The 51732-nt window shown below is 37.4% G+C and overlaps 2 protein-coding genes and 1 pseudogene across 5 annotated transcripts; 2 read left to right on the top strand and 1 right to left on the bottom strand.

Moving 5' to 3' along the window:
* Positions 1-6380: 6380 nt before the first annotated feature.
* On the bottom strand, positions 6381-11486 carry borcs8.S (BLOC-1 related complex subunit 8 S homeolog). Of its 2 annotated transcripts, none has more exons than XM_018239869.2 (4): positions 11295-11486; positions 9083-9195; positions 8927-8991; positions 6381-7683 (listed from the first exon to the last, which is right to left on the bottom strand). In XM_018239869.2, the coding sequence occupies exons 1-4, from the start codon at positions 11344-11346 to the stop codon at positions 7572-7574; spliced, it is 342 nt and encodes a 113-aa protein (XP_018095358.1). In that variant the 5' UTR covers positions 11347-11486; the 3' UTR covers positions 6381-7571. The 2 variants fall into 2 exon arrangements, with proteins under 2 accessions (XP_018095358.1, XP_018095359.1); XM_018239870.2 differs by having other exon boundaries at positions 11285-11477.
* Positions 11487-11508: 22 nt separating this feature from the next.
* On the top strand, positions 11509-26728 carry rfxank.S (regulatory factor X associated ankyrin containing protein S homeolog). 3 transcript variants are annotated; one of them, NM_001095942.1, is given in 9 exon segments: positions 11509-11655; positions 16093-16233; positions 16494-16574; positions 17696-17761; positions 19830-19930; positions 20880-21005; positions 22644-22710; positions 24693-24773; positions 25139-26728. In NM_001095942.1, coding segments are annotated over 8 exon segments (714 nt in total). In that variant the 5' UTR covers positions 11509-11655; positions 16093-16094; the 3' UTR covers positions 25192-26728.
* Positions 26729-27810: 1082 nt separating this feature from the next.
* On the top strand, positions 27811-49476 carry LOC108703679 (annotated as a pseudogene).
* Positions 49477-51732: the final 2256 nt, after the last annotated feature.

Here is a 51732-nt window from a genome sequence, read left to right as displayed (position 1 = left end):
ACTGCAACCCACTTATAACTATGGCGTTGAATATAAAGATGACTGCATGCATACTTTTATATGTTCAGTTAAAGGGCACCTGTTGGAAAAAAACATTTTCCCCAACCAAATGTATGGGCTAATAGAGCCCTAATTCTGGTTGGGGGTATCGGTAGTTTTTTTTTTTAATTGCCCCCTACCAGAGCTAGGACACCCACACTAGGAGGAGCTCCTGGTACGAGTGGTCATGTCGGGGCACACACATGCATATAATGAGCAAATGCCGAAACTTGCTCGTTATGCACATGTGCATGATGTAAGAAGCACATTGTGCACATACGCTATGCACAACATGGCCGTTGGTTGGGGATATTTTTGGCCAACATGTGCCCTTTAAGTTGAACTATAATTAATGTAGATTAGTCCAATTTTTTTTGTAAGTAAGATAGTTATAAGGAAACTTCCTAGAAAAGCAACAGAAATAGAGAGAATAGGAGAGGGAAAAAGTCTGGGTGATCAATTAAAAACAGTTAAAGGAAGAGAAATATGGAAAAAGAAATATGAGTGCATACATGAAAGCATATCTGGGATCATATGAAAGAAAAAATATCAGTAATTAAGTAGCATATAAGAACAGAAACAAGGAGAGAAAAGACAAAGGGAGATAAAAGGAAAAATATGAAAGAAAAGGAGAGACCTTGAGAACAAAACAGAGTAGTAGGATGCTGCACATTTTATTCACGGATATGGTACAGTATATACTGATGTGAATGATGTATTCTCTCAGCGGCCTCAAAACAGGTGCTTTTTTTAAAAAAAAAATTCTAGCCAAGTTTAGCTGCATAAAAACCAGGTGTACTTCCAAACAGAGCCTCCTGTAGGCTGCCAGGCTACCCCCAGGAACATTCTTCATGCTTGTGTTGCTCCCCGACTCTCTTTACATTTGAATGTGGCTAATAGGTAAAAAAAAGGTTGGGGTCCCCTGGTTATAGAAAATTATATTCTGAGACAATTTGCAGTTGGTTTTAATTTTTTATTACTTTTGGTATTTGAGTTATTTTTATTCATATTTAGCCATCTGGTTGCTAGGGTCCAAATTGCCCTAGCACCATTCATTGATTTGAACATGAGAGTGGAATATGAATAGGAGAACAACTGAATAGAAAGCGAGTAATAAGAAATAGCAAAATATATGTGGCCTTACAGAACATTTAATATTTAGATGGGGTCAGTGCCCCCTTTTGAAAGCTGGAAAATGTCAGAAGAAGGCAAATAAAAAAAACTATAGAAAATAAATAATAAAGAAAAATTTAAAAGTTGCTTAGAAGTGCCCATTCTATAACATACAAAAAGAGTGAACCACCCATTTAAAGAAACAGTAATACCAAAACATTTAAGTGTTAGTTGAAATATAATGTCCTGTTTCCCTGCACTGGTACAACTGGTGTTATATAAACAAGCTGCTGTTTAGCAATGGGGGCAGCCATTGAAAGCACAGATGCACTTTGTAGAATGCCACTGTATACTATTACCAAACTTGTCTGTTATCTGCTAAGTAACCTGTGCCTTTTCTCCTTTTTTTAGCATGAATGGCTGCCCCCATGGCTACACTGTAGCTTATTTACATAAACTACAGTTGTCTTTCTAAAGCAAACACATAACTTTTACCAATGCATAGTAACAGTATATTATATTTTGATTACTTTATTTATTGGTGTTACTGTTCCTTTAATGGGGCTTCTGATTTTTGCTGCCTGGCTAATGAATTTTTGCTGTGTGGCTGCAGAGCTGCCATCAAAAATTTTTGTGTCCCATAAACAAAATGGGTACCTGACGTGATGGGCTATCCTGATTTGCAGGGAAATTGTGCTCACTCTGGCCCACGTTCATACCAGAACGCAGGCTACATTCGTGATGAGAATTATATATGCAAGTTAAAAAAATTCAGTTTGTGAGTACCCACCTAAAAAGTTTATATAAGGAAAGTTAAAAAAGCTTCTTTCTGTAAATTGCTTATGGTGGTGGTGAGATTGAAAGGGATTGACACATATGTTGCAGAGTTAATCAATCCTTTGATAACAAAAGGCGGTGCCATATCTAAAGCAAAATAACCCTATATATCTGTCTGTTCCTGTGCCTTTGGTGCTGGGTCTTTTTCTAGATACTGTGATTTGGGCTTGAACTGATACAAGTGCGAGCCAGATAAGGATTGTGAACACAATTGGATCTTAGCAATATACTATTTGGAAATACGGGTTATTTACAAAGTGCAAAGCAGTGAAAAAAATGGCACAAAGATTGAAATGTTGTTTTCATATTTGTGCCCTGCACCTCTCTGAATAGCTGTGAGGCACATAGGCATCCCTCCTAAACACCCCCTTACCTAGTTATCATTCAATTTAGGAAGTGCCCTGAACTGGACTCCAGAAATAAGTGCCATTTAAATGACCACTAAGGAGCTTGTTTTGTACTCCTTTGTGCTTTAGCACTTGTGTCTGGGGTCATCGAAAATTACTCCTAATATCTTCCACAGATAATATGTATTCACATAAAATTCCAGGTCTATAAGGCCAGGTACAGGCTGCACAATTGTACCAATCCTAATCAGAACAGGCTGAAGGGGAGCGTTGGAGCTTGTCTCAAGTTAAAAAGCAGTGTGGAAGGATGCATCAACATGAATATTAGCCCTCAAACTTGCTCATATATTTGTAAATAAGCTCTTTGATGCTTTTATTAAAAGCACTAGAAAAGACTATAAATATATATATATATATATATATATATATATATATATATATATATATATATATAGTCAACTACAAGAGGTCCTCTGCACTCAACCCATTATCAATATATTTAAGACAGAGACATTTTGTGCATACTGCTACTAAAAAATGCCTTACCCTTTAAACAACACAGGGATTGTTTGTCCATATATTGCAATATATTTAAGCTGGCCAACTACGTCAAAGTCATCCCATATCTGGCCAGTCCTACGCTTAATTTTCATCTGATTCATTAAGAATTCAATTGCTTAATTATACATTTTACAAAGGGACTAAGTTTGACCTGCAACTTACTAGCTGCTTTCAAAGTAAAACTTGGCTGCCCTTTTATTAGACACCAGTGGGATCATCTGACTATAGCTGGGAGGGGTGGGAGCTACAACATATAATCACTGATGGATAATTTGGACCGGTATTATCTCTAATCTGTTGTGTAACTATGTAATAATACCGGTCCAAATTATCCATCAGTGATTATTTTAAATGTGTTAACACAGGGTTTTAAATTGAGTTTTAACCTAAATTTGAAGCTGTACACTATACGTAATTTTTTGACTGCTTATTTATAGAGGAATTTTAGCATTTTTATATTGCACTATTGCTGTTATTCAGCCTTACAAGGGGTTAACAATGCACATGATGTCACAGACACGATCACATGAGGGGGGTGTGTTTTCTATTTAATGGACACTTTTATATGTATTTGTACCTTGAAAAAGGTCCCAACAGGGACCGAAACGTCGGTGATACATATGTTTTAAGTACAACTTTTTTTCATACTTAAAGTCCCTTGGTGCTGGTTTTTCTTGATTGGATTATACACTCATTTTTTCCGTGCACAGGGGCAGCCACAAAATGGCTTATCTGACATGAGGTGCTGTCTGCTACGAAAATATATATATATATCTATATATATATATAGTTTATTTGTGCACACAATAAAAAACTGAATATTAAAGTCATATTATACATCACAAAGTCCTAAGAAAGAATGATAGAAGCGGGGTCAAATTCTCTATTTATTCTTTCTATCTGCCCTACCCTACTGGCATTTAGTTTGAAATACTGCTGACCGTTCTCACATACTGTATCTAAAACCCAGAACTTCTATTTGTGCCCTTCTGTTTTGTGAGGATAAATTACTCATCCAGTAAAATATTTGTCTTCAAGGAACTGGCAAGCAATGGGAAATGATCTCTCAGTCAGAATACCCGCTACCAACATAGGATTAAAATACCAGAGGGTAACTGCTGAAACCACAAAACAATGGGCAAGGTCTTACACAAATAAGGTAGCAAGATGTTGAGAGGGCATTTTCTTATTGGACTCAATCACAATGTTAAGACTTTTACATTTTAATAATTTATAGTGTATTATTCTGTCAACAATAAATATATCTAATGCCACATTGTAGTATTTATTACCTGTAACAGAATTCCATGGACAGATAAAAACCCCATTTATTACCTGTTAGTACTGTGGAACTACATCTAGTAATAGTGATAGTAATATTGGAAGTAATAGTCCTACCTGTTAGTTATTCACTTTTGTAACACCCACAAGGGGCATGGCCAAAAACTGTATGCTTGTGTTTATGGGGGGGGTGGTGGCAAAGTTTAGCTGATCATATCTGTGTCATAGCTCCACTGATGTCACCACTCTGCCCCGTGGCATAATTGTCCCATTTCCCTGCCTAGAGTTGCCGGGGAAAGGTGGCAATCATATACCTAGACAGGATATTGGCTAACCATACTAAACTACTAAGGGCTTATCTGTTGATCTCTTGGCATAACAGGGAGCATAGGGCAGGCAGAGTATAGCACACACAGGGAGCATAGGGCAGGCAGAGTATGGCACACACACGGAGCATAGGGCAGGCAGAGTATGGCACACACAAGGAACATAGGGCAGGCAGAGTATGACAAACACAGGGAGCATAGGTGAGGCAGAGTATGGCACACAGGGAGTATATGGCAGGCAGAGTATGACACACACACAGGGAGTATAGGGCAGGCGGGGTATGGTACACACAGGGAGCATAGGACAGGCAGAGTATGGCACACACAGGGAACATAGAGCAGGTATAGTATGGCACACACAGGGAGCATAGGACAGGCAGAGTATGGCACACACAGGGAACATAGAGCAGGCAGAGTATGGCACACACAGGGAGCATAGGGTGGGTAGAATATGACACACACGGTGAGCATAGGGAAAGCAGAAGAGAGCAAGAGACAGGGAAACCTACCAGGACTCTAAAATGAATGGAAATTACTGTGCTACTTACATGGACACAATGCTGGTGCCCCACCAGCAGTTTGTATGAGTGTGAACAGGAGAACAATGTGAGCACTTTCAGTCTGGGTCTGAGGTGTGAACAGTACAGGGCTTTAGGGTGTGAACAATAGAGGTGTTACAGGTGTGAACAATACAGGGGGGATTACAAATCTGAACAATGCAGACAGTTTACTGTCTGAATTTCATTTGGGGTGCACACAAGGGGGTGCCAGTTGGACAGTCCTGCTCTAAACAGTTCTATTTGAGTCAAAAACACAGACACTTTCAGTCCCTCATTATTTCCAACATGTTGTTGCCATTTCTCACCTCTGTTACACTGGAAGATGATCTCAACTAAAAATGGCAGCACCTCAATCAGAATTCTATGTAAAAACCCCAGTGTTCACTACATGTCTGACCAACAATAAAAAGTAGTGGATTGAAGCATACTGCTACATGCAGTAACCTGTAGCAACCAATAACATGTTTTTTTTATAAAAGTGACCAGTAAATGCTACTTGTTTTCTACTGTCTTTTAAGGTTAGTTGCAATATAAAGTAATAGAAGCATTTCTTCCCAACACACAACTGTCAGGATCGGTATTGGTGACCTGGGCCGGTTCTTGAGTTTCCATTTTTCTGTCTGCTCTTGCGGCGGTTTTGTCTTAGTGAGCTCCTGACCTACTGGAGTGAGGCATCATACTGTATTTTACTGCCCACAAAGTATGTGTTATCCTCTGGGAATATAACAATGGGCGAAGAACGGCTCCTCCAAAAACAATTAGGGCTTTTATAGTTTGGGGACTACATGATGGCTTAACATTAGCGGGGTACATGCACATAACAGGCAAATTTCCTGGAAGAAGGCATAAAACGTGTAAATTTTTGCTGAAATGAAAACTATACCCTTTTTGACATGAGCTGATTCAGGTGGGGTTATGAGAAAATGGTGAATAAACACTACCCTATCTTCCTGAAATGTTAATGTATTTATTTGTATATTTACAGTTATAATTGGTTCCACATTCTGGAAAGAAACCATAATAGGCTGTCTCTGCTCCCAGGGACCAGTTCACCACTCCATTTAGGCTAAGAGTGCAAAGCAAACCCTACCTCATCTTGTTTCTTGGGATGGATTGTGGCACTTGAAGTCACTCTTGATTTCCATAGTGAGTACTGAACAGATGCTCTGAAAAGCATAGGTATTTTAGGTACCCCAAGGTACATTTTCTCTTTCTTAATGTTAAAAAGGGAAATATATACCTTTTTAGTAAGAAAGGTTTACTCTCAAGGAGTCATACAATTTCTCTGCAAAGGTATAAGTATTATTTATGATAAGTATTATTTAAAAGATTTTAATGAATTCTGGTTACAATGGCCACATGATCATTGAAATTGTCAGACTTACGGTGTTATTTACCAAGCTTTTCACAGAGAAAACAGACTTTCATACAAAGTTATACTTTCATAGCCTGAAAATGATTTAATGTGTTCATTTCAGCTAAGAACCCTCATGATGTTGTTTGACAGTTCACACTGAAGTCAATCAGATGCAACAGGAATGGTTACAGAATCTTCCTCCATGGCAAAAATACATAGTAATAACAAGGAGTTAAAGATAAACATTCATTCAATTATCCAAGAAATGATATACAAACCTCTTTAACCTAAAGAACATTTCTGTCCTTCAGTTTTAAGGAAACTCACAGTGGTTCAAAGTATACAAGACTTTGTAGAAATAATGTGGCCTAATAATAAGCTAATAGTAGCAGAAAAAGAAAGAATACAATTAAGTATATTCAAACATGTTGAAACATGAACAAAAGTCACATATTTAGTAAAAAGCATCATATAACTTGGAGGCATTACATATATGCTAAACATTTGCTATGGAAGACCTTGGGGGTGATTTATGGACATACAGTAGATGCTAAATTGCACCAGCAAAGTTACCTATAGCAACGAATAAGATCTTTGCTTTTGTTTTCTAACTTGTAACAGACTTGTCAAAGATAAATGTGATTGCTTCTTACATACTAACAAAACTTTAATATACTGCACCAAGGCATTCATCCATGATAATTTGGACACTTGCTTTTATTACAAAGATCAAATGAAAAGTTAGCATATTTGTTGTGGGTTACTGCACTACTACAATGTTAAGCCAATCTTAGTACTTTCTAGCAAAATATCTTTCTTCTCTAGATGCCATTCTTTACTGTTGTCAAGTTGTAAATCAACAAGACTTGTCCACTAATGTATGTGCTTTTTTTTTACAATATACAATATTAGAATCCCCCACAATCTACATGAAGTGTTTCTCTATACAATTTCCCAAATCTTTGTTTTTCTGCTGCTTTAGATTTCCTATAGCTTCTATGATATGCTGATCATAACAGCAGCAAGATATTCTTCATATGACAATTCTATAGAGGAGAATTTTCCCTTCCCCAGTTTGTTCAGTTCAACATATCTAAAAATAAAAGGTGCAAGCCATAGGAATAATGTCCTCAAAAGTCTCTGCCAGGGGCTACCGTCGACTATGAACTGCGTTTAGCTGATGCTTCAGGTTGATAGCTTGTTTAAGAAGCCCATCAATGCTCTTGAAGTGAACACTGCTGAATGTCATACTCCTTACGGCACTGGAGAAAGGAAGCAGAAAAAAAATGAAGGGAAAGCAAATAACTAGATGGACGGTCAAAAATAGTAATTCAGTTTATATTTAAAGGCACAGTAACACCAATTGATTAAAATATAATGTACTGTTTTCCTGCACTGGTAAAACTTTAAAATGCTTTTATTTTTTGGGGTTGCTGTTCCTTTAATAAACAGCCAGTCAGCAGTGAAGTTTCCCTGCAGTAACAGGAAGTGGAGTATAACAGTGATCAACTTTAGGCTATTGTCAAACGCTGCAGTCAATTGCAGGTTCTCCGCAGGTGGAGAATCTGATGTCCTGCTGCTTCCCTCGTCTTTTGAAGGCAGGGAGGATTTCGGTGTGAAATGCTAAATTTCATCAGCGCTGTGAAATATGCTAGTGCTATATAAATAAATGTTAATAATAATTTTGTGTTTCTGCTCCTAAATCCACCACGTCTGCATTATATTTCTTATAATGTTGTAAATAATACAGATTGCACCAAGGTGGAAAGGCAGTTTACTTTATCGCAATAGATCAAGAAATATAGTAACATAACAATAGGAACTGAGAGAGAGCCAAAAGCAGAGCTTAATGCCAATATGTGTTTATTCACACAACATGTTTCAGGCTGCACACCCTTTATCAAGTGTAACATGTGTGAATAAACACATATTGGCAGTAAGCTCTGCTACTGGCTCTCTATCAGTTCCTTTTGTTATTTGGCTAAGCCAGAGGTCCCCAACCTTTTTTACCAGTGAGCCACATTCAAATGTAATAAGAGTTGGGGAGCAACACAAGCATGAAAAAGTCCCTTGGGTGCCAAATAAGGGCTGTGAATGGCTATTTGGTAGCCCCTATGAGGACTGGCAGTCTACAGGAGGCTCTGTTTGGCACTTCACTTAGTTTTTATGCAATTAAAACTTGATTTCTAGCTTGGAATTCAAAAATAAGCACTGCTTTGAGGACCCTGAGAGCAACATCCAAGGGGTTGGAGAGCAACATGTTGCTCACGAGCTACTGGTTGGGGATCACTGGGCTAAGCATTCACACCTGGAGCAAGGTGTTGAAATGGAGAGCTCTGCCAACCTTAACCCACTCACTTTCACATATTGTCTTCATAGTAACACTGCAGGCTGGAGCCAATGCATCTGCAAAATTTCAGGCAATGTCCATACATTCTGGAACCATTATTGTATCAATAAAGTGAAGTGGGTTGCTGAATTTCCAAACATGTAAAATGTACCAACCTGCAGGCATATTCCACGGTGTATATTGACCCTTGACTCTGTTCTTCCCAGTTCTGCATATCAGCCTATAAAAAGGAGACATGAAAACAGGAAATAGTGGGGGTTTTTAAGCTGTGGTTTAGAGGTTTCAAACAATCCCTGGGATCATTCACTCACTTTGTGCTGAGCTAGTTCCGGCAGAGATCTGCGGACATGCTCCTGAAGGCGGTATAATGCCACAGAGGGCTCATTAGCAAGAACATACATGCTTTCAGTGAACTTATCTGTTACTAGAATAAAACAGAGAAAAACAACATTACATAAAAAAACACCGGCCAAACCAAAAAACATTTTGTGAGAATTAATTTGTCACAACTGCAAGGACAAAGGCCATACCATGCAGTCACTGGCACAAGGGCCAAAGCTTGAGAATGCCCAGTTTAAACTAATGCATTGGCAGTGGCTGGGCTTTTGCTTCTTTGCCTTTTTCAACCGTGAAGTGCAGAAAATAGTTTGTTGGGCCAATGACACTAGGAGGAATCAATGCCATCCATTAAGAAACTGCTTAAAATACCTGTATATTATATTTAGGCGGCCGTCACTAAATATGTCTGAATAAAGATTCCCTGTGTTAATTGTAAAGGGGGGGGGGTGGAAAGAGGTCGCATGTAAACATTTTTCTCTGGAGTAAAAAAACTGTAGACACTACTAAACAGAATTTTGCTTAAGTACACTGTAGTTGACTGATAAGTACTAATTACTAACCAAGTATTACTTATTTTTAAAAACCTTCTAAACCTCCACCAACAGTGTCCACTGTGTCATACTGTCATGAATAAATTGCACAGCATTTTTCATTTGTATTTCTTTCATCAATGCAGAGTACTTATAGAATGGTACAGAACCTGCTATAACAGTACTTACTTGCTTAAAATCAAACAAATGGTCTTATATTCCCACAGTTTAGGGAGCATTAAAATGATTTTGCCATTGGACGTAGTGCACCCTTCGGACACTGGGGGCAGGGCTGCCATCAAAAACCATAAAGCCCCATACAACAAAATTATTAGGCACCCCCTCTTGAGCGAAGCAGTTAAACCCTAAGCAGAGGCCATTAAAAAAGAAACCTATTTTTAATATACATGTATTAAAAGAAAACAATCCATACTGCTTTTATAAGAAATACAATCCCTTTTCTGTGATCCCCCTTTGCTCCACTTGTTCTGATTGCACACATCTTTATATGGCTGCTGGCTGCATTATGTCGAAACCATGATTCTAAGTACCATTACATCAGGAAAGCAGAATGTAGGTTGTTTCTGACTGAGGTAAGCTTTAACAAGAAGCAAGGCATGAAACAACCCGGCACGCTGCTTTTTTTCTGTCCAGAACTCGAAGGAGCAGCGTAGCGTAGCTAGAGGGCACTGAAGGATTTGTGCAGTTAGTAATCAGAGCTAGTGGAGCAAAGGGCAATCATAGGCAAGGGATTGCGTTTTTTTAAAAAAACATCATGGATTTTCTTAATTAATGTATATTAGAGATAATTTTATTTATTAATGGAGACCTGGGACCAATACAGCTCTTACTTTTTTACTTCAATTCCCCAGTTGTTGCAGGCCTGGTTAGATGTTAAAAATATTGTTTTTTCAATTTTCTCTTTGATAAAGCAGAAAAAACAGTAGCACCAACAAAACATACATCACATAATTCAAATAAATGCTATGTGTTTACACTATGGAATGTATATCTGTATACACTAAGTTATAGAAGTATTCTGTTTTGTGTCTGATCTTCAGCCTGTGACTTTCCCTCTGTTGCTGAACTAGAACTCCCCCTATGCTGTGTGGGCCTCTAGGACATGTGTGCGCTTCTAGTAAATGTAAGGGCTCATTGATCAATAGGTGTGGAATGTATACCAAATACCATGTACTACTTCTGTGTGCCCATCGATAATAGCGCCATATAATAATGTGCCAGATGCACATACATTGGTGCTTTACCATCTACTAAATGGAACAATACGTGTTCCTATAGCATCTGGCTCTGAACAGATTCCTGGCATCTCCACTGTGAGTCAAAGCTTTGCAACCCCCTACCCCTTTACACATGCAAGCTCCAGACTACCTCATACCATACCTCCACAAGCACACACACTCTACCTTCCCACTGCATAATTCCTCCTCTCCCCTGAAGCAGTCCTCTTCCTGAGTCCACCCATGGCGCAGTATTCATGAAATCTATTTCCAGCAATGTGTAGTGTTTCTAATGTCTCATATCACTTGCCCAGAATCCATATTTCAAAGTGTGGATATGGAAAAAGACCAATAAAGCTGAGCACATCACTATGTGTGCCATACTGTTACAGGAACGATTTCTTACCTTTCTTTACCTTTATTTGCATCTCCTGTTCCTCCATACTGCTGCCTGTCACTGTGGTGCATCACCTATTAACGTCCGGCTCTAACATTCAGTGTAACAAAGGTTCCGCATTCAGTCAGCCTCAGCTTGCTTTCATGAGCTGATGTAAAAAAGGCAACGCCCATTGTAGCCTCCCCCCGACAATGTATGTGTAATCATAGGAAGTCTTGAAGGACAGAATACAAGAGTCCTCTGCTTTTCTCATAATGAGACAAGACCCAGCCAATAAGAGGAATCCTGGTATCTGCCAATCATAAGACGGTCTGAAACTAACCAACCAGGGAGACGCCAACATCTTTGATCCAGGAAGTGTTTGCTGCTGTTCTGCCAAGGTAGACTTTCCTATTAACTCTTGCAATGCTGATGGGGGGTAGTCTTGCTTTTTTAACTAGCCGTTGTGTGAAAAGTGCATTTTGTTGATCAGGAATTTGGAAAATGGGGAAATGAATTTTTTACTGCGTTTGGCTTTAGAGCTTTTAAGGACACTGAAGCTCTGTCACTGAAGTTAGTTGCAGCACATTCACAAGATCATATGAGGTTTGTGGGACAAATCTTATGCTGCTTAAACACTAATACGACTAGAATCTTTACTGGCTGCAAGGCTTTTAACATTCTAAATTTCCTCTTTAAATAGTACCTATAAAAATGCATATAACATGGATGTCCTTCAGCAATGGTCATAGATATGAAACAACTGATGCAGATTTATCCAGTTAGACTACTTGCTGGACAGAATAAATAATGAATATATATCTTAAAAGAAATGTTTTTGCTTTTCATATCACAAAAATACAGAAAATGTGTTGATTTTTTAATAGCTGAAGTGACCTCCTCCAGGACAATTTGTATGCGCAAACTTCATTTCAGGGTCTCTGTGTTCCATATACTTTGGTAATCCTATGCACAATAGGCATCAAACTGCTTGGTGGGCATTCATATTTAGGATGTTTTTCTTGGTACCTACTTATTTTTCTGCATTTTCATGCTGCGAAGTTTAGAAAAGCTTTTTTGTTTGGTAATTAGGAGTAGAAAGACATAGTTACCGATTTTGGATTCAGGAGACTTTGTACCTTTTAAAAATATATGGTTTCCTGGGTTAAACCTACCGTTTCAGGATTTTGTGGTTTTGGATTGTAAAGTATGCAATTTTCTGCCATAGTGCTTTAAAATTGTAATCATAATTATTATTGGGAGTTTTTGAACTATAGATGTCATAAAGCTCCCTAAAACTATAGTATCTGGTATTGGCATATTCCAGAGACATGAGTCTTTAAAAATCAGTTGGATTTTTGAGCATTAAATAAAATATTTTTCTGGTTTAAATGCCTAAATGTTTTTGATATTTTGTTCCAGAAGTGGAAATGCAAAAAAATCTGATTCAAATTTTAGGCAGAGTTAGAAAGTTGTTTGTCCTGAACAAAAATATATAGTTTTCCAACGTAACTAAATGTTTCTCCGAGGAAATGCACCTAAAATGAGAGAGCACAAAACATCTGGCACTGAATGCGAAATTCTGCTAGAACAGGCATGTCCAAAGTCAGGCCCGGGGGCCAAATGCGGCCCGTTTTCAAATTTACACTGGCCCTCAGCCTCCATCATGAAATTAATAATAATGCGGCCCGCCAGCACAGTGCAATCAGGAATCGCCTAGCCGTAATATTTGGGCACATTAGTGAAATGATCTGCCACTTGGTCTATACTTCCACCTGTCTATTACGTGTCTATTGCTAACACCTTCAGCACACAGGCAGCAGTATAGACCAAGTGGCAGATCATTTCCCTAATTTGCCGAAATATTACTGCTATGGCTATGTGATTCCTTGTTTAAATGAGTTAAATGATGTTAATAGTTTAAAGAATATCAGGCTGAATGGTTGGCCCCCACACATTTTCACCTCACCAAATCTGGCCCTCATTGCAAAAAATTAGGACACCCCTGTGCTAGAATTTAAAGGATTAAACCCTATGCCAGTTGTACCAAGATTTTATCAGTGTAGTGTCTGTTGTTGGCAAAATTATCACATAAGGGTCCATCACATGATTTACCCTACCAGGAAAAATGTAACGTCATTGCATTGCTCTAAGAGACAGCACTTACAGCAATACTGAATTTAATGAGTAACTCCCATTTCTCAAATGCGCTGCAGCACCTATCAAGGAGCATCAGGACTGCGGGGAGCGATGCTGCTCCTTACCTTCCTCCCCACACTCACATCACCTCCAGGCGCCTGACATGCGCAACCCCACCACTGCCCTGGCGTGTGCAGGGAGCACACCGTCACTTCCATCCTATAGCCAATGCATGTCATTCTAGAATGGCACAGATCTCAGCAACTCCCTGATGCTTTTTCGTTCCTTGCTGACCAACTCTTAACTGATACTCTCTGTAAATCATCTCAGGGATTGTTATTATAATTATTGGAGTTTGCCTGCACTTTATAATAATCCCTCCCTTCCCCTTACCATGGTCGATCAGTTACTAGATCAACTTCATGCCAAAGTGGCCCCAGAATGGTTGGAATGGCTTCAGGATATTATCAGTCATAGACAATAGACAGTTGCAAACCCTGGGAGAAAGGGAGTCTAAAGGGACCACTTGACTGGTCTGCTGCTCCAATCTGCCCTCTATATTGAGCTGTAACCCACCTAGGTCCAGACGGGGTCGCCTTCTATTTCTGTGGCCAAGTCCACTGCTTCCCAGCCCACTGTTACTGTGCAAGCTTCTGCGGCACGTGTCAGCTAAAAGCCACATGGTAACCTCTGCTTTCCATCTAGTTATTGGTCCCTCTTCATCTATTAGCCACGCTGTATTTGGTTTCACCTACTATCATTCTCCCTTCCCAAAATAGGTCCTCCACTAGAATTTTGACATTCCTCTGTTCAGTCCACCAGGAATCTGAGGCAGATATTGGAGCATTTCCATTAAGCGCAAAAGAGGGTGAACTCCCCTTCTTTGATGTGTGAGAATCTGCTGCAGGGGTGCAAAGCACTGCTCATATCCCGCTTGCCATGCCTACAAGCAAATCTGGGGCTGTTCCCCCTGTTTTACAGGTGCAAGTTTGTTCTTCCCCCCCCAATTAGCACTGCCTCTTCCTTGGCTGGAAGTAGACATGAGTGGTCTTGTAATAGCAGAAGATACCTGGAGATATCTGGAGTTGTGGTCAGTCTACCACCAGGCTGCCGGTTAGCGGACACACAGGGCTGCACGGGACAAGGGTGTCACCAGATGCAGCAGTTCTGAATCATCCTGGTAGAGTTTAATGTCTCCAGTTGTCCCAGAATGCTTCATCCTCCAGCGGTTCTACACATCATTGCTGACACTCCAGGCAATCCACTAAGAAAACTTCACTGTGCAGGGTTGCAGACTCCCAGCATGGGGTTTCTTCAGCAGTTGATGTCTTACTACCTCCTGGTCATTCTCCTGCTTCACTTCAAAGTCTAGGCACAACGTTCTGGCAGCTGTTTCCTGAAGTGGATATGGAGGACTCAACTTGCCCAACATGCCCAAATTCTACCTGGTGGAGGTCAATTTTTAGCACGGTTAGGACATCACTTACATCAGTCACTTGGAAAGGACATGGTAGCTTTACTCTATCATCTTATTCGTGGGTCACTTGTATATACATTGGGCCAGGCAGAGTGCAAAGATTCCCCCTGGAGGTCTTAGCCTTGATCTTAAAGGTGCAGGTGCATTGGAATCCCTGGCTTGTGATCATTCTGTGTCCTCCCAGAGGTTGTTAGCTTCAGCAGGAATTAAAATAGCCCACTGGTATTCGTTGTACATGCAGGTGGTAATGACTTTTGTTATTTTAGAACAGCTGAGCTTAATATTCATTATAAAAATTGACTTTGACTGCTTAACATCTTTCTTCCACGAAATTGTAATTTGGTCTGATATTGCCCCTAGGGTGGTGTGGTACAAGGGACATTTCCTCTATCGAACAGGCCAGGAGATTGAGGAAATATCAGAGTTTCACTCTTTGCACGTGCTAAGGGCTGGGTGATCAGGCACCATCAACTCGAAGGCAACTACTCGAGGATAATATAAATGGATGGTGTTCATCTGACTGAAATTGGCCTGGACATTTCCTCTCTGGGATACAAGACAGGGTGGAAAGAGCACTTTTCTTGTTAGGCCGAGGTTGGAGTTCGTAGGCACAAACTGTGGTGGAATTTTTGATCACTGCCTTATTATATGGAAAAAGACAGCTGCCATTGGTTTTTGGTTTTGTCTAAAGTGTTTACAGGCAGGCAAGGATCACTGGATAAAGCATTCTAATAAAGCTATGATAAACTTTAAATCATAAGTCAGCATCTGAATCATTCATTGGGTAGCATTGAGGGGGTTAATATGTGTTTACTCTCCTGCAGTCCCAAGACACTGTATTTAAAACCTGAATAATGCAAAGTATGCAGAATGATGACTAATGGAACTGTTCGTAGACTAGTGCTTTTGTGATCTACTAATCACAAAACAAAAAATCTAACTACACCAGTTGCATTGTAAACGCATTGCATTGCACAAGACATACAAATGTGTTTGATGCGGGTTCAGTAAAATATAGCAGTCTGAATTTTTTATGTCACCAGTCTATTGCAGGTAGAATAATGAAAAAAACATCTTGTTATGGGGTTCTGCCCTGGTGCTAATTTATCAATTGTTATGTATGTTCTTTTTTGAATGTGGTACACACAGACCTTTTTAAATTATTATAAATGTGCAATCATACTCATAACAATAACTTGATTTATACCTCTCATTCTTGTAGCTATGGCAGACCAAATCACAGAGGATGGCATTCTCTCCATAACCTGTGTTTCTAACCATAATAACGACAGCATAATAATCCCCCTTTATCCTCAAGCACCAAATGGCTCAGATATGGAGGAAGATGTTGCATCGTTGAATGGTAAGGGATTTGTACAGAAATGTGCAATATATATGTATATACAGTATGTAAATTCTGTCCTGTTCCATGCAGTGGGCCAGTTATCCAATAATCCATAAATTATGGTTGAATTACAATTGGATGTTGTGTATTTTTAGATGTTGTATTTTTGTTCTTTGCAGGTAATGGTTTTTAGTGATACAAATTTTTTTCATATACAGTACTTTGTTACTGATGCAGAGTTATGTAGCTGACAAAATCTTTTCTTTTTTTTGATGCAGCAGGACCCTTAAAATATTCCACTACCCTAACTAATAGGCAGCGGGGAAACATGGTATCAGTGCTGCCAGCCACACTGGATTGTAAGTATACTGTGGAATTCATATTTATTAATTTTGTGTTAATCATTCAGAAATTTTTCAGTGTCTTAATTTAGTAGATGTTATCAATTGTTCATCAGGATAATTTTCACACCTTGTCGTGAACTTAAAGGGGTGGTTCACCCTTTAATAAACTTTTAGAATGTTATAGAATGGCCAATTCTAAGAAAATTTTCAATTGGTCTTCATTATTAATCTTTTGCTATATTTTAAATGCTTTCCTTTTTCTTCTGACTCTTTCCAGCTTTCAAATGGGAATCACTGACCCTATCTAAAAAGCAAATGCTCTGTAAGGCTATAAATGTATTGTTATTGCTACTTTTTATCACTCATATTTCTATCCAGGTCTCTCCTATTCATATTCCAGTCTCTCATTCAAATCAGTGCACAGTTGCTAGGGTATTTGGGCCCAGATAGCTGAAAATGGAAACTGGAGAGCTGCTGAATAAAAAGCTAAACAACTAGAAAAACACAAATAATAAAAAACGAAAACCAATTGTAAATTGTCAACAACCCCTCAAACTTCTCAATAAGCACAGCCATCTTTGGGCTAATTTAGGATGGCAGCATTTGTAGCACACAGTAATTCTATAGACTGCAAGTGTTGCCACGTGTTAGGACAAATTAGGTAGATTGTATTGTTTGATCCCTGGGAGATCACATATGAGCTTTGTGGAGCCCCTTTTGTTAAGGACCATATCAGTTGTCCTAATTCAACTGTATGTTTAATTCACCTAAACTATATCTGACAGAGCCTCACTGAGCTCTTGGTTGGGCAGACTTTATATAGGGCAGGTACTATCTTCGGTCTCTCTCTGATCCTCTTCTCTCATTTACCATTTCCGATCTTGTGGGAGCTGCTCTAACAAAAGAGAGTCAGAGACAGACAGAAGATGGGGCCTTTGAACTCCGTTGGGCAACTCTGCAGATTTATAGCAGGTTAGGATAAAGGTTGATTTCTCAAAAGAATAGTTGCTGCGGGGAGTGAGCTTGGAGGGGCAGACAGATGAGGTGGGCTAGGGTATATTTCTCCTGTAAAGTCACCTTGACAAATTATATAGTACCCTAAAATTTGAATAATTTGAATTTATATTTATATCCAGCTCTGTCTGTACAGCAACTTTCTGCCCAAGGGGAGCTCACCCAGCTGAAGGAATATCTACAGAAAGGTAAATGTGATTTGGCAAACAACATTTAGAAGACTGGGCTTTACATGCCCATAGTAATGGTTGCTGTGTGATCACTGTGTGAGTACAGATGCATGATTGTGCATTTGAATAGTTAGATTCAATAATTATGTACTTTTTGTACACACCCATTATATTTGTAAAGACAACTACCTCTTATATAAATATGCCAAATAGTGCTTTATATTGGGATGTACTTGGTTTTTCCACAGCAAGGTAGCGCTATATCTGATATAGACACATATTTCTACTGCATCTAACTGCTTCCAACTTTTTTATATTATAAAGCCATAAACTGCACACACTCTTAACTGATTTATCTCTCTGCTGTGTCTTAACCCTGTTGCCAGCCTGGACTGGGATTCAAAATAGGCTCTGGCATTTCAAATACACAGAGGCCCAAACAGTCCTTCTACTAGCCCACTAATAGTGACTGCCTATGGCTTTTGCCAGAACCCACAGGATGCCAGTCTGGGCCTGCAGTGTTCATTACTAAATGGCAAAGTCCACCTGGACCAAGATTAAGATAGATTATTATCATTATTACTACTACTTATGTATTTATTTATTTATTTATAGAAATATAAAGGAACCTATTAATGTGCTTTCATATTCTAAATCCAGATATTCACTCAGTCCCTGCATGGATGTAATGCTGTGTCATCTCTCTTGAGCAGAGATGTCAACCTCAAAGCAATCCAATCTGGGTGATTAGCTGCACCCATGGCATGCCCTTTTATATGTTGCCTTTTTTGTATCCTTATACTCCTTTTTTTCCTCTCTTTAATGTACTGATTTGATCATTTTGTTTCATTCAAAATTAATAATAGCCAAATAAATAAATAACACTGTGATTAGGCAAAAGGGGACGGCACTGGGATGGTCTTCAGCAGCATCCTAGGTGAGTGGGCCATGGCCGCCAGGGCCCACTAGGATTTTTCCTGGTGTTCCACGGCCCAGTCTGTATGTGTCAACTGACTGTTTGATCTATAGCAGGGCTGTCCAACTGGCGGCCCTGTCTACTTACCATGTGTAAGCTTTAAAAGAGAAGTAAAGCTTAAATAAAGAAGGGTATTGTACAAAATGTTTTGTGCTTCTGTACCAGCCCAAGGTAACCACAGTCCTTTAGCAGAGAAGATCTTTGTCCCAAAGATGCCCCAGTAGCTCCCCATCTTCTTTTCTGCTGATTCAATGCACATGGTCTGTGCTGCTGTCACTTACCGAGCTTTGGGACCCACTCACAATATACAGTACACATAGAATATATGTCACAATATAAGGCTGATAAGTAATTAATACAAATAATTACTACATGGCACAGCACAATGTTGTCAGGGGCCCATAAGGTGTTTAATCATGTGCTGGGGGTGCTGTGTTATCCACAGGGGAGGCGGAGGCATATGGATTTAAGGGTATGTCTTAATATGACTTAACTTTTTTTCACATTTGACTGATAAGTGATATCCCTGCAGTGAGCACCAACCATTTGTTTTTTGGTGTGGTACCACAATCAATGTGTATATGTAATGGGTGTGCTTTAAAGTGTGTGTGGTTTAAAAAAACAGGGAGTGGCTAACACTGGTTTCCATTATTAGCCCCATGGACACCATGTAGACCAGAAAAATTCCGGCCCTCTGTAACACAGAAGTTGAACAGCACTGTTCTATAGAAATAATCAGCACAGAGCAAACAGTGCTGGCATGAGAAAGGAAACCTTTGAATAGTTGCATCTATGCCACTATGTGCTGCAGGAAGTCCTGTCTTTATTTGCTCTTATAATCTAACAAAAAGTAAAAAATTGCATATTTTGAAACACATATTGTAAAAAGATGCATTATGTTAAATAACGCTAATTTCCCATTTATGCTTACGTTCTTTATGTAAAACTCTAATGGCCCATATCTACCTAATGTTTTCACTAGATCATTTTTGGGGTAAGGGTTGTTTCTCACTTGCCTTGTATTCTTCAAATACTTTATATATGCAATATATAAATATATGTGGGAGATCTAGTGACTTCCATTACCTTACAGGCATTGTTTAATTACAGATAAGACGTTAATCAACTGTCCAGATGAAAGAGGTTTCACCCCTTTGATGTGGGCTGCTGCTTTTGGAGAGATAGAAACTGTCTGCTACCTCTTGGAGCTGGTAAAACTTTGAAAGATGTAATACAGTTTTATTACTGCTGTACAGAATACAGACCATGGCTGTGTGATACTGTGTTTTATAAATATTGTTATTCTTAAATTCCACAGGAATCCAGCTAGCATTTTAATATAATTCAGTTTATATTTAATATAATGCCATATAATTCAACTAGTTAGTATACTAACAGTGTACTGATAGTGCCTAGGAATGTTAAATGCATGTAGCAATGTCTTATTTTGTGGCAAAGTAAGCTACTTGCATGACTCTGGCTCCTGATTTTATTTGAAGTATACAGGTATACAGCTGAGTTACAATTTCAATATACTGTCCAAAAATATTTAATAACCATTCCATGGGAGCATTTTGTGTCATGTTGTGGTTTACTTTAGAGTAACGGCGAGAACCAGAGGATGTTAAGCTATCTGGGTAAGGATTCTTTGCTCTGGAAAGATTCATGTTAAGTGCAAGTAGTGCTAATTGAGATCAAGAAACTTTTCTTTTTTTTTATAAAAATGCATACAAATACCCCTGAGGCTGTTCCCATACATGGTCTTACATGCAGGGGTGCTTCGCCAATGAGGCAAGTTGAGGCTGTCGCCTCAGGCGTCAGGGCCCCACTAGGTACCAGGGGCAGCAAAAATGCTGCTCCTGGTACTTTAAGAGCGAATTTCCGGGGGGGGGGGCAGCAGCAACTGCTGCTGCCTCAGGCGGCGGAGGGGCCAGGATCGCCCCTGCTTACATGGCAGGCACACATTGAACCTGCTAGCTCTGATTACCTATTGGACACAACACTTTCCACACCATACAAGAACAGGTACAATGCTCTTTGGGGAAATGTGCATTAAAAAATACACTTTGCGCTTTGTCCAATATAAATGAGCCCTTAAACCTGCAGTTAATGATGAGACTGTTGAGTTGAGCATTTCATACAAAAGTAATATCTCCACAGGGAGCTGATCCTCACATTCTGGCCAAGGAAAGAGAGAGTGCATTGTCCCTAGCAAGTACTGGTGGATACTCCGACATCGTGTTGCTGCTCTTGAGTAAAAAAGTGGACATCAATATATATGATTGGGTAAGATATTAGAGTGTTTTCTCACTAATACTGAGTTGTGCAGTAGTTTCATATTCAGAGCAAGCACTTAAAAAATCCTTACCCTTTAAACAAAACAGGGATTGTTTGTCCATATATTGCAATATATTTAAAGGGGTTGTTCACCTTCAAACAACTAGTTGTTATCAGATAGATCACCAGAAATAACGACTTTTTCCAATGACTTTCTATTTTCTATGTGTCACGGTTTTTCTAATATTGAAGTATAAAGTGTCATTTCTCTCCTTCTGAAGCAGCTCTGGGAGGGGGGGTCGCCGATCCTGTAAACTGTTCTAAATTGATACATTTAGTTGATACATTTCTTATCTTTGTCCCTGCTGAGCAGAATCTCTGGGTTTCATTACAGGCAGCTGTTAGAATTGATACAATTGTTGCTAATACTCCAGAGATGCTGCTGAGAAATGTATCAACTCAATGTTGCAAAATTGTAACAGTTCAGAATCTGCACCTGAATTACTGAGCTGTCAGACTCAAACACCAGAGACAGGAACATTCAACTTTAAACTTAGATTTTGGAAAAAACGTAAAAAATAAATAGTGGAAAGTAATTGGAAAAAGTCATTATTTCTAGGGAACAATCTAAAAACAACTAAATTGAAAAAAGTGTTTGGAAGGTGAACAACCCCTTTAACCTGGCCAAGTACTGCAAATATATGGACAAACAATCCCTATTTTGTTTAAAGGGTAAGGCAAAATGTCTCAGTGTCCTAAATATATTGATAATGGGTTGAGTGCAGAGGACCTCTTGTGTTTGTCTAAAAGTTGTCATGCAGCTATAAAAATTAATTTGTGTATAATAAACAATTTTATATATTTGTTACCAAATCTGTTGCACAAAAATAATAAAATTACATCTAACCCTCCCAAAAAATAATTTATTTTTTGGATCACTAAGGCCATACAGGACATCTTTTCTTTTACAAGAAAAGCTTCTCCTCATTTAAACTGCGTTGTTCCTCTGTGTTTTCACATATAACTGCTGTTATATCAACATTACTGTCCACTTTGGCCATACACTTGCATAGCCAGAAAGTTAAAGACTGGAGTGATTAACTATAATGCAGCTAGATCAAAGTGGACTTTAATCAGAAACTGGCAGGTGGATCACACAGTTCAGATGAACCATATGAACCTTTTTTTACCTTATAAGCTCTATTTAGTGGGCCCATTTTCTGTTACCTTAATTCAACTTTCTGTAGTGCAAACTGAAGCTAGCTATGATTATGCAACATTATATCAAGCTGTACTCTTCATAAAGGACTTTGATTAAATCCATATTGCCAACTTGGGGTTTGCCTCTTCCTCTTTTAGATAGACATTATAATGTAGCAACCCTTGCTAGGCTATAACACAACCATGATCTGGTGGATTGAAAGACCAGCAAATGGAAAATAGAGCACAATATAGTCCCAACAGTATATTTGGTTTAAGAAAGCACATCACATTGAATATCTTCCACAGATAAAACGACATTTATATGCTTTAGAGTTCATTTAAGTAGTTATTGTCTTCCAAAGGCATACACTTTTTATTTATTTATTATTTAGTCAATTTTTTTAAACAAAATCTGACCTCTTTATTATGTTTCTTTTGTTTCAGAATGGAGGGACTCCATTATTGTATGCAGTGAGGGGAAATCACGTGAAATGTGTGGAGGTTTTGCTAGGTACTTACACAGCACGTTCAGTTGTGTATAGTTTGTTTTATTATTTATAATTCAGAACTAGGTTAAGCTTCTTTGAAACAATAATCTCATGATACACAGAAAGCCCTCACACTTTCTTTTTTGAAGCCTTCCCAATTTTTAAGAACTTGGGTAAAGTCTCTTCATGTTACTATGAAGTCTATAAAATCTAGTCTTTAGCTGAACATAGCTTGGCATAATGCTTGCTGCTTTAAGTATTTCTATGAAAAGGGCACAGCAAGAAACCTGGAAGGGCAATGGTAGACAAGGAGATGAGTCACGAGTTTCCTCACAAGGCAATATCAGGTGACTTGGGAAAGCCAAAGCAACACATATGTTTTACACGTATATATTTGCAAGAGATTAGTCACCCGCAGAAGAGGAATTTTACTGTGGGTGACTAATCTCGTTGTCTATAAATTCACTAAGGGCTAATTCCCTCCTCTAGTGAAATATAAAGATTTGACGTTATCATTAAGTTATGCTCAAGCCAAGGGGAGGTACACCTTTAAGTTAACTTTAAGAGGCACATTTATTAAGGGTCAAATTTTGAATTCATGTGAGTTTCGATTGACTTATACAGTAATTCTGCAGGTTTTAGGTGGCCAATAGTCAAATTCTAATTCTTAAATTGCCAGATTATGATAAAAAAAAATCAAATTCAATTTTTTTTTTTAAAAAAACTAAAATCGAGTTTGTATAGTTCTACTGGAATTTTACCGTTTTGACCATAAAAAAAATAAAAAATTTTAATTTTCAATTCGAATCTTAATAAATCTGCCCCTTAGTATGTTATAGAATGGCTAAGTCTAAGCAACTTTACAATTGGTCTTCATTTTTTATAGTTTTTTAATTATTTTCCTTCTTCTTCTGGCTCTTTCCAGCTTTCAAATGGGGGTCACTGACCCCATCTAAAAAACAAATTATCTGTAAGGCTACACATTTATTGTTATTGCTACTTTTTATTACTCATCTTTCTACTCAGGCCTCTCCTATTCATATTCCAGTCTCTCAGTCAAATTAATGAATGGTTGCTAGGGTGAGTTGGTAACCAGATGGCTGAAATTGCAGAACTGAATAAATAGCTTAATGACTCAAAAACTAGAAATACTAGAAATTAAAAAACGAATTGCAAAATGTCTCAGAAGATCATTATCTATATCATGCTAGCAGTTCATTTAAAGGTAATCAACCCCTTTAAATTCAGAGATTGACTTCTAAATCCCTGTAACAATTTAAAGGGGTATTTCACTTTTAACTCAAAAAAACCTAAAAAACCACAAATAATAAAAGATTAAAACCAACTGCAAATTCTCAGAATAGCTCTACATCATACTAAAAGTTAAAAAGAAACAACCCCTTTTTTCAAAAGTTTAAAATGTATTAAACTCCATTTGCTATAGGTAGATAGACAACTAAAATGTGTCACATATTTCTAGAGGTTTTCTTAACTAGGTTCTGGGCACCTGGTTAAAATAGAAGGAATGGCTGATGCAAAATAGAGGGAAGTAATGCATATTTTCAAAAGTTGATTTCTGAATGCAACAGTAAGTTCTGCATGCTAAATATGCAAGATTGTGCCCTATTTACACCATTCAGTAATAGTATTTGGAATACATGCTCCTTTGCACTTGTGTGTACTTGGTAGAAGCTCTAATATGCCCATCCTGCTCTGTGTTAATAGATTTATTAACACCATGTGCATTCGTGTGCTGGAAATAAAGTCCAGTCTGCAAATGCTAGCCACAAATTGTTCTGATTCATGGAAACATGCAAGACTTGTTCTGTATCACACACAGTTGCACAGAAGCAACTTAGCTGTGTGAACATTACTTACATCGCATGTTCCAAAATAATTAGATTTATCTTATCTGGAATATTTGCTGTGCTCTTCAGAGACTGAAGGGACATAACTAATAAGAATTCATAAAATGTGCATAATAACCGTGTGTTTTCATTGACAGAACGCGGTGCAGATTTAACCATGGAGGCTGATTCTGGATACACCCCAATGGATCTTGCTGTGGCTCTGGGTTATAAAAAAGGTATATAATGATGCTCTCCATTTAATTACCTTAAATACATTTAGATCACTGCATCGTAACCTATTGGCAGGTCTGGACTAGGATTCAAAAGGGGCCTGGCATTTCAAGTACAAAGAGCCCACAACAACTCACTGCTAGCTCCTTTGTAATTTGGCAGAATCTACAGATTGCCAGTCTGGTGGTTAGTTTGGTATCTCTTAGATATAATAAAAATACTTATTTAGAAAAGGATTAATAACATAGAAAACAGCAAAAGCTAATATTAAAAGTGGGGTTTGAGTGATGACAGTACCCCTAATGTAATAAATGAATGTCATTACTGTTGTTTTGGAGATTTGCAATTAATCGCTCCCATATTTTACCAGTCCAACAGGTCATTGAGCATCACATTCTGAAACTGTTTCAAAACAAAGAATAATACCCTGCAGTGGGACCAGTCATGAAAGTACAATATTGTCTGTAAGAAAAAATACTGTCAAGGAGGATCAGAGACTAGGTGCATACAGCCCTGCTCTGACTGAAGCTGATCTTACAGTATGATGTTACAAGTCTATGTCCCTGGAGCAGCCTGCTCTGCAAGCATCACCCAAAGTGAATGGACAGCTTTCCTTGGATTACTTAGCGATGCATTCTGATTATGCACACATTTAACTGCAGACATCATGGTAATATGTCTAATTTTGGGTGAAAGAGGAAAAGCCTGGTATTTGTATTCTTCCTAATCAATGTGCCTTGTGTAAAGTTAGAGAGTATTATGAAACATGAGAGAAGTAAACATTTATGTCTACAACAGACATGCACTTATGGAGTGCAGAATAAATACAGTTTAAAACGAAAAAATAATAAATGATGAGTATTTTTCCATTTGATATTTTGTACATTCTCATGTGTTATATGTTGTGGCCAAGTTTCTTGGGTTTTCATGATATTAAGTGCATATTTGTGTAGCGAGTTGAAAAGGAGGGATAGGATGTTCTAGTTTCATATGAATGGAAACTGCCATTTACAAACCCAACTAAGTACATTGGCTTTACTATTCTATAGTGTAATAAAAGTTATTTCATGTACATTCTCTTTAACAACTTTCACTGACTGAATATGCTAAATTGTCTACCACATGACCATTCCCTGTGCATCTTAGTATCTGGTCACTATGGGGGGCTCTAATCTGATTGACCTGGAAATAGACTTAGGATAAGCATTGATGCATTGCATGGATATGCATGGGATATACTTGTTTGATTGTTTTTAGTTTTTAAATCTGGCATCTCTAGCCCTAATGCAGGACGCTCCAATATTGTTCTGCTACTCACAGATAAAATAATCAGTTTTATAAACTACTCACGCTATGGCTGAATGAAATATGCTGAAATCATAAGAATATAAAGTTCTGTCCACCTAAATGCATGTAATACTTTAGGCTGGTGTGTGTATGTTTTATAAACAAAAATGGCTGAAAATGAAAGATTTATATGATATTGAAAGGGCAGATACCGTCATTTGTTGGTTGTGAGCTGCTTGGGCTGTAGCGGTTTTGAAAGTGATTGCTAAAATGTAGCTTTATCAGAACCAAATGACCTAAAATTAATATTTATCATTAATCAATAATTCTTTTACAAGGCATTTCTTTAATTTTTGTTCCCCCTAAGATTGAATGTATTTTTTTATAAATCTGACTAGATTCTTCTTCTACAAATCCAATCACATTTGCTTTCGGAAAAGAAATATCATGGTATATTTATGCCAGGACAACTTGCTAGTGTTAATAGTGTAACTGAAATAAACTGAAATCTTTGCTGGTAATAATACAGTGATCAGGTGTTTTGCAGAGTAATGGAGTCCGGATTTAAAATAGCTTTTCTTATAGCTTTGATAAATGTAAACGTCAGTTTCTTTTTTTAAAGATAAATATTTTGGAAAATATAATTGGAAAATAAAGAATATATGTTTTTGGGCGTGTGTTTTGTGTTTGTCATATATTGTACTTAGAGTATAAAGTTAGAGAATGGGTCAAATTGCTAGTAATTAGTGCTGCACATTCATTTTTTAGCTTTGCTACACCAATAAAAGGTAGTACAACATTATAATTACTGTACCTTATTTTAAAAAAAAATTATGGGTTATGGGATGTACATTTTTTTTTTTAAAAAAGTTTTTATTTTTGCATTTTCAAAACAAAACATACATACACAGACATGAAAATAATAAGAAGACATATATATCGAAAGCAGAACCAGCAATGGGATGTACATTTCCTTTTTCTAAATTAATTGTTATTCTGCAGAATAGAACCAAAAAAACAGATCTCTCTCAAGTTAATTGTTTGTACACACATGACCAGCACTTCTTCCTATTATTTATAAAGTTAAAACAACATTGAATTATTTTGTGTTCCTTTAAAATACTAATGAATGACCAGTAAAATGGAAAAACAGTAAATGGAAATTGTATTTGTTAAATTGTTAGAATTGGAAAGCAGAACTATTAGAAAAGTGAATGCTGATTAGAATATTGGTAAGAAAGGTTCCTTAGCAGATTCCAAGTAGCTTTTGATTTAGGTTTAGCTTTGTAGCTCTATATGGGCTTCATACACCTTCATTATTAACTTTAGGGAATGTGTCAATTCTGAAAGCTGGTTTTGCTCATTGGAAGATTTGGAAATGGGTTGTGTCTGCAAGACAAGGGCTTCTGGCTTAATGCTAAAAAACATTTTAATGTATCCTTTGGAGGTGAACTATCATATTTTCTCAATCAAGCTCTAAAAACACAGGTTTCCCTATTAATAATTACTTGGTCACAGTACATTGGTTTGAACAGAGATTTGGAATTGACCACCTGCGTTCTTTTATTCTAAAAAAGAGGATTCCCCTATTTATGGGTAAAAAAATTGCCTCCAGTGATGGAGAAGAGTACTCCTCCAATAAGGAGTGAGGAAAAACATTGCTGCTACAAATGCAGAGGTGGAAAGGGATACCATCAGGATGAAGAGAAAGATGGACAATACCACTGAGCAAATGGAAGGAAAAGGAAGAAAACGATGAAACATCTGTGCTGTGAAAATAGCAAGGAGGAGGAAAAGAAAGAAAAAGAAGAAGGAAATAGAAGAAAAAGACACCAAAGTGATGAAGACTCCATCAAAGCAGAGGGTGAGTAGAAACAAGTAATTTAAAATGAAGTTATAGTTGAGATGATTTATTTGTATTTATAGATAAACAGCACTGTTTGAAATGTGGGTCTCAATGTAAGCCTTGGGGAGGGGGTTTTAAAGTTAATTTAAGGAAAATCAAACATGTATAGATTGGCCTAATCTGTCTGTCTGTCTATTAGTACAGCTAGATGTCTTTCTATCTGTCTTTGTTGATTTGCATAACTGTAATTGCACCTACCCTGTTTTTTCATCAATATTACTGTTTCTATATCTATAGCTTCCTGTCTGCAGTTTTTCCAGTTCTAGCAGAACCACTAGCCTCTGTGTGTATTCACTTAATGGGATGCTGTCGCATCTCAACTGATTATTTTGGTTGCTGTGCGGCCTTTTTTTCTAGGCAAAATACTTCAAACCAAAAAACAATATATTCAATATTTCACAGTTCCACCAATATTTGGGTTTCTGTCTGGGTCCAAAACATTGGTAGAGCTGGTAATTATGTAATAAATATGCAATAAATACTATTTGAATTGTTTGGAGGCCATATCATTTTTATATTTGAAGTAGTTGGTATGAGCATAGTTTTACTGCTTTCCTTGTTGCTTCTCTTGCTTACCGCCACTGCCTTCTTATGGTGTTCCTCCAATTGTGGGTCGGTAGATGAAACAAAAAAAAAATGTTTTCCTAACCACAAATGACCGCAGGAGATAAAGATATTTTTAAAAATTATTCCTTCTTCTTCTGTAATAATAGAACAGTACATTGTTCTTGGTCACAAATAAGGTATAATTAATCCTTATTGGAGGCAGAACAATCTTATTGGGTTTATTTAATATTTAAATAATTTTTTAGCAGACTCAAAATTATAGAAAGATCTCTTATATGGAAAACCCCAGGTCCCAAGCATTCGGGATAGTCGCTCCTATACCTTTATTTATAATGTACCCTATAATAATATTTTTAAAGATATTAGACGTTACCTTAGAGGTAGTGGAGTTAAACACTTGGCCTGAAGCCCCATTCTTTTATATGGCCACATAACTCAGTGGGGCTCATTTATCAACACTGGGCAAATTTGCCCATGGGCAGTTACCTATAGCAAACAAGGGAAAGTTGTTCTCACCACTATTTTTTAAAACCATTAGGCGGGGGTGCCAGTTGGCCAGCTTCAATATATTGCAATATATGAACAAACAATCCCTGTTTTGTTTAAAGGGTAAGGCATTTTTCAGTAGCAGTATGCACAAAATGTCTCTGTCTTAAATATATTGATAATGGGTTGAGTGCAGAGGACTCTTGTATTTGTCTATATGTATTTTGTGGTCACAGCCTCATTGCACCCCCGCCTAATGGTTTTAAAAAATATTGGTGAGCACAACTTTCCCTTGTTTGTTATAGTTTATACAGGAGCAGTGACCAGCTCCATGTTGTAGCTCCCACCCCTCCCAGCTATAGTCAGGTGATCCCACTGGTGTCTAATAAAAGGGCAGCCAAGTATGGAGGTTTACTTTGAAAGCAGCAAGTAAGTTTCAGGTAAAACTTAGTCCCTTTGTAAAATGTATAATGAAGCAATAGAATTCTTAATGAATCAGATGAAAATTGAGCGTAGGACTGGCCAGATATGGGATGACTTTGACGTAGTTGGCCAGCTTAAATATATTGCAATATATGGACAAACAATCCCTGTTTTGTTTAAAGGGTAAGGCATTTTTCAGTAGCAGTATGCACAAAATGTCTCTTTTCTTAAATATATTGATAATGGGTTGAGTGCAGAGGACTCTTGTATTTGTCTATATGCAGTTACCTATAGCAACCAATCAGTGATTAGATTTTTAAAGCCAGCTGCAAGTAGAACAATGAATGCAGCAATCTGCATTCTGTATCTGAAAGCTGAATATATCTCCCCACCTATCTCTATATCTGTCAGTATCTATTTATCTGACTGTACAGAATTTCTCTGTTATCTGTTGTTAGCCTCCTCAAAAGCATAATCCTATTTGTCCAAGTTGGTGCTTCAGCCATAATATCATTGTGAGTGTGACTAGTAAAGTGAATGCACCCTGATAATTTAAAGGGGTACTAAATTCTAAAATAGAATAATGCTAGAAATGCTGTATTTTGTAAACTAAATATAAACATGAACTAACTGCACCAGAAGCCTAATTAAACAAATGATTTATGCTATCAAAGTTGGCCACAGGGGGCTGTCAACTATGTTAAACATCTTTGCAAGACCAAGACTAGGCACATGCTCAGTGGGGTCTGGGCTTCTGTTGAAAGGGTTAAGCTTAGGGATCGTCATAAATTATCAAAACAGCACAAGTCAAATAATAGCTGCCATAGAAGCCGATACAGCAAGCCTGATTAATAATCAGAATATGCAGGCTGCATTGGTTCTGCGGATACAAATTTCTACACGATCGCTGGCTGCTCTACAGGGAAACAAACAAAGCTGCTTGCGTTCTGGAAAGTAAGACGGGGGGGCTCACCTCCGGCTGTTTGAAAGTATGATTGTTTTCATCCAGAGCAGTAAGGGACCGTCTGAAGTTTCTTATCCTCAGCAGTTAGAGCAAGTAAAACGAAGGGGGAATTTCACTGCATACAGTCAGGTTTATTATAAAAACGGTACACATTTTTTAATTAAAGTATATTTGAGATATATTTATTTTTCATTAAAGAAAGTAAAAATGGGATTTTATTTTTTTGCCTTTACATCCCCTTTAAGGTTTAGGATAATGTTCTTCACAGCATTAGGGGGTTAATTATACCATTTTAGGCAAGAACATACAAGTTAATTAGGTCGCTCTGACCTGCAGATCACAAGTTATTGCTCCAACTGCGCATGCGCCGACATCTCCCACTCAGCTTGCTAAAGACCCGGAAGATGGCTGCGTGGAACTCCGATGCCAGAATCTGCACCAAGGGGTAAGTATTAAGTTTGGGCATTTGCCCGGGGGGAGGGCAGATAGGCTGGAGGGAGGGGGGTCTCCGTGGGGTGGGGGGTGCAGGGTTTTTTCTTAAAAGGTTTTTTTCTACTTTAAAGCAATGAAGTTTAATGGTGGAGAAATAATGCCAGTCCTGTTTATTGCATATTGTGCATGCAACAACAGGTATCCTCAGATACAAGGGTGACACAAGAGTTAAGTTTATAGGAACTGCTAAACTCAGTGTGACTGATATATACTGTATATACACAAAAAGATATGGGAATATGTTTTTTGATACACTGAAAGCTGAGTGGTATTTGCACATAGATGTCACCCCTTGAGCATCCTATATGCTCCCTAAAACTGGTGATACAAAAGCCAATAAAAACCTGCAGACCATATTGGGCTTGAGGCAGACTTCATCTGATTGGTCTCCCGATGGCGTCCCAGGACAAGGATAGGTTCAGCCAGATGTCACCCAGTACATGGGTGGCCAAAACAACCATGCCAAACAAGTGGAACTGACAGTGTATGGCCATCTTAACTTGCATATCATTCAAATGCCATGCCAGCTGCATTGTGCCCATTGTAGTTGATTTTTAATCTGGTTCAAGGTGCTGAGGGCAAATATGCCCCTCCGAACCAACAAAGGACAGCACTCTGGTTAAAAGGCAGGTTTATTGCAGAGTCCTGCAGGTGTACATGGCCTTAAGCCTTTCGGGAACAAAATCTCTTAATCATAAGCTTACAGGGTGAAACAAACTTGTCTGTTAAATACAAAAAGTGTATGGCGACCCCTATTGGTCGTCTTCGCATATTGCTGTTGAAAAACAAAATTTACTAACTTATTAAGTGTCCTCAGTTAAAACATTATGCTTAATAAAAACAATTATTATCAATAGAAGCTCTGTGTGTTTATGTGTTCAATGGGTACTTTGGATTTCAGATGATTTAATACTAAAAAATTTTTTTAATTTTTTTTTGATTATGTGCCTTTTGCTTGCAAATATTATTCCTCATTTTCTTATATTCTGTTATGTCTCTTCACTTGTTTATTAGGTATAGCTACTTCTCAGGTTTCCTTTACATTTGAAATGCAAGCCTTTGTTGTTACCACTACAGGGGAAAAGAGTGCCTCATTTCCTTTATATGTATTTACATGTAATTAGAGGATGGATGGGTAATACCTACTTTTAGGGCACCTCCAACAAGTGCTTTCAGAATGAATGATTTTGTGCCCCACAATGATCCTACACTTGCAGCAGGGGTATAAGTAAATTGCCACTTTTTTGTACTTTATTTCTTGCCTTCAGTCTCATTCTATAGCTGGCATTTGACGTCCTTGCTTTGGTGGTTCTGTTATTTCTCCTTCTCCAAGAAAGTACTCCCAAAGATCCTTTAGGGTAGTACTACACGGACGATTTAAGCGCAATCCGACACGCTTCGCAAAAACACAGGCGCCGCGTCGGATGCGACTGAAATAAGGTAAGTAATAGCATTGTCGGATGGTGTTGCAGGATGGTGTCGCTTCGGATCAACGAATGCTATTACTTAGCTTATTTCTGTTGAATCCAACATGACGGCTGCGTTTTTGCACATCACGCCGAAATCGTCCGTGTAGTCCTACCCTTATTCTTTGGCAAGAAACCACTTCTGCTTATTTTAGCTTGAGGCTAAATCTAAATCTGCTGTGCTTAATTAGTAAGGGTTCTTAACCAGCCTTTGCTGGTGTGAAAATGATTCCAGTGAATGTTGTCTATTTAATGAGAGAGGCAGCCATAGCCATCCTTAGTTTTCCTTCTCCTGCTGCTAATGAAGCTCTCTCTGTACCTCCTGTCATGTCCTATACCAACAAGTGCAGCTCCACGAGTGCCAAGACACCTACAGAAGCTCACTAAGTGCTTAGGTATCATCTACTGAGACACTGTTTAGTGATTTGTTGTACAAATAATTAAATAAATTGGTCTCAAGAAGAAATTCAAAGTGACACTTATGTACCCAAAGAGGTATGTCCAAAATTTTGTTAGACATTTTACTGCAGTTTCAGCTAGTCTATATCAAAGAGAAACTGTATGGCAGCTCATTGTTTAAATGCAAATAGAGGTCAACGTTATATGCAAATAGTAAACTGTCTGTTTAGAGGGTAACTGACAGATTATTAGAACTTCCGCTGTGCCATCTCCACAGTCTGGGGAATGAACGTTTTGTTTCAACTCCCCTTATTTGTGACTGCAATTTATTAGGAACACACACCTGGCTGTGACCCATTATAGCCCAGAAAAAATTGATTTTCTCCAAGATATTGTGCCCTGGGATAACACTGCAGACATAGCTGCAGACATAGAAGAAATAACACTGGAAACCCTGGCATATATTTAAAGTGGAATATTTTATTTGTTAACACACACAAAGAAGCAGAACCGGGGAAAACAGTGTTACAGGCTGTTAAGCTAATGGCGTAAGAACAAATATACTTCTCGGCAAATACAAATTGAACATAGATTTAGATCTCTCCGTTGGCTCATAGAAAGTTAAAATGCCATGTCGTTATTTTAGTGGCCAAAATCCTTATTGTATGCCTGCACCAACATTTGGAATCGTGAACATTCACAGTTGCGTTTTATTCCATTATTGATTTTTTTTTTATGTACCATGCTGCATTTTCGTGTGCTTGAAAAACCAATAGAAACAAGCATGTGTGTTTAAAAACCCATATAAAAGTAATAATATAAACATATGCTCTATGGTGTTTGTAAAAAAAAAAAAAACACCCATGTATAACATTATGGGAAATAATTTAGCACAATGGGACATGACTGAGGTAGTATTCAGGTCCAGTCGTGATACCACCTAAAGCAGCTCCTGCAATGCAAAATTGTGATCTCTTGCACTAGAAGAGCCCCCTGTGATTCCTGATGGTGATTTCCAGTAGGCTGTTGGCCTTTCTGAATGTTCGGATCAGAATGCCTGGGGTCCTGCTGTCAGACATTCACTTCAGTATAGGGTGCAGAGCTACCTTCAACGACACAGTACAATATGCAGATATGTATACAATCCACAGTACAATATGTAGAATATGGTGTTGCATTCTTACTCCTCTATTTTACACAACTAGTGTTGCACTAAGCTAGCTAGTGTTAAATCTTTCAAATTCCACTACTAAAGTATGTATAGCCACTGGGATAAGCAGAGCCACGTGTGAATATCACATTCATGCAGTTATGCAAACACAGAACATAAATACTTGTACACTAAAGCTTTTACATCTTCCTTAGATTGAGTGAGAAAATAGTGAAACATAAGGGATAATTTACAATAAGATAAGGCGTAATAGGTCATTTGATGTGGGGCATCATTCATTTAGCAGTTGCCGTTATCCTAATTGCGTAAATATGTGTAATGTATGAGAGGTATGGGTGTCTTATTTGGCATGCCTTTGGCATTAAATTATCGTTGTGTAACGACACAATAGGGCTAGTTTATTTAAAGCAATGCAGTGTTGAACATGCATTCGTGTGAATGTCTTTGTCGTGAGGAATGGATGAATAAAGAGATTTACCATCAAATGTTACCCATTGGTAACCTTCATGCCAGGATAAAGTACTGAGTAGCGTGAGTAAGTGTCTGGTGTGTATGAGATAAGCTGGTTGTTGTGTTACCAGTGGTTGTAAAATGGCATCAACCCAGTCGGATAACCCACTGTTCAGTGATCCCACTGAAGCAACAATTGGTCTTCCTTCTGGGTTGGAAAGGGACTTGTGCAATTTTGGAAGATGGTGGAATATAGGAACCAAAGGGTTGGCAGGCAAAAGATGTTCACACACTCTCTGTCATCGCTGTATAGCGCTGTTCAAAGCATTATCGGAGTCTGGCTTGTTAGTATCAAATAAATGGCTTTATTGAGCGCTTTAACATAGCTGAGGAGGGGGATTCACATCTAACGCGTTTCGTGTCAGTAAACCTGACACTTCACCAGAGTAATTAGTGCATACCTGTGCAGGTGCTTAAATAGTGACATGTATGCATATCATTAATAAATTAGAGGTGAAGAAACATTCTTGTGAAACAACAATCAAGTTCTTAAGATTATATATATAAAAAAATGAAACAAAGTAATATAATCCTTATACCAAAGTGACATTCGTTTTTTACTAAATATAATGACTTTTTCCTAATGTTGTATATATATTTTCAGATATATGATCTGTATTAATAATTTATTATACTCCATGTTGTCATACTATTGTAAATAGATAAATAAAATGTGATATATACACAAAAAATACTGTGTCGTATTAATAAATATAAATAAATAAATTAAATTCTTGATTAACCATTTTGTGATCAATTCATTAGCAAATATTAGTGTAATAAATTAGTTTAGTTTAAATGTCTTAATAATTGGATAGTGCACTTATGTTAATAAAAACTTTTTTGTTCACTCATATATATCTTTGCATTATTGATAATAATTAAAAGTACATATCCATATAGATATAAGAAAACCTAGTTAATATACAATATTAATATGTTCATTATAAACATTCCGAACCATTTCCTTTGTATTCTACTTGATTTTTTGTTCGTATCCAACCCATTAATTGAGTGGAAACAAGGGTATATGTGGGTGACGATGGATGTCACGGCTTTATACTCCTCTATCAGACATAGTGATGGGATATATGCTTTACAATATTGGCTAAAAGAAAAAGATCTTTATTCAAATGAACAGAATGAATTCATAGTGGAGGCAGTGGAGTATCTATTGACCCACAATTATTTTATGTTTAACAATGACTTCTATTGACAGCGATGTGGGACAGCAATGGGGGCGCGATTTGCGCCCTCATATGCTAATTTATTTATGGGTTGGTTTGAGAAACACCATATCCTCTGCGAACAATCTATATACAATACCAATATAAAAGGATATTATCGCTTTATTGACGATTTAATACTCATTTGGGAAGGGACAGAACTACAGTTGAAACAATTTGTTGATTATTGTAACACTAATGATAAAAATATACGTTTTACATGTAACTGTGACGAAAATACAATTGAATATCTAGATCAGGGGTGTCCAAACTTTTGGCTCGCAGGGCCACATTGGAAAAAGAAAAATTTGTCTGGGGCCACACATGATATACACAAACACGTTTGATTTGTAAAAGTAAAGGAAATACACAGAAAAGAAATACAATGCCAGTTGGATAACCAGATGGAGCTATACACTGTAATATGGGACACCTGGATATTAAATAGACTTATTATTATTACTAACTGGACAATGGGCAGAGTCCCCCCTCCTCCTATATCCTTTGCGACATGACGTTTCCTCTGGAACCAAACTGGGCCACATTCATATGCATCCTGGGCCGCATTTGGCCCTCGGGCCGCAGTTTGGACACCCCTGATCTAGATATACAATTTATCACTAAGGGTACTCAGATAGACACCGATATATATAGAAAGTCTATCAGTAGAAACTCCTTATTAAGGAGAGAAAGCAATCATCCTGGACCTCTCTTGGAAGGTATCCCGGTGGGCCAGTTTATACGCCTACGACGAAACTGCTCCACATGGGACTCCTTCCACGACAGGTCCATGGAATTATGGGATAGATTAACATCTAGGGGTTACAGTACAGAATGTATTAGGAAAGCTTATGAAACAGCGGTACTCAGCAATAGATCTGACCTTTTGAGCAATAAGAAAAGTGAATATAGAAATAAGAGGACAGCATTTGACAAGAACAGAATGAAATTTATCACTACATACAGTATAGAGGCCAGGGAGATACAAAATATAGTTTTAAAACATTGGGGGGTACTGAGATCAGACCCTATCTTGACACAATTGGATCTAAAAAAACCTCAATTTATTTATAGATGGGCAAACAATCTGCGAGATAAGGTGTCCCCGAGTATGTTACCTAATAAGAAAGATAAAACTAACTGGCTGAATTTTATTGGAACCTACAAATGTGGTGCGAATATTTGCAAATGTTGCAGATTCATAAATGTATCAAGGGAAATTCAGAGTACTGTAACTAAAAAAATCTATAATTGTAGAACTTATGCTAACTGCAGGACATTAGATGTTATATATCTAGCAACATGTCGCTGCGGCAAGCAATATGTCGGTAAGACAAAGAGATGCCTAAAAGATAGAGTACTAGAACATCTAGCATGTATTAATAGATTAGATGTATCCTCAGCTGTAGCAGAACATATAATACAAGAACATGAGGCTAATGAATATTTTGTATCTTTCCAGGTAATTGAAGCAGTTAAACTGGGAAAGAGAAAAGGCGATATAGATACATTGTTGTCTAAGAAAGAGGTCAAATGGATGACCCTATTGGACACAGTTACACCATATGGGCTGAACAGAGAGTGTGAGATAAAAAACTTTATTGGATAGATTACTATTTATACATTCATTCCTCATTTTATTTTTTATATTGTAATTTTGATATTTTAATTTGATATTATTTTCATAAATTCAAGTAATACCAATTAATTTACTTAATAATTACCTAAATATAACAAAAAAATAATTGAACCAAATAAATAAGTAAAGAGTGAATGGAATGGTATTAATCTCTCCAATATATGTTTTACTAATTAATAATCTGTTGGAATAGGCTTGTGCACCTTCTCTACAGAGAAATCCCTTATCTGTCAAAGTGTTCCATTAATGGGTTGGATACGAACAAAAAATCAAGTAGAATACAAAGGAAATGGTTCGGAATGTTTATAATGAACATATTAATATTGTATATTAACTAGGTTTTCTTATATCTATATGGATATGTACTTTTAATTATTATCAATAATGCAAAGATATATATGAGTGAACAAAAAAGTTTTTATTAACATAAGTGCACTATCCAATTATTAAGACATTTAAACTAAAACTAATTTATTACACTAATATTTGCTAATGAATTGATCACAAAATGGTTAATCAAGAATTTAATTTATTTATTTATATTTATTAATACAACACAGTACTTTTTGTGTATATATCACATTTTATTTATCTATTTACAATAGTATGACAACATGGAGTATAATAAATTATTAATACAGATCATATATATGAAAATATATATACAACATTAGGAAAAAGTCATTATATTTAGTAAAAAACGAATGTCACTTTGGTATAAGGATTATATTACTTTGTTTCATTTTTATATATATAATCTTAAGAACTTGATTGTTGTTTCACAAGAATGTTTCTTCACCTTTAATTTATTAATGATATGCATACATGTCACTATTTAAGCACCTGCACAGGTATGCACTAATTACTCTGATGAAGTGTCAGGTTTACTGACACGAAACGCGTTAGATGTGAATCCCCCTCCTCAGCTATGTTAAAGCGCTCAATAAAGCCATTTATTTGATACTAACAAGCCAGACTCCGATAATGCTTTGAACAGCGCTATACAGCGATGACAGAGAGTGTGTGAGTAGAAGCCGGCTGGAAGGAGCCGATTCATCGCGAGAGCAGCAGTTCAGCAGGAGCTGGCGTGCAAGGGCAGAGCTCCGCCATTAATCACATCGTATTTCTTCGTTTAGGCAAAAGATGTTCCCTGATTTTTACATCCACAACTCCCAAGCTAACGCCAAAGGATATAAATTGTTCTATTTTTCACAAACATCTCTCAAGATTGTACTTGCAGAGGTTCCAAGGATCTAAATGTCCAACTTATTGAAAAAGTTGGGACTTCAGTCAGAGGAGGGTTTTTTTTTTAAGAACGCTGAATTCCCGAGAAGCTTTCTGGATATTAGAATTAAACACAGGTTGGACTTAATTCTAGGTGGGATATCTTGTATATTATCCGATCTTTTTTTATTTATGTGTTTTTTTATATTGGGACCTTGCATCACTGTTTATGGTGTCTTGTATTTGACATCATTGCCTCTCTATTGTCTACCTTTCACAGTGACTAATTGTGTAGGCCTAATTTATTATGAACTTATTATGGGTTGAAATTAACCTTTGGTTTTCATGGGTTACTCTCAGGGGGTTCCTTCTGTAACTCAATTTTTTTTGATTGGTTTTAAGTTAGTAGTTGTTTATATTTTAATTTGTATGTATGCTTAATTCTGATCTATAGATGGCACTATCACTGTATGTATAAAAGAGTCATTTTGTTTAGCCTATGATTAAGGGGTGTTCCTGAAACGCGTTGGGCATCTCATACTCCAGCTACCTATTTTTAATGACTTAATTAATAGTACTTTTTACTTTAAGAGGTGGTGCGCCACTTTATTTTCTCAGTTTTGGATTACCGCAGCTAAGGAGCCCTTGATTTTGAGCACAACAAATCCTCATCAGTCCCTCCAGAACAGCCTGAGGAAGCTTGGGTGAGTCTGTGTCCTATTATTGTGAACGCTGCGTAAATGTAAAGCATAAAGGATAATGTATACTGCCCTTTCTATTTTATGGTAAGTGCTCTTACCGAGTGTCTAGAATCTGTATTTCTGTGTTTTGCCCAAAGGAAACAGATCAGTTCCAAAAAAAATACATTAGCCGTGCAACTACAAAAAGTTACTAAAGCTTTTTCAGAAATTTTTTTAATTACTTTTTTGCTTAAGGTTTACTGATGCACTTTGCCATTTAACAGTTGAGAAGCTTTCCTCAGCGGCACTTTACCAGAGGCCAAAAAAAACCTGCTCCTGCTAACTTGAAGGGATAAATTTAAATCTTTTTAATGTCCAAAATTTGCACCATTGAATCTACCTCAATTTTTTTAAGCAAGTAAAGATGGAGAAGGCATTGTCTCCTCTGTGTTAGGTAGCAACACATTTAACTGTGCCCCTGCTGCTGTACAAAATAATATTTTTCATTCTGTTTGTAGTATTCCTTTCAGTGTTTCTAGAACCCAGCTGTGTTTCAGGCAGCTGTGTATATCGCCCTGTGAAAAAACTCCCGTGACCTTAGACGTGCTTAGACTCTCACACAGATGTACTCCAGAATTCCAAAACATCACTATGCAGGGACTCCCATATGCAATGGAAACCAACTAATACAGCTATATTAAGCAGGTACATGTGCAGTATATAAATAATTATAATAAGGAAGGACTTGAGCTTGTTAGTTACCAGATTCTACATGAAAAATATATGGTTGTTTGCCTTTTATTATGCTGAGCTCACACCAACACATAGCTTGAGGCATTCATCATTTACACAATTCTGTTTGTTATCTGAGTTTGTTATCTGTATTTTTCTTTTAGTGATGTGCAGGTATTTACTCTCCTAAACAAATCATGGTAAATGTAAGCTATGTTTTTGCATGCACAATTGTACTCAACTTATCAGAACAAACTGAAGGGGAGCATTGTAGTTTATCTCAAGTTGCAAATCAGTGTGGAAGGATGCATGTACAGTTTATTTTAGCTCTTTGCTCTTGCTCTGTAATACTTTCTTCTGAAAAGCTGTAAAAGTCACTATATAAAATTAGAGCACTCCACTTGTGTGCTGTGAAATCTTATTCTCAGCAGAATTTAATAATGTTCCAAGTTTACTTGTGCACACAATAAAAAACTGAACATTAAAACCTGATTTTACATCAGTGAAAGAAATGAGAGAAGTGGGACAAATTCTGTATTCATCGTTTCTATCTGCCCTACCAGCTTAACATATCTATAACCCAGAGCTTCAAACTGTGCCCCTCTTTTTTGTCAGGATAAATGACTCATCCAGTAACAAATGATGTGTCCTCAAGGAACTGGCAAACAATTGGAAATTATCTCAAACCAGAATACCCGATACCAACATAAGACAAATGTGCTGAAACCTCAAAAAATGGGCAAAGCCTTACACATAAATAAGGTAGCAAGATGTTGCCAGGACATTTTCTTATTGTACTATATACTTTTAGTTTTTTATTTAATCATTTATAGTGTGTTGTTCTGTCAACAATAAATATATCTAATGCCACACTGGAGTATTTATTACCCATAACAAAATTCCTTGTAGAGTCAACAAACCCATTTATAATGTTTTTGAACTGGAACTACGTCTAGTAATAATGATAGTAATAATGGGAACCATAGTTTAGAACTGCCTTGAGGCCGACAGTGTGGAGACTAATCATGGGTGCTACCATGTAAATACCCTTGTTGCATATTCTCAGACTTTGGCATCAGACATTACCATAATATTCATAGGGTATTGATAATGGAAATGTTATTGAGGATCAGTCAGAGGGTAGATGGATGTCTGACTAGGGACTAAAATTTGCTATTACCCTCACATTCAAAGATGACAAAGCATAATAAGATATCGTCTCTGTATCTTTCTGTCTGGGAAAGGGGCGCAGTTATTTCTCACTTGGGTAATTCATCAAAAGGGAAGGATGGTTTCCATTACTTTTAAAAACGCTGTTTTTGGATGTTAGCTCCCAAATTTCTATTAGAGTCTACAGGCAAAATTGACAAAATACCAGTGCTAAATTAGGCATGTGTCTGTCTATACTCCACACACCTATTTCTCAGCTGCAGTTATTGTGTTTATATCCCCAGTGCAGTAATCTCTGTCATTTAAAAGTGCACTGGGGAGGGGACTTAGAATATAATGAATTTGGTGCTGGTGTCGTTCATCTTTGATCCTTTTTGAACCTTAGAAAAGAAAAGTCTGGGTAGGTTTTTATAGCAAAACTATATCTGGTACTGTAAAAAAAATTCAGAAAAATCGTACTTTTGAATGTGTCTCCGTCTGTTCTTTTATAGGAAACACAACTGTTCTATGTTCTATGCAATCATTAAAGGACAGGAAAAGCGTTTGCAACCTGTATTTTTCCATTAATGAAGTATGTGCAGCTGAACCTAATGAGTAACTTATATTTTATAAAAACTACCTCCCTGACTTACAATCACTTGTTCAAGTATCCTGTTGATGGGGAAAAATCCAAAGACCAGAGATCACTTGAGGTGAAGGTGTTAACCAAGTTTATTATTTATATAATAAACATACACGAGCTACGTGGATCCTGTACTCAAATGAGACACAATGGCAGATCAAACGATTAACCAGACATTATATGCTCTCTGGTACAAAAACTTCATGAGAATGGAGGTAGGGGAGTAATGAGCAGAACGTTTCAGTGTCCAATTAACTCGTATGGGAAAATAAAGTAAAGTGACTGCGCTCAAGGAGGCACAAGAATACAAAAACAATATAGGATACTGATAAGAACCGATTCAGCAGCTGTCACACATAACCTTGATTTCTAGAAGGGTCCCATGGGCACTTTCAAACTGTTCACTCCACTAAGGGGGCCAAGCATGGCCTGCAAAACTTTTCCACCACACTGTCCATAACTTTAAACCATGCTACCATGTTTAGCTGAAAGATGTAATAAGCATGACCAATGACTTGTCTCAGCGCATGTGCCAAAATAATCCATTCCCTTTAGGCTGCAACGTCACTCTCTCGTGCTCTGGTCTTAATACTCGGCTCCTATCCTGCTCTCGCTGCTGTTCTTAAAGCTCTCTTCTGTGCATGCGCCTCCACACTGATAGGCTCTAATGCCCTTGACAAAGGCTTACGCCGAAACGTTGGGGCCATTCTCATACTGGTGGTAGGTGTATCTGCTCCTTGCTGTATAATTGTAATACTTACTGTTTACTGTTATGTAATTGTGGCTATGTTTAAACGTTAGGTATATACCATGTAAGCTTATGTATTGTATTATACAGGCCTACTATTGTGGCTTTGTGTGTATTATTTGCATAAACAAGTAAAACTTTATTTTAAATATACCATACTTGCCTTCTTTTGAGTGTGCATACCTATCTATATATTGTTACGTTGTGGGGTACCCATTGTAGGGGTACCCTTTTGATGTTTGCACCTCTTGCACTGTTTACCTACAGCATTTGCTGAATTGGTGTGCCCTCCACCCATTACTAAATTCTAATGCCCATAAACTCAGTCTTCATTTTTCTCAGACCCTGCTGGCGTATGTATTATTTGCACAAAGTCAGTGGTTTCTTTTTTTCATTGTACTGTTGCAGGTAAATGTAGGATGGAATAGACAGCTGTATGGTATAAAGTTAATGATTTATTAGAAAACTAGACTTTCCTTGTCCTTCAGTAAGCAATAATTTCACTTCGGTATAGTTTGACAGTTGCTGCTCTGTCATTTCTGCCTATTTTTAAGAAATAAATATATTGTGCCTATTGAAGCATGGTAACTCTGGAGCTAACACAGCCTCCAGACCAGTAGTCATGCTTTCTCAGTATTAGTAATGCATACACTACTTTATATTGTACTATTAGAAACAGACATGACCTACATAGGACAAACATTGAATAACAAGATGGTTTGGACTGTATTATATCATTATAATATTTCTCAGGCTTGTTGGAGATGAGCTCTCTCAAATCTAGTCATTAGATTTCTAGGTTTCCTGGAGAACAAAATTGGGGACATTTCATAGTAATAATGGTGATATTTCCAGGCAGCAAAATCAGTTGAGAAGTAAAGCTAATAAAACAGCCTGAGGTCTCCCTTTGTTTTTGCTTTAATGATTAAATAAGACTTCTACCTGTTCTTTCAGGGTACTGTGCTAAGTTAGGAGCAATTTGGTGCAGTCTGTTTCTGCAGTCCCGCCAAAGCAAGCTGAGTAGTGGTACAGTGCTGCAGTAGAGAGAGGTGTGGGGCATGTATCCTGCTCTCTATCAACCCCCCCCCCCCCCTTCATCCCAGCACACACACTATGGAGGAGGGGTGTCAGCATTTTGGTGCAGTTCATGCACTGTGCATCCGATGCAGGGAATGTGAAACACTTCTGAACACCTGCTAAAGAGTCTGCTGTCACTTGCTCTTACACTTCTCTTTTTCTTTGTCATTCTCACCCTTCCAGACCCTGTCTCGTATTCTATATCATGCATTTTACCTTTCTAAGTATCGCTACTGTCCCAGCATCTTTAGCATTTATATTCTTGCTAATAGGCTAGCACTTCTCATTCAGACTTTCTCTCTCACAATCTAAGGTCATTTCTCAAAGGTGCACAACTTGCCTGAGACAATCTTTTTCAAAACATACAAATTTGCACCCTTTCTTGCAACTTGCACCCAGTCATCAAAACACTTATCCAGATACTCCTCTAACACATATACTCATATTTAAATTCACTGCTCTTGCACCACACAGACACCTCTTCAGACAGTTGTCTCTAATGGACAAGAGGGTGCCCCAAACACACCTGAAATACAGATATTTTTGCAAAGATGCTCATCCCTATACTACACATGTGCACTTTTACCATTTTGCTTGTACACTACTACAATTTTGCAACATACTAAATGCTTCAGTACTCTTTATTAATACACACTTATGAAGACATGGAGGTACACAGAAAATCACAATTTCATCTGACAGTCGGATCAATGTAGTTGTAACATGCGATTTCTTCTTCACTTCCGTTTTCAGTAAACCATCCGACACGTCACATGCGTTTAGTCGCATTGCGACGTGTCGGGTCAAAACGCATCATCGAGACCTGCCTGAAGGCCTTTTCGGGTCTCAACTTTCTGTTCGGTTTTCAGCCTTGTGAAAACTGAACATTAATCTTGCCAAATGAAAACCAATTAAATACCAAGATGCTCACCTTGACATGGCTTAGTTATTATGAAGTGCAGTTCATTTCTTGTTATTAAAGAAATAGAAATAAGGAAATCAGTCAATCAAATAATAATAGTTTTTCTAATGAGCATTGCTGTATTTAAGAGCTTTCTGGATAACTGATTTCTGTATAATCCACACAAGCCATGAACCAGTTAACTAAAGGGCTCTAGTGACTGTTTTTACTTTTATTGTTCATTTTTAATCAGGTTAGGTGATATCTATATTTATAGACATCAGTTAGACAGAGTATACTTCACTTATACTCTGTCTAACTAACCGTCTATAAACCTGACAAACCTGACTATAAAACCCAACAAAATTGTAATGCTTGTTGGAGAAGGTCATAGTCAAGCTTCTGTGCACAATTTGCCTGCAGCCATGAGGTTTTTAAAAAGTTCATAAAACACTATTGCATCCTCCTCAATCAAACCCTTTTCACCAACATCAAACATTATGATTTATATATTTATCATCCTGTGTATGTGTTTAGATGCCTTGCAGGTCTCTTTCAAGCTGAATTTTCTTCTGGACTTTATTCATGTCTTTTCTTACAACCTCACTGGTACCTGCAGCCTCTGACAGGGGAGGAAGAAAAATTGTCCACGTGCTTGGTATGTGTATCTTTCCCATTGACGGCTGTCTTTCAGTCATGGAAAAATTATAATACTGCATCTCTGTAAGGAATATGTGTATTAATGCTGCTAATATGGGGAATATGATTTCACCAAAAATTAAACCTGGGCTGGAACTTTAGGGTATTGCTAGTCAAATGTATTTTGAAAACCAGTCATCCAGCCTATTCCTTCAGATTTTGATGGGTTTTTATTTTCTATATTGGTTGCAAATATGGGTCACCCATATTAAGCATAATCCATCCAGGTTTATTTTGAGAAATCATTGCTAAAAGTAAAAGTTTACAGATTACAAGAAAGGCTTTTTGGTCAAATGGGACAAATAACAAAGTAAAGTTTGAGGATTGACTATGTGGGCAAACAGCATATTTTAGTACAACATAGCAAACTATTTTTCTCAGTAATTTTAGATGACTAATATCATAGAGAAAAACGAGTATGAGTTGCTATTCAGTAGAACAAAATTGGGTTTAATACTCTTGGAGAGGACCGTATATTTTTAAGTCCAATGGTCAGAGCACTTATTTTACAGTACTTATATACTAGGTACCCTGATGCAAGCAAAAATTACATAAATGATGAAAATAAGCAGTGGTTCAATTAAAGAACTAAAGCTTAACTAAATAAGTAGTACAGAAAAGTTGTGTCTCCAAAGATGCCCCAGTAGCTCCCCATCTTCTTTTCTGTTGATTCACTGCACATGCTCTGTGCTGCTGTCAGTTACTGAGCTTAGGGGCCGACTCAAAATATACAATACAAGTAGAAGCTTAATTCTCTTAAAGGTTGGATTTTAGAGGTTTTTGACTAAACTAACAAATAAAACAACAACTGTCATTAAATTTATTTAAAATTCCGATTAAAGTTCAAACCAAAAAAATCCCTGAAAGATCTGAAAAAAATCTAAATATCACAAAAGTTCTACAAAAGTTTTTCTGACAACTCGTAGAAAAAAAAATCAGAAAAACATTCTGATTGGTTTAAAATTAGTCCAATAGGATCAACGCTCCTGCCATTGACCTACAGTAGTGATGTGCAGGCCGGCCCGAAACCCGCAGGAACCATGGGTCGGGCTGGCTCCTGCACAAAACCTTCGGGTTTCTCTCAGGTTGAGCTTTTCTCCTGCTCTCACTGCCCGCGACCTAGCATTGCCAGCTTCCGACTTTCTGTGCCTAAATTTATAGACTCTTGCCCACCCACGCCCCTTTTGTGATGTCACTTCGGGGCAGGCGTAGGAAAGCCACAAATTTTTAGCGTTTCGTAAAAAAAATAGAAATAAGATTTTTAGTCAATAACCCCCTTAGAATATAAATGTCACAGTATAAAGCTGATTAGTAATTAATACAGAAAATGACTACATGGCAGCACAGAAACCAGTGTAATTAGCATCAGAATTTAATAATCAGCCTTTTGTGCTTGATTATTTGCGACAACCCCTAAGCAGACACTTTCCAAGATGGTGACCCCCTGTGACAAGTTTGAAGTCCTGGGTCATTGCTACTATTAAGAAGCTGAAACGTTAGGCTGGTGCAATAAGTTCAGTAAATAAAATATGGCATTTTTAGCAATATTCATTTTTAGGGCTTCTACTTTAATGAAAGCTAAATTTATTACTGTCTAACTATATCAGTTTAAAAAAGTAACATTCTGTCTGGGCTGCGACATTGTGCCTCATAGATTTATTACACATTCGAGATATTCACAATTATTTAAATTTGTATAGTGCGTAGACTGCCAATCAGTATATGAAATAAGAGTGATCTGCATATCTCCAATTCTTTGCATAGAGGATGAAACAGGAGAGGTGATTGTACAAACGGCCCCAGGTATAGTGACCACACATCGAGGAGGGACAATAATCCTGCCATGTAGGTATCATTATGAAGACTCTGGAGAAGAGCCTGGGCAGATACGCATCAAGTGGTCCAAGATCACTAACCAAAATTCTTTCATTGATGTTCTTGTGTCTCTGGGGAAGGAGAGGAGAATATTCAGCCTCTATAGAAACTGTACCTCATTGCAGGAAAGTGAGCCAGGAGATGCTTCTTTGGTCATTCACAATGTTACCCTTGAAGATTATGGAAGGTATGAATGTGAGGTAACCAACGAGTTAGAAGATGACACAGGAACGGTCAAGCTGGACTTGGAAGGTAATTTTTGCCAGAAAAAAATAGTTTAGTTAGTTAATTTTATGCCATTGTGAGACCAATGTATTTTGATGTTTCTCCCTCTAGTTGAAGGAACAGTAACACCACAAAATGACTTAGTGTCTTATATAAAAGAAAATATAAGGTACTATTGCGCTGTTCTGGTAAACTGGTGTGTTTGCTTCAGAAACTCTACTATAGTTTATATAAAGAAGCTGCTTTGCAGTCATGGGGGCAGGCATTCAAAGCTGAGAAATGGCACATGATACACAGCAGATAACAGATAAGCTCTGTAGTATACAATGGGATTCTGTAGAACCTCTGTTATGTGCTATGTATGCTGTGCTTGACTGGCTGCCCCCATGGCTACATAGCAGCTTGTTTATACAAACTATGGTTAGGTTTCTGAGGCAAACACACCCGTTTCACCAGTGAAGGGCAACACTACATTATATTGTCATTCCTTTAAAACACTTTCATTTTTTGGTGTTACTGTTCCTTTAAGTCTCTCTACTTTACTTTACCCTAATCAGGTGTCATTTTCCCATACCACCCTCGGCTCAGACGTTGAACTTTCATCAAGCTCAGCAGGCCTGCAAGGAGCAGGATGGTATCCTTGCTTCATATGACCAGCTCCATGAGGCTTGGTTGGGTGGATTAGATTGGTGTAATGCTGGTTGGTTACAAGACGGATCTGTACAGTATCCTATCTCAAAACCAAGAGACGAGTGTGGCAAAAAAGACACACCCACAGGAGTAAGGAACTATGGATACAGACACAAGGATAACGAGCGTTATTATGCATTTTGCTTCACATCCAACCTCAATGGTAAGAAGTGTGACAAAAAAATATGTCATATAATTCATTGCCATTTACTTTCATACAAAATTCTAGCTGTAAAGAGAATGGCCATTGAATAAACATACAGCTTAAGCAAGCATGTGCTATAAAATTAAAACCTATTGCCCACTATGTAATTTTTACCTGAAAATGTACAGACAGATTTTACAACAGTAATGTGTGTAACAGACACAAAAATCTGTCATTTGTTTAGGAGAAACTATATGATGAAGAGTATCTAGAACTTTGTCTTGGATAATATTCATGGGGGGTGGGCAAACTTCCACATGGGATAGAAGTTGCATGGACTCCTAATAAAATAAACATCTGTTTTTAATCTACAAATGGCAGAATTAGAATGAGTATGAATTGCATCAGCCCACTCTCCTGAATATATAATAAATGTGACATGGTTAATGTTTTTAATTATGTCTGTTCCAAAAGAGAAGTTGTTGGGTTTGTCCCTTGACTTTAGAGTACCGTTGTCTTTTGTCCTCTAAGAAAAGTCTATTTTCTTAAAACCTACCGCAAGATGAGTTTTCCAGAGGCAGTTAAAGCCTGCGAAGACAAAGGGGACTCGATGGCCAAGGTTGGCCAAATCTATGCTGCCTGGAAGCTGCAACTTTTCTACAGATGCGAAGCTGGTTGGTTGGAGGATGGCAGTGTTCGCTATCCTATTGTAAATCCACAAGCACGTTGTGGTGGTTCTGAACCTGGAGTAAGGTATTTAGGGTACCCTAGTAGGAAATACAAACTGTTTGGTGTTTACTGTTATAGGGGGGCAAAAGAAAATGAGCTACAGGAGAAGGTTGTGGTGGACATTAACAATCTGAAAAATAGCCAGGTGTAATCAGCATGATTTGTTACATCTAGGTAAATGACAAATCTAAAGAAATGAAGATACAAAATATATTTAAAGCAAGCCCTTCATACAAGGGTGAGTTCTAAATTAATAAAGAGATTAATCTCTCATCATGCTTAGGGGTCATGTGCTGAAAGTGCTTTGTTAACTGGAGACTGCTTATTTATAGTAATTAACTAAGATATAAAAGAGAATCGACCAAAAAAAGAACTAGAAACATATAGGTAGATTGGGGAGAGTTCCTTACTGACGTTCCTATGGACTGTCACAACCATAGGAGAGTCCCAGTCACTCAGGTCAAGAAAAGGTTGGTTTGTTAAAGAGAAAGAAATACTAGTAATGTTGCATTGCACCGTTATTGTATAAACCTTCACACCTTCAGGTACCACCATATAAAAAGCAAAATATTACTTAACCCACTGGATGCCTACCTTCTGACAGTGGGATATGTAAAATCCAGTACAGGTATGGGACCTGTTATCCAGAATGCTTGAGACCAGAGGTTTTATGGATAATGGATCTTTTTGTAATTTGAATCATACCTTTAGTCTTCTAGAAAATCTTGTAAACGCTGAACAAACCCAATAAAATTTTTTTGCTTCCACTAAGGATTAATTATATCTTTTGGATCATGTACAAGGTAAAGTTTTATTATTACAGCGGAAAAAGGAAATAATGTTTACAAATTGGGATTATTTGGACAAAATGGTTTCTATGGGTGATAGCCTTTCCATTATTCTGAGCTTTCTGGATACTGGGTTTCTGGATAACGAGTCCCATACCTGTACTACATTGTGTAAATAAATGAATGGTGAGGAGGCCCAAAAACATAGTAATATAAATACAAGGGCTTGAAGAAAAGCCCTCAGGGATATATGCTGAAACATTTATGCTGAACATTTATCAGTGACTAAAGTGACGCTGACAGCTCAGCCTACATAAAAAAATAAAGGAATACAATATTATTCTAATATTAGTGTTCTGTGTCAAGTACAGTGAATGCAGGCCTTTCTGGGAAGTGATACTTTTGCACTACAGGTCATTAGCAACTGAGTAAATGTAAATATGCACTTCAGGTGAGAACTTGTGTTTCGAAGGGTACATATTTGATTTTTGAACAGTGAATTGTTCTGGGTTCTCTAGAATAGAGTATATGCTGCAAATAAGTTTCATGGTTTAGGGCTTCAAATTCGTACAGAGTAAAGGGAAAACAGTTATAAAAACACATATTTCTGATATTAATAGAATGGCCAATGATGTTAATGTCCCCATGCTCAGGGAATATTTTATTAATGAGTTTATTGAGCTTGAACATAATGTGTGCCATTGGCCATCATCTGATACAGCTGTATGTCGTGTGTCACATCCCTTGGTTACAGTGTCAGATTAGAATATAGAGTAATCAGTATTAAAGCTGTTACATGAAGCACATTCACTTGGCACTTGGATACTATTATTTTATTCAGAACTATTGAGATAAATAAGAGAATTCTGAGGAAGCATGAGGGTATAACGTTAAGAGGAAGAAATCAGAGGAAAAATATGAAGATGAAGAAATATGAAAATGCTAAATTGCAGAAACAAATGGCAAAACACTGGTTAGAAACCAATTGTGAAAAAAAGAGAAAAAGACAATTCAGAGATGAGCATGTTCCATGTTCAGTCTGATGCCAGTGCATATGGTTTGATTGGAACTGTCCTTAGTGCTAACTGAGGCCACACTTGTGGTTTTTGCCAAATATTTAAATGTACTACTGTGTGTACTAGCAAAACTTTGTTTAGAATAAAGCTTGGTATGGCAATATTCTGTTCCTGTGGTTTTTCAAATATGAACTACTGAAAGTGATATAATGTGCACAGTCAAGAACTCTTGGACAGCTATTATTGTTTCTTAAGAAGGCCATACACAGATCCATGGTATGGCTAATTTTTTATTGTTCAGTTTATTTGGGCCTATACAAACAGCAGTAAATATAAAGGCCCCATGACTCTTCTTCATTTCCTCATCTGCCAATGCACCATGCACTAAACATCACGGTGCACAGACAAATGAAGTTTCCAAACTTGCTGACTTTCAGATCAGGATATGTGCTACGGTAATTTACTTTTGGGGAAATAACTTGATCGATCCTGTGAATTGACTGTATAATTTAGGAAGTGTTTTCTTTTTAAATAATTTCAAAGTCAGAAAGGGTGAAAAAAGCAATAGTCCAAGTTCAACTTGATATAGAAAAGATGTATTTCCATGTAACTTGAAGTATATCGATCACAATGCACTTGAAGATTTGAGCATATTGAAATGTAACCAAATATGAGTTTATGCGTAACTGCAAGTTAGTTCATAACAGCAAAGCTAGTATGAAACTATGTTATGAAGAGTATGTACAGTAAAGCTAATGTGTTACCAGCCAAAAGAGCTGCTATAGAATTGTTACCCAATCAGTGATTTGCTTTGTTTGGTGTACCAGTACCTATAATCTCCACATTGTGATTTGTGACATTTAATTATTATATATGCCCTAAAACATTTTGGGCTTTTATTATTTAATGGGCACATACTTTCCCCAACTATTCGAGAGCCATATTGTGTAGTAGACTGATCACTTGTCTTTTCGAAGTGGAGATTTTAAACAACTGAATATGTGCAGGAGACCTAGAATTTAGGTTCCATTTACCATGAATTTGCCAACAAATATGGGCAGATGATATGCAATGTAGATAAATGTAAGGTTATGCAAATATGCAAGC

The sequence above is a fragment of the Xenopus laevis genome, chromosome 1S (genome assembly GCF_017654675.1).
Source record: "Xenopus laevis strain J_2021 chromosome 1S, Xenopus_laevis_v10.1, whole genome shotgun sequence".
NCBI lineage: Eukaryota > Metazoa > Chordata > Amphibia > Anura > Pipidae > Xenopus > Xenopus laevis.
The sequence above is the reverse complement of the archived record's forward strand: the minus strand, read 5'-3'. Positions and strand labels throughout refer to the sequence as shown.

What these genes read in the sequence shown, in the direction of transcription:
- borcs8.S (XM_018239869.2), bottom strand. Translation starts at nt 11,346, where the DNA reads ATGCACCACAGTGACAGGCAGCAGTATGGAGGAACAGGAGATGCAAAT. An exon ending in AACAGGAGATGCAAATAAAG is followed by an intron (nt 9,196 to 11,294) that starts GTAAAGAAAGGT and finishes GTTTTATTCTAG; the next exon opens with TAACAGATAAGTTCACTGAA. An exon ending in CGGAACTAGCTCAGCACAAA is followed by an intron (nt 8,992 to 9,082) that starts GTGAGTGAATGA and finishes TCCTTTTTATAG; the next exon opens with GCTGATATGCAGAACTGGGA.
- rfxank.S (XM_018239838.2), top strand. Translation starts at nt 16,095, where the DNA reads ATGGCAGACCAAATCACAGAGGATGGCATTCTCTCCATAACCTGTGTT. An exon ending in GCTGCCAGCCACACTGGATT is followed by an intron (nt 16,575 to 17,695) that starts GTAAGTATACTG and finishes ATTTATATCCAG; the next exon opens with CTCTGTCTGTACAGCAACTT. An exon ending in ACATCAATATATATGATTGG is followed by an intron (nt 21,006 to 22,643) that starts GTAAGATATTAG and finishes CTTTTGTTTCAG; the next exon opens with AATGGAGGGACTCCATTATT.